This window comes from Neofelis nebulosa, chromosome 2 (assembly GCF_028018385.1).
Source record: "Neofelis nebulosa isolate mNeoNeb1 chromosome 2, mNeoNeb1.pri, whole genome shotgun sequence".
NCBI lineage: Eukaryota > Metazoa > Chordata > Mammalia > Carnivora > Felidae > Neofelis > Neofelis nebulosa.
The window spans coordinates 192,336,946-192,409,034 of record NC_080783.1 but is presented as its reverse complement, the minus strand read 5'-3'; the positions used below and the strand labels follow the sequence as shown (position 1 = coordinate 192,409,034).

Here is a 72,089-nt window from a genome sequence, read left to right as displayed (position 1 = left end):
TAGAGGTGGAGGGTATGACAATACTCTTTGCTAAAGACACTCCTAGAATGTAGACAGGGGAAGCATTGCATACCTCTTCGTGAAATCTGAAGGTCCTTTTTTGTTTCAGCTTTATTAAGGTACAATTTACATATAAAATTGCAAGATAAAGTGTACATCATGGTGACTTCATACACATATGCATTGTGAAAGGAATCCCCATCTCGTTAATTAACACATCCATCACCTCACAGATTTATCTTGGTTTTTTTTTTCAGTGAGAACATTTAAGTTCTGCTCTCTTAGCAGATTTCAATTATGCAATACTGTGTTATCAACTCTAGTCACCATGTTTTACATTAGATCCCCAGACCCTATTCATCTTATAGCTGAAAGTTTGTACCCTTTTACCAATTTCCCCCACCCCCTGGCCCCTGGCAACCACTTTTCTACTCTGTGTTTCTGTACAGAGAAGACATATACCACATCTTCTTTATCTACTCATTTGTTGATGGACACTTAGGTTGTTTCCATATCTTGGCTGTTGGGAACATGGGGGTGCAGGTATCTCTTCGAGATCCTGTTTTCACTTCTGTTGGCTATATACACAAAAGTGGGATGGCTGGATGTATAGTAGTTCTATTTTTAATTTTTTTGAGCAACCTCCATACTGTTTTCCACAGCCACCACACTAGTTTACATTCCCACCAACAGTGCATGAGGGTTCCTTTTTCTCTACATCCTCACCAGCTCTTATCTATTGTCTTTTTTATTTTAGCCATTCTAAAAGGTATGTGAGGTGGTATCTCACTGTGGGTTTGATTGGCATTTCCCTGATGATGAGTGATGTGGAGCACCTTTTCATGTACCCATTGGCCATGTGTATGTCTTCTTTGGAAAAATGTCTGTTCAGTTCCTCTGCCCATTTTGTAACCAGGTTGGTTTTTTGCTTTTGAGTTGCGTGAGTTCTTTATATATTTTTTATGTTAACCCCTTATCAGATAGGATTTGCAAATATTTTCTCCCATTGAGTATGTTGCCTTTTCATTTTTAGTGATGGTTTCCTTTGGTGTGCAGAAGCTTTTTAGTTTGATGGAGTCCTGCTTGTCAATTTTGGCTTTTGTTGCTTTTGCTATGAAGGTCTTTTATTTCTTGGGAGTATACCTCTATTTCCTGCAGAAGTAGTCAAGGTTATTGGACATCCCTGAGCTTATCACCTGCAGTACTCTTGGAAAGTGGCCCCTTGGTCCCTCTCTCAGTATCCCAGAAGACAGCCTGAAGGATACAAAAGCCTGTCTCAAGGTTTTAAAAATCACAGCTTAAATGACCCATTCATGCAAGATAAGACCCATGCCTAAAGAAAACTGCCTTTGCTTTTGGCTGCAATTATTTCAATTCATGTGGTCACACTCTCTCAAGTTGACCTGACATTTCAAGCTGCAGCTTGATATATCTTTGCTCAACACAAGATGGGGGAAACAAATTAGTTCGTATCTAACGACCTCAATGTTTTGGGGAGACAGAAATCTTCCAAAGTATGTGTGCAGAGAGTTTTAGGAACTGGCCTGAAGACAAAGAGCTTATAGGTGATGGCATCTGGATTAGAACCCAGATCTGTCCAACTCCTAAATCAGGACTCTTCCCGTTCTAGAATCAGAAAGAGGATACACATGCATTTTTCATACTCTTCACATTAGGTTTCTATGGAGTCTACTCTTCCCTAGACCCCTCCTATTTTTTTTTTAATTTTAATGTTAATTTATTTTTGAAAGAGAGAGAGACAAAGAGTGCAAGTGGGGGAGGGAGAGAGAGAAGGAGTCACAGAATCCAAAGCAGGCTCCAGGCTCTAAGCTGTCAGCACAGAGCCCAACTCGGGGCTTGAACTCATGAACCGTGAGATCACGACCTGAGTGGAAGTCCGATGTTTAATTGCTTAACCAACTGAGCCACCCAGGCACCCCAACCCCTCCTTTTGTAATGCAAAACACCTCTGTCTCCCTCCCCACCTCCCCAGCTCTGTTCTGTCTCTGGGTTCATTCATCTTTATTGAATTTCTTTTTTCAGGTGCTGCCCAATGTACCAGCTGGCCAAGATTGTTTTCCTATTCTAAATTGTCATGCAAATCATTTTCTAGCACTCCCCATAGCTAGGAAGACTCTGCCTCCCTCAGTCACTGAAGCAAGCCCTTATCAAGGATTGAACTCCCCAGCCCCCTCGGGAACCCAGGTAACTAGCAACCTGTCAGTCAATTTAGATGCATCTCACAGCCAAGAAATCCAAAATGGAACTTGTAAATCCCCCCTCAGTCTTCCCACCTGCCATAGGGCACAATCATACATTTGAGAGGGGAAAAAAGTCTATTCCTCTCTGTTCTTTGCCCCTCGTATCTTATCTATCAGCAAGTCCTTTCCACTCAACTTCCACAACGTATGCTAAATGCATCACTTCTTGCCTTCGCCGCTGTCACCACCCGTTCTAAACCACTGTCATCTCCCACCTGGACCACTGCAAGAGTCTTCTGACTAATCTTCTAGCTTCCTTTTACCTGTCTGCCCTCCAGTGTATTTTTCACAGGGCAGCCAGGGTGATTGGCCACCAGAAACAGCATCAAATCATACCACTCCCCTGCTTAAAACCCTTCCTGACCAGAATGCAGGCACCATAAGACCTGGGATCCAACTGTTATATTCACCTCCACATCCCCAGTGCCTGGTGCAGAGTATGTACCCAAGTAAATATTGCTTGCATGAATGAATCAAATAATAACCTTAATCGCAAACAAGAATCTTCTGTGATGTATATAAAAATGGCCCTAATTCTTTTTTAGTTTTTCTTTTTATTTTAACATTGTGGTTGGTCTCCTCTAGTTTCTGAGGAGATGTCAACGTATCTAGACTCAAAGCAATTTATTCCTCCCCTTCCCTCCAGCCAGCAGAGGCAAAGGAAAAGGAATTTGCGACTTACACGCACAGATGCATCTGACTTCAGTTATGTTGCTTGAGAATAGATGGGAGATTATGCTGATTGAACTGGACATTTTCCATTTTTATTATTTTAATTATAAACATAAACTATTGGTGGTAAAATCAAATGGAAATCTGCCTATCAATTTCACAATTAGCATCTCATTTCAAGAGACCAATCAACTCAAATGAGGGCCAGTGACCTTAATCTCTCCCCAAATATAGTCCTTCATTCCTCTTATTAGTTGAAAATCTCCAAACTATGAAATATTTGGGTTAACCCCATGTTTGCATCAACGATGCTATTACCACATTTAAATAAGTCAAAGGACTTTTGTGACCTCCGTGTTACGGTTTGTATGGACAAAAGCGAGAGGCTAAGGCTGTGCAAATCAAGAGAAATAACAAGGCCACTTAAATAGGGCCTCTCTTTTCATTTATTTTTCTAAGACTGTGGAGGAAGTGTGATTTTTAGAAGACTTATTTTGCCACCAATTTGATAAAATTAACCCAAGAGGAGAGTAAATCCCAGAAGTCAAACGCAGCTAATTTTACTCCTAAAGATCTGTTAAAAGTCCAATTAGAAAAAAAAAAATTCTCTTTGTGATATAGAAGGGGAAAAATTTTTGTTTCTCAAGAGGAAAGAAGAAGAAAAAATAAATTTGACCTGGCAAATCATACATCTACAGAATATCAATATACCTACATGGATTAGAACCTGACCATATGCTCGGCAGAGTTAACAACTATTCCCTAAAGACCGAAGGCTCTACCGAGATAGATACAGGACATGTATACATGGGTGCCAACCAACCACTAGAACTGGGCAGACCAGGTACCAATGCATTTGTTAACAGCTATCTGGGTGATTTCATTTTGGGGGAGACTTGGGGTGTACAAGATGCCAAAACTACCCAAGAAATGTTTGAAGGTCAGCCAAGAAGCTGCCAGTCCTAAACACCTGACTCCACTGATTCACGTTCATTGAGTAGCTCCATCCAAGTCTTTGCTGAGGTGACTGATTTTTCTTCAACTTGCCCGCATTGATGATCAGCTGTTTGGGATCTGTCTAGCTAGAATTCTTGAGCTTCGAGAAACAGAAACCAACAAAAGCTAAGCTTAGCCAGCAAAGGGGAATTGTTTAAAGGAATGTATGTTTCCACGAACTCAAGGACACAAACAACACTGGACCTCAAGAAAGACCTTGCTCTGTGTCTCATTTCTGTTCTCCTCAGCACATTTGCTTCTCAGCTCACGAGGCAGAAGAAAATAGGCACCCCTTCCTCCCAAATTCCCATATGTTCCATTCCAGCCTTTACTAGAACCTTTGAATCTCAGATTCTGAGGAGAAGGAATTGAAGTCACCAAATTTGGGTCAAGTATCCATTCTGATACATCGAACCATGACCAAGGAAGGTTGGTCACATGGTAGAGACATAGCTACAGGAGTATGTAGCCAAGGATGGGGAGGGCAATGCAGGAAGATCACTGTGAGCCGGGCAGAACCCTCCAGACAGTATCCAGTAAAGGACTGTATTGTCATAACCAGAGACAACTAACTGGGCCCAACACACAGGGTCAAGGCCAAGCCAAATGGTTCCCCTTGTTCCTCTGGTCAGACCATCTCCTTAGAGAGAGAAGCTGGCACCTGGTCAGGACTGACAGCCTACAGCCACACAGCACTCCAGGTGTGGAGCCCTGGCTCTCCTCTCTCAGAGCAACCTGCATTCATACTCTTCATACTGTTTATAACAATTGGTGGTCCTACGTTTATTTGTAAGCTCCTTTAATGTGTATCTCTCTCAACCAGTCAGCTGGAAGCTCTATGAGGTCAGGTACCATGTTGGTCCTACTCACTTTTATGTTCCTGGCACCATGCATGGCACCTAGTAGACACTCACTGAAGAGATGTTGAATGAATGAATGAATGAATGAATGAAACATAGGAGGCCAGGGAAGCTTTTCCAGATGATCTGGTACATGAGTTGAGGTTTGAAGTACAAAATAGTCTTTTAGGAGAACAAGTTGGGACAGAGTGTCTGGAAGAGAGAATAACAAGTACAAAGACATGAAGGCACATAGCACCAACACCACAGAGACCGTGAGGCAGGTTGGGGACAAGAGGGCTGGCTAGAAAGGGGAGATGGAGGCCATCCCATGGATGGCCTTGTATAGAGACAGGAGGATTTGGAGCTAAGCAATATATGTCTAGATTTTAGACAAATCTATCTGATGGGCATGTGGGGGCTGGACTGGAGGCAGGAAGTCAAATTAGGAAGTCTATGGAATCACCCCAGAGAGAAAAGAAATGGCAGCGGGAATGAGGAGGAAAAGATTTTAAGAGCTATTAAGGAAGCAGGATCAGCAGAAATTCAGAGAGGACAACTTTCTGCATTTTATTACATTGTTATTTATCACATCTTATCTCCCCTGCAAGACTCTGAGCTTCTGGCTCTGTCTTCCTCATTCCTGGGCTACCAGGGCTTGCACTGTGCCCACCCAAAGCACAGCAGGTGTGTTGAAAAAAGAAACTAACGAATGACTGAGTCACAACCACTAACCAAGTGGCACCAGCAGGCTGGGGCTTGATGCCAAGAAGCGTCCTTGGAGGATTTCACAGAACTGGGCTACTTGTATGCTTGTCTTGCCTCCAAAAGAGCTGAGAGCTCCTAACCCTTTATACCCACCTCAATCCCCAGCACAGGCCTGGGCTCAGGGCCACATTCCTGTTTTTGTTTTTGTACTTTTTTAATTTTCAAAATTTTTTTTCCAGTTTTATCACAATTGAATTGATAGCACTGTGTGAGTTTAAGGAGTGCTGCCGAATGAACTGACTTACATATGTTGTGAAATACTTACAATAAGTTTAGTTAACATCTATCATCTCCTACAGATACCAAAAAAAAAAAAAAATGTTTTTTTCCTTGTGATGGGAACTCTCAGGAGCTACTCTCTCAATAGATCTTTCAAATATATCACACAGCAGTGTTGACGATAGTCACCATGTGGTGATACATGACATCCCCAGTACTTAATCTCATAACCGGAAGTTTGTATCTCTTGGCCACCTTCACCTAATTCCCTACCTCCCTGCCCTCCACCTCTGGTAACCACAAATCCGATCTCTCTCTCTCTTTTTTTTTTTTTTTTTTATGAATTTGATTTTTTTTGGTCTGCTTTATTTCGTTATTGTTGTTTGCTTGCTAGATCCCCATATAAGGGAAATCATATGATATTTGTCTTTGTCTGGCTTATTTCGCTTGGCATAATGCCCTCAAGGTCCATCCGTGTTGTCTCAAATGGCAGGACTTCCTCCTTTTTTATAACATTCCCATGTAATGGGTTGAACCGGAATAGACTGATATGGGATAGGGCAGACTTTCTATTCTTTAGGAACCACCTAACATACAGACCTAACAGAGAGAGGGTGGCTGGCAGAATGCTGCCTGCCAAGGCTGAGGGTAGGTGCAGCAGGAGAACATGCCCAGGGCTTCTGGGGGGGAAACTTAAACCTGACTGAACTGCCCCTCCCAGCCAAGCACCAGGAAGAAAGAGGGTAAAACCCCTCAACAGACCAAAAAAATGCTAAACCACCTGAGCCAAAAGCAGAATCCAAAAGCCTCAAACAGCCAGATTGAGCCTGAACAAATACTAGAAGCTTCTTCTGACCCTAGGAAACGATGCAAGAGAAGGAAGGGCGTTCCGGCTCTGTTCTCAGCAAACGTATGATGAACGCCCGAACGCACTCGTGAATGAATATTTTCTACCTATTCATGGCAACTTTCAAAAAAGAGTTAAGACTGGAAATATATAATTTCTAACGAATAGAGATACTACATTTTACCTAGGAATCTATTATTATCTTGATCCACATTAGTTCAAGCTGAAAAATAGAGTTTGCTTCCAACATTTGCTTCACTTCAATACAAAGTCACAGAGGGAAATCCTAAAGTAACTGGACCATGTCATACATCCTAATGCTCTCTGTGCTTGGGGCAAGCCTGGCATTTCCACCCACACCCCCATGGGTGGCAACTTCCCAGCAGGAGACAGAAAGCCAAGCAGGGAGCAATTAGCCCATGACTCGTTTAGGCCTGATGGCCACCCTTAAAATGGCCACTGTCCTGTCCGCCAACATTTCTCGGTAATTTGCTCTCTACACACATAAACCAGTTTGAATGGAGCATCGTGAAGGGGAAGAAGGAAAAGAAAAAGGAGAAAGCTGCCTTTTGTGAAAAAACTCTCCTGCGCTATAAATATGTTGGTAGGCTTTCTTATGTCTTTTTGGTTAAGCAGGTTTAACTTACAGATAACTCCTGGTGGTACTGAAACCCTCTGCCCAAATGTCACTTTTAGTGGTGCATAACATTCAAGAGGATAAGCCATGACTTACTTAACCATTAACCTCGTTTGGGGCAATCAGGCCTATTGTTATTGTTAAATGACCATCTCTCCGCGCATAACCCTGTCTCCATATATCAGGTTAACTAGAAGGGAGAAGCAACTGAGGAAGATAATGGACACAACTGAGCACGTTTCCTAAAAGAAGATGTTGCCTTGGTGCCCTGGACAGATTATAAAACAGGACCAAGACTGTCACTTCTCAGTACCTTCTGGCTTGAAGAACACCCTAACACCAAAATTCTCCATAACTGGAATCCCAGTCATCTGTATTTTTTGACCCTCCCAGGAAAGAGCCACATCTCACACAAAGAAATCTCTCGCAGGTGCACAATAGGGCCAGGACTCCTCACTGAAGATGACAGAAGCCAACAGTAGGCACCTTCTGCAGCAAAGGAAGACTATTTGACAGCTCACAGCACCAATGGGGAGAAGCAGGCTCAAAAGCAGGTAGAAATCCAGGAATCCAGGAGTCTGAGTAGAACATAGCTGTGGCCACTCCTGGAGCCACGGCCTCCATCTGCAGCCCCCACGGCCACCAAGATGAATTCTGACCTGTCCCCACCTCCGGGCATCATTCAATCCCGAAGTCACTGCACAGAGCAATAGCAGCATGATTGACTGAGCATGGGCCACATGCCCATTCACATGGACACCTGACCCCTTCCCTTTCTGTACTGGCAAGCAGCGAGGGGGTGGGGGTGGGGGGGCGGGAATGGCTTTCTTTCCCACCTAGCCTCCAAATCGGAAGAGTATTTGGATACTAGGCATTCCCAGAAGACAAATATCTACTGTATACCTCCTTGATCTTTATGACTTCATCTGACTTCCACAACAACCCTGAGAAGGTAGCAGAGCAGAACTTCTTCCCCATCTTACCAACAAGGAAACTGGGGCTCAGAGAGAGTAACTAACTTGCCGCACTGATGTTAGGGGGAGAGATGAGCTCTTTCTGCTACTCGGAACCACCTGTTTGTGGTTTGATGCTCTAAAATATTGACAATGAATGTCTCTCATTTGAGCAATGAGTTATTGGAAGAAGATCAACTATCCCAATCATCAGATACAGTACTTCATAAACTTACTGATTTGCACATCATTTGTCTGATTTTGGTTGTTGTTAATACGTTTCCCTCCTGGAGAAAATACTCTGCACGGCGAGCTCATCTGTTCTGCCATTCGATGCATTAACACCTCAATGCGTGGACTAAAATTTAGAGGTGAAAAATCTGGCCCTTCCAGCCAAGACCAAATATCATTTATCTTAACCTTGCATATTAGGAAGACTTTTAAAATGCAACTTTGAAATACATTGGAAACAAAGGTGTTCCGTCCCATTGTTTAGATGACTCTCTTTGTTCATTCAGCTGCCATAACAAAATAGCACAGACTGGGTGGTTGATAAACAACAGAAGTTTATTTTTCTCGCAGTTCTGGAGGCCAAAAGTCCAAGATTGAGGCTCCAACATGGTCGTGTTCTGGTGAGGGCCCCCTTCCCGGTTCATGGCCATTGCCTTCTCACGGTGTCCTCACGTGATGGAAGTGCAGAGGGAGCTCTCTCAGACCTTTTTTGTGAGACGCTAACCCCATCCCGAGGGAATGCTCTCATGGCCTAATCACCCCAAGGGCCCCCACCTCTTAATATCATCACACTGGGGCTTAGGGTTATAACATATGAATTGATGGGGGACACAAACATTCAGACCACAGCAGAGAGCAAATCTTCAAGGAAAAAGTTGGAGCTTGTGAAATTTTAGAGCCGTGCTAAATCTCAGAGGTGGCTTGCTCCCTCTACTCTGCCTTCTTCTGGACTTCAAGCAGACTGGGAGGGGTCCAGGGTAGAGGATCCAGGGAACCTCTCTGGTGGAAAAATCTTGGAGCAAGGTTGCTAGCAGAGGATGAAAGCTTGGTCTCCAAACAAAAGGACACTTTGGCATGGACTAAACCACAGCCATTAAGGGCGCCTGGGTGGCTCAGTCGATTGAGCATCTGATTCTTGATTTTGGCTCAGGTCATGATCCCAGAGTTGTGGGATCAAGCCCCGTGTTTGGGCTCCATGCTGAGTGTGCAGCCTCCTTAGGATTCTCTCTTTCCCTCTGGCCCTTTCGCCTGCTCGCACACCCTCTCTCTAAAATAAAATTAAAAAAAAAAAAAACTGTTCTCAAAAAATTAATAAAAATTTTTAAAAAATAAAACATAATCCATTAATATTTCATCTCCTTTAATCACCAGCATAGTGGGTGATGAACATCCTTGCCTAATTCTGAACCAAATTCTAGTTTTCAGCCCCAAGAGTTTAGTGAAATTTAACAATCAGAAACGGAGCGTGGATCCAGGATGTCTGAGGCACACATTTTTTACAATAAAATTAATTGTATGTAATTATATATTCTCACTTATGTTTGTATATGTGTAGGGGGAAAAATGTAGACTATAATGCATAGTATTGTCATTTCCAGGAGTAGTAGGATTATAAGGGAACTTCACTTTCTACATTATATATTTTTCTGGGGTTTGGGTTATTTTCAATGAGCAAGTATTTCTGTTGCCATCAGGAAAAACAAACACACAATAAAGATAAATGTCATCTTTAAACGGTGGTTTTCCAACCTGTCAAACCAAGCTGATATGGGCACATTGAAAGATCTCTTACCACAATATGGCCACATCAACATGGTGACATCCAAGAGCTCCCTTGGGGTCACAGAAGGCATTGAACAACATTCTGACCCCCACCCTCCTGTCAAGCTGTGGTCACTGGCTCATCCCCCTGACTTGTCCCAAGCTTACTGGGACCCCAGGAGGAAGCCCTTGGGCAATATTTTTAGCTGGAAGTCTTAAAATCTCAATGGATCCAAATGGATCCACGAATGGAACCAAGATAGCTGTCATCAGGGCAAAAAGCCCATCCTCTGTGGTCATTTCACCACATTCCGGGGACTCTGTAGAGAAATGTGTATAATGTATAAATAATAGAAGGCTGAGGTTGGGGGAAGAATCAGGGAGTTCCTAATGACCTGACCAGAAGATGAATGAGGGAAGAAATAAGGTGAATGTGAAGTGATCTAATTCTGGATGGTTATTAGAATTATGAGCAAACTGCCCCAGGCTTTTAAGTCAAGTCATATTGCTACAGAGTTACTGTTTGCAGATGCACAACAGGAAGGGAGAAGCTTTTCATGCTCCCGCATCTCGGCCGAAATGTCAAGAATGTTGTCCAGTTTAAAAACTGACTTAATAACATTAGTGTCTCCTGCCTGAGCCGGTCACAGACCTTCGTGGTGCAAAATGTCAGCACGCAATTTCTCTCACCCAGACAACGCATGTTTGTCTCCAAGTCACACAAGAGGTAGGTGTCAGCCTAAGGAGGTGGGTAACAGCCTAAAGGTGTGTCAAGCCCCAGGCCTCTGCTCCAGGCCCCCAGTGGAAGGAGTTGGCAGGGGGTGGGGAGAAATGCCAGCTGTCTGAACAATTCAGGGGTCTGCCCCTCCTCCTCAGGCAGAGACAAAGGCCGAGGGATGCAGGGCTGGTGCCCAATCCACCTGTCCGCACACGACCCACCTCCAGAGCCAAGTTGTGGATAAGAGGCTAGGATGTCAAGGCCACAAAAAGGCTCCCAGAGCCAGCAAGGACAGAACTGGGGACCAGAGATAAGAGCAAATATGTGAGGGGCCTCCTGTCCCCAGCACTGGGGACAGCTGTGACAAAAACCAACAACAACAACCTGTCCCTACCCTCCTAAGCCTCATAGCCTGTAGGGAAGGGGAAAACCAACAGGACACAAATACTACAAATAAAAACATGTGGTAGCAGCTCCAAGGAAAAGAGAGGATATTCTGAGAAGTCACGGCCAAGGAACGTACTGCAAACTGGGGATAAGAATTCCTCAGGGAAGTGACTTTGCATGGGAACCTAGGACGGGGAGGAATTGAGTATTGCAGGCCTAAGGAATGGCACGTGTCAAGGCCCTGGACTAGAAAAGCCTTTCAGACAATCAGGGAATAGAAAGGAAAGCAGTGCGACTGGAGCATTGTGGGCAAGGGCAGGAGCAGCCCAGGCAGGGCTGCCGGGACCCAGGAGGCAGCACAGGGTACAAATGCCAAGAGCCTGTGCTTTGGAACCCAGAGGTGGGTTCAAATCCTGACTCTACCAGCAACTAGCTGTGCGATCTGGAGTAAGTGACTTTACCTCTCTGAGCCAAATTCTTCAAACACACAAAAGGGGAGAATAATCCCTGTGTCTCAGGGCCAATGTCAGGATTCTGTGTAAGATGCAAAAAGTGCCTTTTTGGCACATTAATGGCCCAGAGTAAATACTCAATGGATGAAAGTTAGTGTTGATGCTGACACCATCCGATGGTTTGGGAGTGGCCAGACTGTATCTTTCCGTTGTGCCAGCTGCCCTGGTATAACTTCCTAATGCTCACTCTGACCCCTAACGTCCCAGCCCAAGCCCGGTGTCTTTGATAGAACTGTCACTTTCAGTTATTCTGCAGGTCAATCTCCTGTTCATTTCTTCTCCCTCTGCTTCATACCTGGGCCCACTGGGGCTCCCACCTGCACCGCATCCCTCCTGCCTCTGGCCCCAGCAGCAATCCTGGCTGTTTCAGGCAGCCCCAGCCGCCTCTAGAGCTGGCATAAAGCCAGAGCCACAGCCCTGATTCCAGTGGCTCAGCCATGATCGCTGGGCTCCACAGCTGCTCAGAGGTTCAGGAGTCCGGACCACCTCCTGCCCCGCCCCACTCCACACTGGCCCCTCTCAGGCCTCAGAGACCTGGCTGTTGCCTGGCCTAGAACCTCTAGGTTTCCTGCCCCAGCACTGTGATTACATACTGGTGGCCTGGGCCTGGCCCCTGCTTAAATCCTTCCTACCTGACTCCTGCTCAAGGGCCACAGCACAGTAACATCTCATAGGGCCACAGCCACCTACAGGAGTCCCCACCACCACCTGCCTTCCTGCCACCCAACCCACTAGCCTTCCCAGGACCACGGGGACCAGTGTCCCATAAGCACTGATCCACACTTCAGACCAAGGCTTCGGGTCACCTGGCCACTTGGCCTGGGCCCAGATGCCCCCTCACTAGCCATGCCTTTGCCTAAATCCTATCCCCGTGTATCATCCCTGAGCCCACCTGAGTCAGAAGAACACAGTGGATTTCTACATTGGCATTCTCCCTTTCTCCACAGCCCTCTTCCAAATCCAGAGCTCATCCTCTTAAGGACATCACTGTGAAAACCCAATCCAACTCTGCAGAAGAGACTCCTGAGAAAAATAGTTTTTAAAACCATAGATTTTAGGGTGCCTGGGTGGCTCAGTTGGTTGAGCATCCAACTCTTGATTTTGGCTCAGGTCATTATCTCAGGGTTGTGGGATCAAGCCCCATGTTGGGCTCTGCACTAAATGTGGAGCCTACTTGGGATTCTCTCTCTCTCTCTCTCTCTCTCTCTCTCTCTCTCTCTCTCTCTCTCTGTCTCAAAAAACATAGATTTTTCTTATAGCTAAATCTGTTGAGCATTTGCAATGCACCAACTGCAGCTTATATGCCTTGTATCATCTTGGTTAATCCTTGTTTAAAAAAAAAACAAAAAACCTCTGAGGTAGTCTCATTTTACAAACAAGAAAACTGCAACTCAGAGAAGGCAAGTTACTTTCCCAGAATCACACAGCTAATAGGTGGGATGCTGAGATTCACTCCCAGGGCCATCTGACTTCAAAGCACACACTCTCGACCACGATACCACACTGCTTTCCCATCATCAGAGACACCAGCCACCCCAGACACAATGCCACTTGGCCCATCTCTGTGCAGCTAGAAGAGTGAGGCTCCGAGAAAGAACTTGACTTCTTGAGGCCACACAACTAGTGGCAAAGCCTAGACGTTTCCAGGCTCACTGGCCCAGGGCTCTGTTATCCACATCAATCATTCCAGCAGTGCAGGGTAAGCAAAGTATATATGGCCAATGATGGTGGCCTCCAGGGTCAGAGGAATACTTTAAGACTTAGACAGAGTAGGGGTGCCTGGGTGGCTTAGTCAGTTTAGCGTCAGACCGGCTCAGGTCGTGATCTTCACAGTTTGTGAGTTTGAGCCCCACGTCAGGTTCTGTGCTAACAGCTCAGAGCCTGGAGCCTGCTTTGGATTCTGTGTCTCCCTCTCTGTCTGACCCTCCCCTGCTCACTCTCTGTCCATCTCTGTCTCTCAAAAATAAATAAAAATGTTAAAAAAAAATTTTTTTAATGTCTATAAAAAGATTTAGACAGAGTAACTGATGTCCACAGCTATGCTAAATTGAAAAAAAGAGTTGGGGCGCCTGGGTAGCTCAGTTGGTTGAGCGTCCAACTTCAGCTCAGGTCATGATCTCGTGGTTTGTGGGTTTGAGCCCCGCATCGGGCTCACTGCTGTCAGCACAGAGCCGGCTTCAGATCCTCTGTCCCTCTCTCTCTGCCCTTCCCCCGCTTGCACTCTCTCTTAAAAATAAACATTTAAAAAAGAAAAAAGAGTTAAGCTCTGCTCAGAGATATCCTGGGGAGACGAGGGTATCACTTCCAGAGTGTTCCTGCTTTGAAAGCCCAGTGGTGGCCCTTTAGAGGGTCCTGAAGTTTCCAGTGAACTCAGAAACTCTGCTGTGTGTCCCGACACAGGGTGTGGCTGGGCTGAGCAGCTCACCTCTCTCACAGTCCATCTCTTGGAGCCCAATTCTTGCCTCTCTCTTACTCCATTTTTCAGAGCCCAGGAATCAGAGTCCAGAGGACTACATTTTGGTCAACGCCAGTGATGATAGTAATCGGCTCCTCTCCTAAGCCCCTTTCGCAACACTGGCCACACTCACAGCCCTAGAAGGGTCAGCCTATGGTGCCATGTACTCCACTGTGCTCCATAGCTGATTGGCCACAGACAGACACCTGACTCAAGAAGGCCCAATGTGGATTATCTCCTCCTGAGATTTTGGGATGAGGCCCCAGAGCCTGTGGTGTTAGCTCCGGCAGTGGAGCTGAGAGGTCAGGAGACGCAGGGCCCAGGCTCCCACCGTTCTGAAAGAACCACAATGGGCTTTGTGCAGACAGATGTGTGACCAGAAGTCGGGCTGTGGAAAAAGAGAATGAAGACGCCTTGCAGAATGAGAGGTCATGAAGTCCCTCTCCAGTGGTGAAGCCCGACAGGACAGCCTCACCATCCCCCACAAAAGCATTGAACAAGGCCTCCTATCTTCCCCAGCTGCCAGCACCCACACCCACCACAGACGTGCCTTCAGTTCCAGAGCAGCCACCCCTTGCTTCCAAACTGTTCGACCATCAAAACAAGGAAATCCTTTCTCATTCACCACTCCTTCCACACCTCTAGCCACAAGTCCATTAGACCATGACCCACCCACCCACACACATCCCTTCTTTGTACCTAGCCAGACAACTTTCCTGGGGCCTTGGCGGTAAGGTCTTGAAATATCTGAGCCATTCTAGCTGTCTGGCTCACGGTGGTCCAAGGAACAGCATTTGCAATAGACGTTTTCAGCTGCTTGGAATCTTTTCTTTTCCCAAATTGTCCCATTCCCCTGCTGGGACTGTCAATCATATGGCCCCACCTCCACATCCCAGGATGGCCAATCAGAATGCCCCAATCCCACTACTCAGTGAACCTGGGAGGGGTGGGCACGTGACCGAAGCAGGCCGACCCTCCCAGTTGCTGACGAGGAAGCCTGACATACCCTAGGTAAAACAGAAAGTCACAATGCAAGTTTGGGAAGGAGGTTTCTCTTTCTTACATTAGCTATGCCCAGAAGGTGTCTTGGGGCAACTTGGAAGGGGTGGGGGGGGGGTGGGGGGAGGGAGGCATGTATTAGGACAGACCAAACTAGTTTGTAGGAAGACCTTAACCATGAAACCTCAGAGGCATAATACAATAAAGGTTTCTGTCTTACAAAGTACTTGACAGTCCCCAAGTTCTCCGTAGCAGAGGCAAAAACAAAGTTAGCGCAGGTGCACCAGCTGGCCACCGCCTTAACCCCTAGTGACCTACGTCACTTCCCCTCAAAGTCTATTGGCCAGAACTAGTCACGTGGCCTCCGCCCACATACAAAGCAGGCTGGAAAATGTGTGAAGAGGGCTTATTCGATGAGCAGCCACCGCTGGAAGCCATATGAAATCAAAAACACCTTCAAATAGGACTTGAGCCGGAGTTCTCACTTCCTTTGAATTTTCTCCAAGGCCTCCAGTAGTGTGGCTTTTAATGGAGAGCCCCGCACCCAGGAGCCCAGGTGAACATTTTGTTTATCCTGCCCTGAGGAAAAATCACCCAGTTCGCCTCTGCAGCCACACCCCCCAGGCTGGGCACCGAAGTTGTCCCACACCGAGGCACCGCCTCCTCCAGGACAGGGCCCCACAGCTCCCCCCACCCGCTCCCCCCACAGACCACCAGAGTCCTGGCCCCCTCCCGCAGCCCTGGGAGTCCTGGGGGCTGGGCCGCAGAACTACACCAAATCCTCTAGGCCGAAGCATCCGTGGAAAAAAAGGCCCTTCCTGAGCAATTAGGCCAACACAAACAAATTGGCCCAGAAAATCAAAGCTCCCACAAGCGCAGGGACTTGATCTTGAAGGAAGACAACATTTCCAGCCTTGTACCTCTTAATCAACACAATTATGCAGAGGCCTTTGCCGACAGTCCCCCTGCCAGTCTCTACCCAAGCCCCAGATACTGCTCAATTGGTAACAACCTAATTAGCGGAGGAAGGAGAGCAGGGAGGGAGCGGGGCCGTCACAGCCTCCTTTCCAGGAGGCTGCGCACCTTCAAAGGAGCCTTTCCAGGCAAGTGGAGGGCTCTCCTGAGCGGGGAGCTCAAGGTGAGAGGGAAATGGTGGCTCCGGCTTGTAAATCAGCACCGCCTAATGTAAACAGTGTACTCTTCCCGCTTCTAATGAGCCCATTTTCCCCCAGCTGGAAGGGGCCAGCACTGGCAGGGAGGCCTTTGATGTGATTCACTGGAAGCTTGATGCCTGCGCTGAGGTATTCTGTAACAGGCCGAGCCCTTTCATCTCGGCAAAGAGAGACACCCCTCACATGGCAGGCCCACCTGGAAGACAGGTCTTTTACAATAGCGATTCTGGAATCAGCTGTCGAAGGAAACCAGATGGTTTTGCTTTTACTCCTCTTGATCAAATTAGCCCGGAAGCTGTGTGGCTTCCTGGAGGCGGAGAGGGGTGGGTGCGGGTGGGGTAGGTGTGGGGAGGGGGGGGGTGGTGAGGGGAGGTCACAACGGAATAGCTTATGCAAATGTACTCATTTAGAGAACCACGAATGTTCTTAAGGAAATCATCTGACTAAATTAGGAAAAATTGTTTTTGATCAATGAGGAGACTTAGACCAAACTCCCCCCATTGCACCGCTTCCCCCACCCCTTGGCTTCCCAGAGGGTCACCCCAGGCCTGGGGGATGGAGAGGCACCGAGGTGGGAGCAGGTGAGAGCCCTTCTCAGGCTGCCTCAGGAGACACGGAGGCCAGGAGACTGCACAGAGGTGGAGGTGTCACTGAAGAGCTGGGACTTCCCTGGCTCTCCTGCTGAAACCACACCTTCCGCCTCCCTCTGCTTGGGACTCAGGGCTAGTGGGACTCAGCTCCCAGAGGACAGATCCCCGAGACTTTCCATGCTGTCCTCCCACGCCCCTCCTTTGGCCTCTTGCCCCAAGTAATCCTCTCTCTCCCCGGCCCCACATTCCCCATTGTGCCCCAAAGCCAGACCTCTCCACGCAAGGCTGTGTTTCACCAGGAGATCTCCCGCCCTGCGTATCTCGTCTCCTCCCCACCACAACCCTAGAAAGTAAGCAGGGCCTCACGCACCGTGCACGGAGACTGCGCATGCCATACTTCTTGTTCATTTGTTTTGCACAAGAGGAAACCAAGGCTCAGAGGGGCTATGTAATCGGCCCAAGCGTCCCCAGATAGTAACTGCCAGAAAGAGTTGTAAACAGAGCCTGCCTTAAAGCTGCCAGTGAAAACCAGTAACATCCCCCTTCACCACCACCCTCCCCCCCACCTCCCAGCCCCCACGCTCTCACACCAGCTGTTCAGGCAGCAATGCCCTCGAAGCCAGGGCAGGGACCAAGGTGTTCATTCACTCAACAGTAGTGGGATGTTCCAGCAGATCCTAAGCAGGGCCTGGGGGAGTGATCAAGGACCCTCACACACACACACACACACACACGCACGCACACACACACACACACACACACACACACACAACTTTCCATCAACTGATTTACATAGCAGCGGAGGAGACTTCTGGAAAAGGACTCCAAGAATGTCAGCACCTGGGGCACAACTATACAGGCGGTCTGCAGGTGTGCCTAGGAGTCTGGAGCTCTGCAGAAGTCAAATCCCAAGGAGGGCCTATGGGGTCCTGGGAGAGAATCCACCCCAGGGAAGGGCCCAAGGACCAGGCAGGAGTGGTGTTTCTGGGTGGCTGCTTCTCCAGCCTGCCCCAGCCGGCCACCCAAAGGAGAGGGAGAGGCTGTGGGGCCAAAGACCACAGGAGGTGTAGAAGCTTGACGCCCAAGCACCCCTACTTTGGGGCCCCAAAAAGCAAAACACAACAAAGGACACAAAATTCCCCACGATTGGCAGCAGAGTGACAGGTATGGCTCCAAGGGGGCAGGGATGGTGGCCTCCAGAGAAGAGCATGGGCACAGCCCAGAGCGGCACCCCTGCCTCGGAGGCCACAGGGTTGTGGCAGTCCATCCAGACGGAGGAGGCAGAGGCACAGCCAGGGCCACACGCAGCACTGCCAGGAGGTATGGTGGGGTGGGGGAGGCAGAGAGAGTGTGTGTGTGTGTGTGTGTGTATGTGTGCATGGGCTGGGGAGGGGCAGAGGGAGAGGGAGAGAGAGAGAATCCCAAGCAGGCTCTGCACTGTCAGTACAGAGCCCCATGTGAGATCATGACCTGAGCCGAAATCAAGAGTCAGACGCTTAACTGACTGAGCCACCCAGGCGCCCCAATGATGCTTCATTTAATCTCACAGCAATGCTATGAGGTAGAGACCATCGTTGGCACCAGTTGAGGAATCTGAGAATCACAGGGTGGAAACGACTTGTCCAAGGTCACACAGCTAATAAGCGGCAGCATTGAGAATTGAATTCAGGTCTGAGTCCAGAGTCTGGGCTTTTAACCAATACCGTACACTGCCTCCTGGGAAAACCCAACTGGATAGACAGACTGTAAGGATCTTCTGTGTGCAAGACCAAGTTCACCAAGACATAAAATAAGCATGGAGCTGCCTCTCAGAAGTGGAAGGAGAAAAAGTTGAATCGTTACACCCTTAAAATATATTCACATAAAGCCCCAAGCAATCACTCTTAAAGAAGCCAAACCTCTTTCACCTGTTATCTGAGCCAGAGAAGGGAAGTAAAATTTTCACTTGTCAAGTGTGTAAGCTGGGAAGATAAGGAAGGTTAGAGATGATTATGACCTCCAAGACGGGGGTGCACAGTGAGGGGAAATGAAGATTTCATCGTCTAAAATGTTTGGGTCCCAGAGAGGGAAGTGCCTTCCTCCTTCCATACCCAGGCAGTGTGCTCAAGGCAGCTCAAGGCAGCTGTGCTCAAGGCACAGTCCGCTTGGCCAGGGGGAATCAGGCCTCTCGGGATACAGATAGAAAGCAGAGACGCTGGTGAGGTCTCTAAATGTAGCAACATTTTTCTGTTGTTCCTCAAATATGTGAGGCCTTTTAGGGTGCATAGCAAGTCTGGGCATGGTGTGGCATTCTCTGTGGGTTCTCTGATGTCACCCCCCTGTCCCTGGTTTATAGTTTGCTTGTTGGTTGGTTGGTTATAAGTGCATCAGGAGGTCACAAACTCATGCAAGTGTATTTTGATTGACCTAAGCCAACTTAGGTCATTTTAACCCTCTGACCAATGGTTGTTTAGGAATGGGCATAGGATGCAGTTCTAGCCAATGAGACATAAGGGGGGAGGCTGCCCAAGGACCTCTGGGATCTTTGATCTCAAGGGGAGATGCCTGGCGCAGCTGCAGCCTTCTTGTGACCACGAGAGAAATAGCTTACAAAAGAGTCCCTGATGAGGGCACTGAATGGCAAAAATAACCTAGTTTGAAACTCCCCTAACTCTAGGCTTCTTCTTATGAAACACTAAACTATGCATCTTCCCTAAACTTTTTTTGGTTGGGTCTTCTGTTCCTCATAGCTGAAAGTGACCTAACTGATTCATATTACGGGAAAAGCACTGATCTTGGAGTTCAAACTGGTTCAAGTTCAAATCCCAGTTCTGGAGTATGACCTTGAGCAAGTCCTCAGATCTCTCTGAGCTTCATCTTCCTCCTGTCTTCCTGTAGGAATACAGTTGAACTTATTCATGACAAATACTTATGGATACCTAGTCTGGAGGCTGCAAATATGAATGGCATGGTCCCTGCCCTAGGGGGGCTCAGTTGGTGCCCTGACATTTGCCCAGATAATTACCATCTCTCCTTTAATATATGACAGCATTGATTATTAGATGCTAATTACTAATTACTAATAAGAAAGGAAAAAATATTGCCAATGAAACTAAGGTACGATACTTTTTATCACAGAATTATTTTATTCTTATCAAAAGAGCTCTATTCGACCTCATCAGATGTGGTTTTTTTAAATTATATATCACTCTGAGGCATACACATAAAAAGAAAACCATAAGCAAAATTATGTGCTTATGGTCTCTAAACACATTCAGAGCCCAACCTTTCTGAATCACTTTTCTACTGAGAATGGTTTATGGCCAGGCTGTCGTCATATAATGTCATCCTCTGACATCAAGAGCATAGATGATGGTGCGTTCCTTCAAAGAGAACTCCACTGCCATCTCTGGGATATTCTTCCCTGCTGCTGACATCCACTTTTACAAGTTCCAGTTCTGGACTTGTCTTGGTCTTACCAGAAGGCTGTCAACCGAAGATTTACAGACAAGAACCCAGACTCATATTCCTTCCTTGAATGGCCTCTAACTGGCTTATGACTTTTACACAGACAGGTGGATATGGTCAGGACAAGTCACAAAGAATAATGATCACTGTCCAGCACGCACAGGCAATGGTAACCACATCGCGACTCTTACTTCTCCAACAGTAACTATGACAGTGTCATGCCTGGTGAAAATGCATCCCGGGGCTCAGTTGGATAAGTGTCTGAGTCTTGATTTCAGCTCAGGTCATGATCTCACGGTTCGTGGGATCAAGCCCCACATCGGGCTCTGCGCTGACAGTGTGGAGCCTGCTTAGGATTCTGTCTCTCCCTCTCTCTCTGCCCCCTCCCCTGTTCTCTTGCTCTCTCAAAATAAACAAATAAATAAACAAAAAAACAAACTTTAAGAAAATGCATCTTGATTTCAGAAATATGAACGTGTGGAAAATCTTAGAAGCAATGAACTCCAGTAGTTTGGTAATTGGGCTCTAGTGTGATCTGGGCTAACTAGACTTACACAATTCTAGAAGCTGAAGGAGAACCTACTCCTGTGGCAGAGGTAGCCTTTGAGCAGGAGCCCGAAGCATAAAGAGGAATGCACCATAAAGTCAGGGGAGGGCATCCTGGGCTGAGGGAACAGCCTGTGCCATAGATGGAAGCATGAAGAATCATGGAACACCTGGCAAATAGTCAAGACTTCCGTGAGTCTTACGTGGGAGGAAATTAATAAACTACAAGGTATGGTAAGATAATCACGTGATCAGATCTGCATCCTGGAGTGATCCCTATGCAGAAGAGACAGACGCTTGGGACTGTGGTGGGGGAAAGGGGGCTGTCGCATAATGAAGCTGGACCCAAGGTGGGGGCAGGGGAGGGGAGCCGATTTCTAAACATGGCTTCCAACCAACAGCTCTTTGCATCCCTCTATGCACAAACTGCTCTTCACGTCAAGAGGTGGAGACTGATCCCCCTTCCCTCAAATCTGGGTGGATATGTGACTTGCTTTGATCATAGAATTTGGCCCTAAGAGAGCTGGCACCTTCTACTTTTCCCTCTGGAAGCCAGTTGCCATGTAAAGAAACTCAAGGAAGACCACTGGCTGTCTTGGGCACCGGGATACTGCCACATGAGTGACCTCTGTTACACTGGTGGGGGCAGAGCCACTCAGTTGGACCCGGTCAACCCACTGAATCAGGAGAAATAATAAATTCTCATTTTTAAGCCACTAGGTTTTGGTTTGCTTTGTCACATAGCAATAGCTAACTGACACCTGGAGGGATGGAGAGGTGGAGAAGGAGGGGGGGGAGATAATCATGAGGGTCAGGAGAAAAGACTTCATGAAAATTGTGCACACGGAGTGTATGCACCATGCCAGACCCGCAGCTAGGGCCTCTGTGTGGGTGGGGGGAGCAGGTGGGGAGCCCCCTAGAGTTGCTGCTGCAGACTTGGAGCAGAACCTGAGCCTCTGTATCTCGGAATGCACGGGCAATGTTAAAAGGCAAAATTCCTTGCTTCTGATGTGATTTGACAAACAGCTGCACACCCTCTCAGGGCAAGCTGCGGTTGAAGCCAGGGGCAGGGATTCTGCCCCGGGCTCCCGTGGGGTTCACGGTCTGGTTCCACAGAGAAATAAAAGAGATTTGGAGGAGGGAGAGAGCACACGCAGTTGTAAGGGTCGAGATAGGCTTTGGGGAAGAAGAGAGCGTTTCGATTGTTCCTTCGAGGACAGAACATTTCCACAAGGGATGCTAGATGGAGAAAGCATTCTGGGAAGGGGGAACAGCAGGTGCAAAGGCACGGAGGTGGGCGGCGCACAGGGGCACGTGGGGAAACTGGGAGAGGTGAGATTGGGGCTTGCGGGGAGTGCAGTGGCTCCGCTGAGACTCCCATGGGCTCCCTCACAGAGCAGGGTTTGCAGTTCTGCTCACGGCCATTACTTTTCCCTGTCACCCAGAGCCTTAGAATTGTCAAGAGTCTGGCCCACCCCACTTTGGATCTTCCTCAACCTTACCTCAAACATCTGAAAACATCCCTGATCCATGCAGAGAGGGGGGGACTTGGGGTCAGGAGCCACGGCTTCTGGTCCAAACATTGTAACCTACTAGCTGTGTGACTTTGGCAAATTACTTAACTTGTCTGAGCTTCTGTGTTACCTGTAAAGTGGGAATCAATAGCATCACCTGCCTCACAAGTTGGTCGTAAGGATTAAACGAAATGAGGTGTGTGACTGTGACTTTTTTTACATGGCATTTTTTTTCTTACCCATTCCTTTTGGTTCTACACAAAGGAAGTCTATCTAAATAGTCCTGTGTTTTATTTTGGTTTGGGTTTTTTGTTTTGTTTTGTTTTTTGCTTTTTGGGTTTTTTTGTGCTAGGCCCTTTTCCCTCCCCACCTGGATGGGTGGGTTGAAGACAGGAACAGTCTTATGTAGCCCATTCTGTCCCTCTCTTACTCGTCAGGGTCTTCCAGCTGGCAGAGCAATGCATTCTGCCCCCCTCTCTGCCACCCCCAGGAACCCACGGTGCTCTAAGGCAGAGGAGCCTGCTGACAGGTCCATGGAAGTCAAGAGAGGATACAAAGGGTGAAGAGTGTTGTCATATGTTTGAGGGAGAACAGAAAATAGCTGGCATATCACCAGCAGGAGACTGGTTCAGTACATCATAGCATACATCGTGTTGAGAGGGGTGCCTGAGTGGCTCAGCCAGTTGGGCATCTGACTTCAGCTCAGGTCACGATCTGGCAGTTTGTGAGTTCGAGCCTTGCATCGGGCTCTGTGCTGACAGCTCAGAGCCTGGAGCCTGCTTCAGATTCTGTGTCTCCTTCTCTCTCTACCCCTCCCCTGCTCGTGCTCTGTCTCTCTCTCAAAATAAATAAAAACTTTTTTTTAAATAATAAAAAAAAAAAAAGACAGACTTACACAGGCAGCACAATCAGCTGCCCCTATAATAGAGACAAACGGCCTTGACGTCAACAACAACAGTTATGACGATCGCCATCACTGCTTACTGAGCAGTTACTATGTCCGAAAGCCTGGGCCAAGTGTTCTGTGCATATCCACACTGAATCCGTGCAATAGGCATCAGAAGTATATTTTATTATCCTCTTTCTTCAGATAAGGAAATGGGGCACATGAGCTTAAGTAATTTTCCCAGAGACACGCAGGCAGAGAGCTGAAACTTGACCCCAGGCTACCCAAGTCTGAAGTCTTTGCCCTTTTTGTTTGGAGGGACTGTCCATAAGGGCACATCTGTGAACCTGCACAGGAGGGAAAGAAAGGTCTGGCTGTAATGCAAGGATGTGAAACAGACTCAAAGTCAGCCGCATAGAGACTTCCAAAACCGTGATGAGCTCCCTCTTGATGGAACAGCCACTCAGACACTTAGTCCTGGTAGACAGCACAACATAATGGAAAATCAACTGGCCTGAACTCAGCCTGGAGTCCCATGAAACAGTTGTGTGACCCCAGGAGGATCCGCCTCCTTTCTGGGCCTCAACTTCTTCCTCTGTGAAGTGAGGGTGTAAGGCAGGTTGACTTGGGCAGAGCCCCTTCCAGCTGAGATTCTAAGGGGTTCTGACACCCCAAGTCTCTGCTGAGTTGTGGTCCTGCTCCCCCTGAGTGGAGGGGAGCCCCGATCTGCCCAGCAGAGTGCACCCTTAGTCCATGGGCAGTGGGTCTCGCTCAGAAAAGAGGTTCGGTTCTGAAAACAACACAACTGTGTCCACCGGCAGACGTCCCTGGCTCCGCTCCCGGGCCTGGCCGGGTCCAGGAGACAGTCAGACATGGACACATTGATACATACTAAACTCTTGCCCTAAAATCTCCGTGACGCCTGAGGGTGAACTCACATCAGCCCCACTTTGAGGACAGAACAGTAAAGGAAATGGAGGGACATTGGGCAGCTGAGAACACCGAAGTGACGCTCCCGTGTAGGAGGGCTCTCCCAGCATGGCCTCCCGCAGCTCCACTGCCCCCCAAAGGCTGCATATCACAAACACTTGCGACTTTCTGCACAAACACCTTCTCTCTGGCTGGAAGCAGCCCTCAACCGATGACGGAGACAATACCCAGTTTCCTTAGCCAGGAAGTGAGATAGCTCTGAGACGTGGGCAGACTGTCTTCCAGAGTTCCCAGGGGGCTCAGGCTCCAGGTACCCACAGTGGAATTGGCCATCCTTCCCCTTCCCTGTCCCCCACCCATGTTTCCTGGGATCAGCTCCTGAATAAACTACTGGGACTTGAATCCCTGTTTGGGAACTTTGAAACGGGGCAACTGGCTAAGTGAAACTACACTTCCCAGAATTCCATTTCCTGGATATTTCCGGCCAATGTGGGCCACAAAGGAATTCTTGCAGAAGACTGGGAGGGCAGCAGGGAAGCCACAGCCATTTTGGAGCTCGCACACTCTGTGACTGGGCTCCGTTGGCATAAGGTCCACACCTGCTGCACTCTCCCTGGACCTCCTCTCAGCTTCTCTGACCACCAGCTCATGCACACGTGTTCTGCACTGTGATACGGGGCCCTGGTTTCTGCAGGACACCCCACACCATCAGGGGCAACAAGAACCGACCCCAACTTCCCGGAGTTCTCATAGGGTTCCAGCTCGTTCCTGCTGTCCCTTACTCTCCATCCATCCTCCCTTCCTGTCTGCCTGCTGGATTTCAGCCTCCAGTATCAGGCACAGCGATCACAGCCTTACAGAGACTCCCACAATGTGTGAGGTCCGGTCCTTATAATAATTCCCTTAAATGTGGGTATGTATTGCTCCAGAAGAAAAATCAGAGACAAAGTGTGTCAGAATCCAGGCAAACCCCCACTAGGAGATGCATTTTGTGTTTTGCTTCTTCGTGGTGACAGGTGCACCTCTCCAACAGTCTTCACCCATACACCTTGTCTCAGATTCTGCTTCTGGGGGAACCCAAACCAAGATAGCCAGGAACTCCCAGGATATATTGGGATGAATCGGTTAGACCTGGAGTCCCCACAGGTGAACTGAGACAGAGCCAGGGACATAGCACCCTCAGGACAATATTGGGATGCCATCTTGACCCCGCCCCCCTGGCTGGCAGGGCCCATCTGCTACACAACCAAGCTTTATACTCACACCTCACATTTCCTCCTGTTCTAAGAAGACAACACTGGCGCACTCTCGAGCACCCAACAAGAAATATTTCTGTGAAAATGTCAACAGCATTATCACTTTCTTTCTAAGTGGTGGCATATTCCCTAGTGCTCACCATCAAGAACCTTGGTGCAGAATCAGCCTGTTCTCCAGGGTTGAATCAGAAACCGAGTTCCAAAGAGTTAGAAAGAGCCACACAAACCCTCCATCTAGTGAAAAGAGTTAAAGGCTCAGCTGGAAGCAGGCTGGGGTTTTCTGGGCATTCTTAGAGGTCGGCATCCATGAAGCTTGGGAATCCTTTCAAGCACCATCTCTAAGCAAAGCAGTTTGTTCCCTCCTCAGCTTTGTCACGGGGCTCTACACAAATACGCACTGGCCCAATTACCCCCAGGCCATGTAACACTGCTCCAGTTGACCCTGAGCTCCCCAAGAGCAAGATGCTGATGACAAGCCAGGATCCCTGGCCCCCCAAGGCAATGCATGGGGGATCATAGTGAAGGAGACCAAAGGAAAGGTGCTCTCATGGTCCCCAAACACTGACCCTGGAAGAACACTCTGAAAACTTCTCCAACCTCTTCCTTGTGCAGATAAGGAAACTGACACCCAAGAAGGAGAAAGTTATATGCAAACTATGATCTCCTTGAAGCAGGAATGATGGCTTGTTAGTCTCTGGTTTCTCAGAACCAGCACTGGACCCAACACAGAGTAGGCATCAATCATTGCTAAATAAAGGAAGGAAGGGAGGGAGGGAGGGAAGAAGGAAGGAAGGGAGGGAGGGAGGAATTCATCTAGTCATAATAAACCTAGAACTGGAGGCCGCCCGGCTGGCTCAATGGGTAGAGCATACAACTCGATCTCAGGGCTGTAGGTATGAGCCCCACACTGGGTGTAGAGATGACTTAAAAATAAAATTAAAAACAAATAGAAATAAATAAACAAACCAAGAACTGGAAGTCAAACCTCCTGACTACCAGGTCCTTCCTCTCTCTTCATGCCTCCCCCAGCCCACCCTCAAGCTCACGTCTGATCAAAAATACAGTTGCGCTTCCATTGATTACCCACAATCCTCTTGAAAATATTCACCCAGAATCCCCTTGGGTTGCTCACCCAGATTCCTGGCTCCTCATCTGGGAAAGTAGAACTTTTGGGACAGCGATCAAAGGCATTTTAAGGGCAAAGGCGTGAAAATCCTGGTTGCTAAGGCAGCTTTTCCAAGCCCATCGGCCGAGAGTCTCCAGCTGTGAAAAGGAGCATAGAATTAAGACAGCTTTCAGTCCTCACCACCACCTCCAGCCCTGCGTTCCCCACATAATGGTCAATGGGAGATATTAGCATCTAAATTATTTTAAGGAGATGTAATAAGATTCACCCAGCAGGCCATTAATGACGAAAGAGATTATTACTGGAAAAAATCCAAGACTGACTTTGAGCAGAGTTGGTTCATCTAAATGACCCTTTCCCTGCACCTCAGATGATCCTGGTCCCCAGAGATTATACAGATTTGAAAAAGTAACTGCCAAGGAACACGCTCACGTTTATGCAAGAGGATCTTACAAAAGGAATCTCTAGAGAATTAGGGTCAGGAGTGCATAGCAGTGAGATAAATGGGATGTTCCCTGAATCGTAAGAATCCTCTGTGGCAGAATTTACAGGAAGCATCTCCAGTCTCCATATTTGGCAGGCGTCCAGCCAGAGTTGTCAAGTATTAGATTAATTTTAATTCAATGCAAAAAACCACATTAGTGTAGTGTTGCAATTGAGAGTTGAAACATACAAAAGCCAAGAGTCCTTGAAGTGAATCATTCCAAAGCCTGAGCATCATTTCAAGCGTCCATCAAAAAAAGCACATTCTTCAGAGCATTCCCCAGCTATCTGCCACGTTCAAATCGTACTACTTAGCCAGGTAAATGGGCCACTTGGCAGTGACCTGAGGATGGAGCTGGTGATAAGTGTTGCTCCGCAGGTCCTGGTCACAGGAGTTAAAGTTCAAACTCCTTGACACGGCATTCAAGACCTTCCGCGAGCTAGTTTCAAATGCCCTCCACAACCTCATCTTTCAGTACAACCTTCCATGGTTTGCAGGCTGCAGCCACGCCGGACCTTTGATGACCACTGGTAATCTTCCTGCCACATTTCACCTGCTCTGTTCACTCAGTCTGCTCCACTCAGAGCCCTGGGAGAGAGAAGCCCCACGCACCATCCACTGCAAGGTGGGGCTTACCTCCCAGCCTCTGCTTATTGTCGAGGAGGAAGGGAGCTCCTGACACAGAGGAGACAGGCCACTAGCTAACCATCAGCAAATCAGATTTCTCTTGAAAATTTGAACTAAGAGACACAAGTGACAGTTAGTAGGCAGACAGTCTTGAGCCCGTAAACGGAGAAGACATTTTGAGGCAAGGTACAAGGATGAGCAAGCGAAGAGTCACCTCGCAGAGAGAGCAACACAAGAACCACAGGATGGAGATGGAGAAAGCATGGGTCTGGCTTCCTGCCTCTCTTTCAAGACCCCTCCCCAGGCCCGCTGCTGTTGGGGCCTGTGAGATGTCCCATCTCCTGATGATTATTTCTCTCACAAACCATCCTGAGTGAGTGGCTTTCGTGGGATCCATGGATTCTCACTGGGAACACGAAAGAGCAGACCCCTCGATGTAGGTAATGCCAGTCATCCAACTGGTCACCCAGTGGATGCTTATATGGATGGCCCATATACCGCCCCCTGCAAACCTACATCCAGCAGTACCCCTCCAGCCTTTGCTGCTGAGATGGCCTCACCCCTGGCAGGAAGCCCTGTGGACGGTATATTAGAGTTCTCTGGAGAAACACAAAGTCAACCATTACAGGTGGTATCTATGTTTAAATGTCCCTGCTACATGCGACATAGGCTCCTGGTCACACCCCTCTGGCCTGTGGAAGCTCAGTGTGGTCACAGCCACTCCTACCAGCCTTGCAGCTGTAAATTATGTTTTTTTTTTTTTAACGTTCATTTATTTTTGAGACAGAGAGAGACAGAGCATGAGCGGGGGAGGGTCAGAGAGAGAGGGAGACACAGAATCGGAAGCAGGCTCCAGGCTCCGAGCTGTCAGCACAGAGCCCGATGCGGGGCTCGAACCCACGGACCGTGAGATCATGACCTGAGCCGAAGTCGGACGCTCAACCGACCAAGCCACCCAGGCGCCCCTGTAAATTATGTTTAAGCTCATGCTGATCACCACTGCACTGTGTCTCAAACTCCAGGGGCAATGTAAGGTCTTCTTTTTAGACTTAGGCTTAGAATAATCCCCCCACACACACACACATACATACACACACCCCACTCTATGGATGGGGTCACTGGGGGGAAATGCCATAGCACTCGAAAAACGTTTTCAGGAGAATGATTTCTTGATTGTCTTAGAGCATATGCCAAAACGGGGTACCATCTTGGCACCCTCTTATACTAGCTCTGGTGGTTGCTGTGTATTATGAGACCTCCACCAGTGGCCATGCCTCTGGGCCTTTGCTTATGCCCACCTTCAACCAAGAATGTCCTCTTTTCTCTTCTCTTTTCTCAACGCTCATGAAACCAGGTACCATGTGAAAGCAAAGCAAAAAAAGAGAAACCTGAGCTTGCATTCCTCACTCCCAAAGTCAAAGCCCTGCAGTTACCCAGGCCAGCCCCCTTAGATGACAATTTGGAGACCATCTGTTCTATCAGCATGCCACCTGTGGTCTCAGCCCCACCAACAAGCAGCTTACCAAAGTATTCCTACGTTGTCCTCTTCCCAAGAGGATTTCAAAAAGATGCGATTTTTCTCCATCACTTTCCAGTTCCAGTGATGCCCCTTATACAGCTGCCGTCTGCCCTGCTGCCCCCCCCCCATAATCCAGTTCTGAGTGCCTGCGTGGGGAGGGCTGGCCTGACCCAGCTGGACCTTATGGTGCCCAGGGGAGCTCAGGGAAGCCTCACTCGAGACTCTGGAACACCGGAAGTAGGGATGAATTCAACAGAAGCCATGAGGAAAGCTGAGGTCCGGAGAGCCAGGCAAGCTATGACTTCAAGAGAGGCTGGGGGGGGGGGGTGGGCTGAGCCCAGGGGCCTGTCTGTTTCCTCGGTGCAGAAACAAGAGGGATGTCAAAGGTCACCAAATCCAAGCTTTGGGACTCTCTAAAGCCTCACTTGACTCCTCCAGTGACCAGAAAAGGAAGAAAGGCACTCACATCTACTGAGACGCACAATATGCCAAGGACAGGACTAGGTGCCTTATACATGGTGTCCCAGCACGGGTCCCCACAGCCCTGTGGTGTGTTCATTCCATTGTCACTGTTAACCTCACAGGACAGAGTTCAAACTGTGGCCCGGAGGGATTAAATGAATTGCCCATGAACACTCAGCTGAAGCCAGGATTGGACTCCAAAGCCCACTCTCTTCTCCACTGCAGCCTAAGATTTTTTTTAATTAAATATTTATTAAGCAACCACTGTGTGTTAAGCTTTGCATTGGACATCTCCACTTGTAGTCATCACATGCAATCTTCTTGGCCACCTGCAAGATTAGCATCATCAGTCTCATTTTGCAGACGAGGAACCAAGGCCCGGAAAAACCAAGCACTTTGTCTAGGTAGTAACCCACACCCGTTAACCAAGTCCAGCACTCCCTGCATGGTTCCCGAGCTGCTGGGAAGCAGTTCACTACCTCACAGTAGACCATCCTCAACTGGAGAAGCTCTGAAAGAAAACCACAGAAGTCTTGGGACAGAGATTATATGGCCCTCAGCCCATGCAGGTGGGTGTTAGATTCCAAGACTTAGAAGAATCTGATGACACAGAGATATGCCCATTCTTATTTTTCTTAATGTTTATTTATTTTTGAGAGAGAGAGAGAGAGAGAGAGAGAGAGAGCAATCAGGACTGGGCAGATAGAGAGGAAGACAGATTCCAAGGCAGTCTTTGGGCTCTGGGCTGTCAGCACAGAGCCCAATCAATGCAGGGCTCAAACTTCTGAACTGTGAGATCACAACTTGAGCTGAAGTCGGACACTTAACCAACTGAGCTACCCAGGCACCCTGAGATATGCCCATTCTTAAACCAGCATTCCAGACAGGAAGGAGTATGTGGTCACCACAAGCGATATGCAGCTGTTATGGGACAGGCAAAGGCCTGAGCAAGTCAGTTTTCTTACTTGGGTCCCATTTCTCTCATCTGTGTAAGAGTGCAGTGATCACAGGATGGCAAGTAGCCAACAAACATGCCCCATTCTTTCTTTCCACATCCAAGCCAGACATTGCTAATTGAGTACCACATCATCGCTCCAACACAGCCGTCCAATCTTTCTCAACACAGTGTTCCCAGCAATTGTTACAGACTATTTATTCGACTATGAAACTATTTGCCAGTCCTAGATACACTCTATATTTCCAAATGTAAATAGAAGCATACAACATACCCACCTTTCCACCAGTGATGGCCTACCACATCCCTCTCACATGGAAGCACTCTGACTCTGACCCTTCTGCCTCCCACATTCACTTAAAAGGATGACTGTAATTACATTGAACCCACTCAAACAATCCACGATAATCCCCCCATCTCAGGATCCTTAATTTATTTATGTTTTATTTTTTAATGTTTATTTATTTTTGAGAGAGAGACAGAGCGTGAGCAAGGGAGGAGCAGAGAGAGAGAGAGAGAGAGAGAGAGAGAGAATCTGAAGAGGCTCTAGGCTCCGAGCTGTCAGCACAGAGCCCAACATGGGGCTCAGTCTCATGAACCGTGAGATCATGACTTGAGCTGAAGCTGGAAGCTTAACTGACTGAGCCACCCAGGCGCCCCAGGATCCTTAATTTAATCGCATCTGTAATGTCCCTTCTGCCACATAAGACAATATTTTCACAGGTCCTGGGGGTTAAAACGTAGACATCTTTGGGGGCCACTAATTTTCCCATTACAGGTATCTCATGGGATCGTGTCTAAGGATTAGATAATATCATTCATGTAAGCAGTTTAAGCCCAATGGCCAGCACTTGGTAAACCCTCAATAGATACTAACTATCGTTACTGCTATACTCCCAACCTCCAGCCTACACCTACTGCAAATAAGTGTTCATGAGATCATATTGCTGACACTGTCATTGGACCTCCTGGCGCTGTACCTTACCATCCCCCCACCATGGCATTTGTCATGCTATATTGTACTTAGCTGGTTACCCCCAGCTAACTTAGATGGTTCCCCCATCTCTCCAAGGAGAGCAACGCCAAGGAGGCAGCACTGGCCTCCCACAGGACCTGCCATAAAGTGAGTTCCCAGAACACGTGCCAGGAAAGGCTGAGTAAGGGCTAGACCCCCTGGTGCTCAGGGGGTGGGCATAGTGTTGGGGGTGGAAACTGGGGCTCTGATTCTCAAGACAAAGGTGGGGGCCACCATCCAACCTTCACCGGCAGCCTGGGATTAGCCACCGTCAGTCCTCTGAGCTTGGCTGGGGAGGCTGAGTGGCATGACCCCTCCCTTTTCTGCTCCCCGCTAAGATATCAGTCTTCCGGAGGAAATGTTCAACACAAACAATTAACCTGCATGCGCAGGAGCCGTGCTTGGAGCAGAACAGGAGCTTGGTCTGCGTTTGTTTCTTTGTCCAAATGCACGACTGGGTTGTCAGCCACTGGCCTGGAAAATTTCTGTTTAGCAACATCATTCTCTTCTGTTGAGAGAAACAGCCTGGGGCAGAGACCTGACATACCTTTGCTCTCTGAGCTCCACTTGATGGGTCTTCATGCAACCCAAGAGCAAGGGTTGAAATTAGGAACCAGGAATATTTTAACTCTTTCCTTTTGCAATGATAGGGGTGTGGGGCAAACTAATGTATTGAGTGGTTACGTTGTGGGTATTGTTGGGCTCCATCTAATCGTGCCATGAAGGTGGCCAGGTCCTTCAGTGCCCCCTTTCCTCGGGGAGCTTTGTTTGACCAGAAGAGGTCCAGAAAGAGGGCAGAAATTTACCTGCAAAACAATCCCCTTCCTGGCTTTTGTTACTTAAACCCTAAATTCTGTTTGGGGCAGAGGGATGGGGTTGTAGTACATTTTTTTGTTTTTTTGTTTTTGTTTTTTTAGAAAGAAAGCACAAGCTGGGGAGGGGGCAGAGGCAGAAAGGGAGTGAATCTTAAGCAGGCTCAACACTCACAGCAGAGCTCAATCCCATGACCCTGGGATCATGACCTGAGCTCAAATCAAGAGTCAGACACTCAACCAACTGAGCCACCCAGGTGCCCCTAAATCCTGAATCCTTTGAGGAAAAGAGACTATAACTATCTCCCATTATCCAGCTTCCTCTCTTTCCAGTCCCCCTACCCAAGGTACATGTGCACGCACAGGCACACACACAGACATGCATGTACATGTGTGCGTACGTGTGTGCACAGCCACACGTGCATGCACATAGGTGTGCACACACACTAGTCCACGTGTGTGTATATGCATATGTGTGCATATGCGTGTTCGAGTGGGTGTGCCTCTATGAACACATAACCTGGTGTGCATGGGTATACATACCCACACATACGCACGTGCACGTGCCCACTACACTCTAGTCATATTGAGTTCCTGAACTCATCATGCTTCCTTCTCTCACACCTCACACTGCCCAAACCACTGGGCCTTTGTACCTGTTGCATCCTCTTTATGGAGCATACTTTACCCTTCACCCCTTGGTCCCCATCTCTCTCTCTCTCTCTCTCTCCCCCCCCCCCCACCCTCTGTCTCCTGCCAGATCTACACTTGACATCTCAGTACTCAGTGCTATAAAGGCCTGTTTACTCATTTACTCATTCTGCCTGAGCAACAAAATACACAAGTCCATTTTGCTCACCTGTGTGTTCCTAGTACCTAGCATGGGCCTGTTGTGACCATCTGTGAAATGAAAGGGTGAGTGGATGCATGGATGGATGAATGGATGGATGGATGCATGGATGGATGAATACGAATAAAAGCAAATCACTAGTGGGGCGCCTGGGTGGCTCAGTCGGTTGAGCGTCCGACTTCAGCTCAGGTCACGATCTCGCGGTCTGTGAGTTCGAGCCCCGCATCGGGCTCTGGGCTGATGGCTCAGAGCCTGGAGCCTGCTTCGGATTCTGTGTCTCCCTCTCTCTCTGCCCCTCCCCTGTTCATGCTCTGTCTCTCTCTGTCTCAAAAATAAATAAACATTAAAAAAAAAAAAAGAAAACAAAAAAAAGAAAAGAAAAAAAGCAAATCACTAGCTCATACCCAGGGTTACCCCAGGGAAATTATTTGAACCACAGTCCCCTCTAAAACCCCCAAGATTTTTGTCTATGCCCCCCAAATGGCTATGATTTTTCCCTATGCACTGCCTTGGGACTCTTGGGGCAGATTCAGGATAAGGAATTAGGGGTTACCTCATAGTTTAACTATGATCTAGAAATGCCTTCAAGATCTCCAAATAATTAACATGCCATCAGGCTGGCCTGGTCCTCTCATGGACACTTTGAAGCACAGTGACTCGAAGTGAAAGCCCATTGCTGATAGCATATCAGGGAAATCTCCATGAGATACAGTGCCTTGTCCCAGTCCAAACTGATGGTCATGCCAAGCTGAGAGATAACAGGATGAGGGCACCCAGGAGGAGCTGGTGGCTGAGGACAGGGATGAAAAATAGCTGCTTCCAGCTGGTTTTGGTTTGTTCTGAGATAGAACAAATGAGGTTTCCGTCCTTGGAAAAGCACCGTTCAGAGTGTTCTCTGAAGAGAGACCGGGAAGGGCAGGCATAACCTGAATCACTTGTAAAACTTACACCACTGTCCCCCTCCCACCCCCCCCCCCGACAATGCCACCTCCCTGCCTTCCCTGCACCAACCCCCACCCTGTGCATCCGACACCTGAGCAAACTCAGAACACCAGCCTCCTTAAGGCTTCGTTTTCTTCTCCACCCTTCCATCCCCAAGCGTGCTCCTCTTCCTAGGTCCCCGCTGGTGAATGACGCCACCACCCACCCCTCACAGGTCACAGACCTCAGCCTGCCCCAGTCTCTCCCCCTCCCCCACCCCACCGCTCCCCCACCCCAGAAGCAACAAGTCCTGTCTGTCCTTCCCGTGATAACTCCCTGTGTGCTCCTCACTCTCCACCCCGTGCCCACCCTGGGGCAGCCTCATCATTCCCCATCTGAACTATTGGGAAAGCATCTCGTAGGTGCTTCCATTTTTGTTTTTATTTATTTATTTTTATTTATTTTCTAATATATGAAATTTATTGTCAAACTGGTTTCCATACAACACCCAGTGCTCATCCCAAAAGATGCCCTCTCAATACCCATCGCCCACCCTTCCCTCCCTCCCACCCCCCATCAACCCTCAGTTTGTTCTCAGTTGGTGCTTCCATTTTTAGCCTCTTCCCAACTCAATTCACCTCCCTTGAAGTCAGCTTTCCCATACACACTCACTCCCTCAGGCAAAGCATCTCTCGAGCACCTACTATGCACCGCACACCTTGTTTGGTGACGAGAATATCAAAGCAAACAAGACACAGAGCTGTGTCTACTGCTCTCCTGGTGATGGCTCTCCACCGCCTCACTGTGGAGCCCACGCTCCTCGGAACCCAGGCCAGAACTCCCATGATGAGGCCACAGGGTGACCTCTTTGGCCACAGCTCCCTCCAAGAACCCAAAGGCTCAGCCATCACAAGATAACTCACTGGCCCCCACGCCAAGCACTGTCCTGCCCCCCGCGCCTTTTTTCCTCCCATTTCTGTCTTGCTTTTCCCCTTCTGAAAATCCTTCCCGTTCTCCAATGAGAAATGGCTCAAATGACATTTCTTCCGTGGACTTGCCATAATTCCCCAGGTTGGAACTAATCACCCAATTCTCTTCGCTTCCAAAGCAGAGCTCTAATACCAGCATTGTAACATTTATTTCGTCCAGGTTTATGGTTTAGGTAATGAGGTGGGGAAATTATTATCTAGCGGCTGACGCCAGAATTTCTCTTAGGGAGGAAAATGTTGTCCTTTGGGAAAATACCTTGAACTCTAGCCCCCCGGGTCCCTCCCTTGGGGTTCACAGATTCAGGAGGGAGGAGTGAAGAGTTCTTACCTGTGTTCCGGGGGGGCGGGCAGGGGAGGGAGGGTCCTCCTGTTCACTGCTTCCCCCCGGGGTCCTCTCTGAGGAGGGGGCACAGAGACATGAATGGAATGAAAGAATTCTGGGGGAAGGGCACTGCAGGTGGATGGAACATGGAGTAAGGTGCTGGGTGAAGCAGCATGATGCGTGCCGGGAACAAGAACCTGTCACCAGCATGTCATTGTCTTGGGGGCATGAGAACCTGCTTAGGGCCACCTGTAGATCCTGTCTCCAGGAGATACACATGAGCACAGGTGTGCGTGGCAAATATTGCTCTGAATTCCAGGAGGTTCACAGACCTTCTGAAACTAGTCATAAAAATCGAGCAGGGAGGAAGCGAGTGAGTACGTGGACCCCAGGTTAAGAATGGTTGTGCTGAATCACAAAGGCGAGACAGGAGATGAAGCTGGAACCACAGGCCGGAAACTAGTGGACACCGAATGTCACATCAGGGGGCTGGGGCTCAGCTGTTGAGTAGGAGGGGCTGCTGTCAATATGGGTCATGAAAGCCATCACAGGATATCTGCTGTGAGACTAAGGGACAGGTACGGATGAGACCGTGAGGGGAAGCAAGAATGGGGCAAAAGAGGACAAACTGAAGAGGCACCTAAAAGATGGATTGTATTCAATTCCTACAGCAGCTCTAATAACTGACCACACATTCTTGATGGCTTAACACAACATGAATTCATTCCCTCAGAGCTCTGGGGGCCAGAAGTCTGAAGTCAGTTCCATGAGGCTAAGGGCAAGATGTCAGTAGGGCTGGTTCCTTCTGGAGGCTCTATGGAAGAATCCATTTCCTTGCCTTTTCTAGAAGCTTCCCTGAGGAAAGCTGAGGCATAGGGGCCTTCACTGGTCTCCTTGAAGATCCCTCTTTGGCCTCACTGGACAGTCATATTCTCACCCACTTCCCGGATCCCATGGTGTTTCTGTATCAACCACCTGCCCAACCTGCCAGGTCCCCCAGGGCTCCAATCACACTGACAAGGCCCCTCCCACTGTGGGCAGCCACCAACAGACAGTCCTTCCAGGTCCAGGACCAACTAGGTCTACTCTGACCCCAGCCTCCAGTCTCAGCCCCAGCCCCACCTCTGCCCGGCTGAGGCGGCAAATGTCTGTCCCGCCTGACCTGGCTCCCTCCAGAATTTTAAGACAGAAAGGAAAAATGGGGAGGAGGAAAAAGACACAACCTCTTTTTACCCTTCGTTCTTCTCAATTGTTTGGAAGTTAGACTTTTGCCATAAATCTTTGTAACTACTGAGAGGGTAGTGGTTAAGAACCCAGGTGCTGATGTAAGACATCTGGGTTCAGATCTGACTCTACTCACAAGCCAGGTGACTCTGGGTGAACTGTTTTACCTCTCTGTAGCTCAGTTTTCTTATCTCTATAAATAGGAGAATACCAACAAAAATATACCAAGTGCTTCTCACAGTGCCTGTTACACCAGTGCAATAGTTAAAAGATGTAGTCAATCTGGTTTTCAATCCCAACTCCATTACCTATTAGCTATGCAGTTTTAGGCAAATCACTTAACATCTCTGTGCCTCAATTTCCTCATCTAGCAGTGGGGCTGATGTTCACCATTTTATCTACCTCATAGAGTTATGAGGAGGGGTGCCTGGGTGGCTCAGTCAATTAAGTGTCCAACTCTTAATCTCGGCTCAGGTCATGATCTCACTGTTGGTAAGTTCAAGCCCTGTATCAGGCTCTCTTGCTTGGGATTCTTTCCCTCTTTTTCTGGTCCTATCTCTCTCTCTCTCTCTCTCTCTCTCTCTCTCTCTCTCTCTCTCTCAAAAAAAAAAAAAAAGAAAAGAAAAAAACTTAAAAAAAAAGAGTTATTATGAGGAATAGATGAGTTAGTGTAACTAAATCACTTAGACCAGTGCCTGGAACAGAGTAAGCACTGTGTAAATATTACCAGTTATTATTACTTAATAAGTGAATATTAGCTATTAGTATAAATATACATTGTGTGGTTATTTAACATAAATAAGATCATACTGTCAATACATTCTGCAACCCGTGTTTTTGGTTTGTTTATTTTTAGAGAGAGGGAGTGCAAACAGGACAAGGGGCAGAGGGAGAGAGAGAAAAAAAATCTTAAGCAGGCTCCAGGTTAAGCACAGAGCCTGACACAGAGCTCAATCCTACAACCCTGAGATGCTGACCTGAGCCAAAATGAAGAGTTAGACGCTCAATCGACTGAGCCACCCAGGCACCCTTGCAACCTGTATGTTTTACTTAACAATGTGTCTTGCATTTCTTGGATGCATTTTCACATCAATATTTAAAGATGTATCTTACTCTTTTTTAAACCACTGTAGCACTGGCTACTGACCATAACAGGGAAGTACCCAGCTTGTTTAACTATACCACTGTTTGGTGAGTACTTAGGTTGTTCCAAAGTTTTTGCTTTTATAAACCATGTTGCAGTGACCATCTTTGCTCTCTGATTATTCCCTAAGTATTGCTCTGGGAAAGATAACTACAGGTGGCATGGGCAAGTTGCAGGGTGTGCATTTTTATTTTATTTTATTTCTTCTTTGCATTTCCACCTTTTTTATTGCGGTATATGTAATTGGCATATAACATTAGTTTCAGGTGTACGACATGACTGAATATTTGGATACGCTGTGAAATGGTAACCACGCTAAGTCTACTTTCCTCCTGACATCATATAAGGTTACATAATATGCAATCCAATATTGTTAACTAAAGTCACCAGGCGGTACAGCACCTCCCCATGCCTTATTTCTTTTATAACTGGAAATTTGTACCTCTTGGTCCCCTTCTCCTATTTTGCTTACACCCTCCCATCGCCCTACCCCACCCCCAGCAATCACCAATCTATTCTCTGCATCTATGAGTTTGGTTTGGCTTTTTTTGTTTGTTCATTGGTTTTGTTTTTTAGATTCCACATAAAGTGAAATAATACAGTATTTGTCTTTCTCTGTCTGACTTACTTCCCCTAGCATAATAGTACACTCAAGGTCTGTCCATGTTGTCACAAATGATAAGATTTCATTCTTTTATATGGCTAAGTAATTTTAAGTGTGTGTGTGTGTGTGTGTGTGTGTGTGTGTGCGTGTACATTCTAAAACTCTACATTTTTTAGATGGGTCAGTCAGTTGAGTGTCTGACTCTTGATTTTGGCTCAGGTCATGATCTCACAGTTCATGAAATCCGAGCCCTGCATTGGGTTCTGCACTGACAGTGCAGAGCCTGCTTAGGATTCTCTCTCTCCCTCTCTCTCTCTGCCCCTCCTGTGCTTGCGTGCATGTGTCTGTGCACTCTCTCTCTCAAAACAGATAAACATTTAAATAATAATAATAATAAAATAAAACTCTACATTTTTATTCCCACTCTCCCACATTTGTTTTTGATGTCACATTTTACATCTTTTTATTCTGTGTATACCCTTTAATTGCTGTATTTACAGTTATTTCTTAAATTTTTTTAATTTTTTTTTTTTTTTAGAGAGGGAGAGACAGAGTGCGAGCCAGGGAAGGAGGAGAAAGAGAAGGAGACACAGAATCTGAAGCAAGATCCAGCCTCCAGGTTCTGAGTTGTCAGCACAGAGCTCGACACGGGGCTCAAACCCATGAACTGCAAGCTCATGACCTGAGCTGAAGCTGGACACTTAACTGACTGAGCCACCCAGGCACCCCTGTAGCTATAGTTATTTTTATTACTTTTGTATGCTAGCTTTATAAGTGATTAGTCCACTACCTTTACCATATATTTTACCTTTGCCAGTGAGATTTTTACTTTCATATATATTTTTTTGTTACTACTTACTGCCCTTTCTTTTCAGCTTAAAGAAGTCCCTTTAACATTTCCTATAAGGCTGCTTTAGTGATGATATGCTCCTTGGGTCTTTGTTTATCTGGAAAACTTTTTTCTCTCCTTCAATTCTGAATGATAACCTTGCTGGGTAGAGTATTCTTGATTGTAAGTCTTGCTTTCAGCACTTCGAATACATCATGTCACTCCCTTCTGGCCTACAAAGTTTCTGCTAAAAAGTCTGCTGATTATTTTATTGGGTTCCCTTGTATGTTATAAGTTGTTTTTCTCTTTTTGCTTTTAAGATTCTTTAACTTTGACATTTTAATGATGTGTCTTAGTATGATTCTCTTTGGGTTCATTTTATTAGGAACTCTGGGCTTCCTGGATCTGGATGTCTTGTTTTCTTCCCCAGGTTAAGGAAGTTTGCAGACATCATTTCTTCAAATAAGTGTCCTGTCTCTTTCTGTCTCTTCTCCTTCTGGGCCCCTATTATGCAAATGTGGTTTCATTTGATGTTGTTTATATGTCCCTTAAGCTATCTTCACTTTCCTTAATTCTTTTTTTCTTTTTATTGCTCCGTTTTGGGTGAGTTCCACTGCCCTGCCTTCCAGGTCACTGATCCCATATTCTGTTTCATCTAGTCTGCTGTTGCATCCCACCAGTGTATTTTTCATTTCAGTTATTGTATTCCTCAGCTCTGAGATTTATGTCTCCTACTTTCTTCTATTTTCCATCTCTTTGTTGAAGTTCTCTCTGTGTTCATTCTCCCAAGATCAATGAGCGTCTCTATGACCATTACTCTGAACTCTTTACCATGTAAATTACTTATCTCCATTTCATTAAGGTTTTTTTTCTGGAGTTTTATCTTATTCTTTCATTTGGAACATCTTCCTGTTTCCTCATTTTGCTTGACTCTCTGTGTCTCTTTCTATGCATTAGGTGAAATGGCTGTCTCTCCCAGTCTTGAAGGAGTGATCACAGGAAAACTGGGAATGTGTTTCAGTCTGCTGTCTGTTCAGTGCCCTGTGGTGCTCCTTGCCCAAAACTGTCTATCCAATTGCTTCAGTCCCATGGGGCCCAGAAATGCAAGCCCCCTTGGCCATCAGAGCCAAGCATTCAAGGGACATCCCCTGTGTGGACTGCATGCACTTGTCAGCAGTGGTGGGGCCACATCTGCCCACCAGGTTGGTGGAGCAGCCTCACCCGGGGGTGTACTGGGTCAGGGTGAGCCAACCCACCAGCTTTAGAAGGGTGGGACCACAGGACAGAACTGGGCCAGGGGAAATGGCACTAGCAAGATAAAGGTAGAGTGCAAAAATGGTGTCCACTAGCAAAGTAGAAGAGAGAGTGCAAAAATGGAACCCACCAGAGCCTCCTTCCCCAGAGAGAGTTCCAACAGACCCCTGGCCCTCTGGAAGATACTTTAAGCTTAGCCAATGAGTCTCCTTCACATATGTTCTAGGCATTTTCCAACCTGCTGCTTTTGTACGGGGTTCCAGGACAAGTGGGTCTGTGTCTGAGTCCTTCAGGAGCAGAGTCTCAGTTTCCTACAACCTCTTGGGTCTCCTGGATATAAGTCTCATTGGTTTTCAAAGCCGGATGTTCAGAAAACTTCTCTCTCCAGGGTAGGTCCAAAGGGTTGGGGTGCCTAGTGTGGGGGTCAAATCCTCTTCTCAGGGATATGCACCATATTTGTGGGATCCCTTGTGCTTATGGGTCACTGCACTGGGAGTGGGGTCTTTAGCAAGACCATATCTCTGTCTTTTCTATCCATCTCAGTGTGGCCTTTTTATCCTTTGCTGTGGAGGAGCTACGCAGCTAGCTTTCAGGTCTTTTTCAGAGACAACTGTTCTAGACATAGCTATGGATTTGGTGTGTCCATGGCAGGAGGGTGAGTTCAGGGTCTTCCCCCATCTCCAACTTCAGGATGTGTTGATTTTCAGCGGACAGAGGTGGAGGAAGAACACTCAAACCAAACAAGTCTCCAAAGAAACGAGATCCTTCTTCAACTGGCTGGCTGTAAGGGAAGGAAGACCTCTGGATTAGATCCTTCTTATGCCTTTTGGGATATTTTGTCTCCTCCAGATGCTCCCTAGGGAGCCAGGAAGAGCTGCTCCCCGTTGCACCATGCTCGCCATGCATTTCGATTTTTGATGGATGCTGCTAAGTGGTTCTCCAAAGAGGCTCAACCCGCTCGTATTACCCCCAGAGTACATGAGAGCACTCATTTCCTCAACCCTTCCCAACACTAGATATTTTACCTATTTTTGTAAATTTCTATCCGTCTTGAGGGGGTAAGAGAAAGTTCATTTTACTGAGCCCTTTCTCATGAGGTTGAGCATCTTTTCATGTGTTTATAGCCATTTGTATTTCTCTTCTGTGATCTGCCTGTTTACAGCTTTAATCTGATTTTCTGTTGGGTTATTTGTCTTTTTATTGATTTTTAGGACTTTGTGATTGATTAGATGTGGGGAATGGGGAATTAAAAGTCACACCTGGTCTTCAAGTTTGGGCAAACATGGAGACCATGGGGCCATTCGCTGGCGGGGAAGCACTGAGGGGACAGTGTCCAGGTGGGGCTATTGGTATATGGCTGGATAGAGACTGGGGCTGCCCCCTCTGGGCTGCTGCCATATCCATCCCCCCCTTACACACATGGGGCTTCACCCTAAGTGGGACCCTTGGCTTGGAGGGCTCCGGACCATCATTCACAAATAATCAATAGCAACTGAGTGCCCACCATGTGTCAGACACTCTCCTAGGCAGTTGGGAACATGGCAGTGAACAGACAAGAATCCGGCTCTGGGTGAGTCTATATTTTAATTAGAGGCAGATAACCAAAGTAAACTATAAATAAGATAATTTCCGATAATGATAGGTGCCATAAGGTGACAAAACAGTAATATGATAGAAAGTACAGATGGGGAGCACCTTTGGTTGGGTGGTCAGAGGAAGACTTTCTGAGGAGGCAACATTTGATTCTAGATCTGCATGATGAAAAGGGGCCCTGCCAAGATTTGGGAGTAAGAGCATTCCAGAGACAATGGCAGGAGTCAAGGACTGAGCCAGGCCGAGGCTGCATATTACAGGTATGGAAAGAAGACTGGCACGGTTGGAGAGCAACAAATAGGAGGGTGGGTGGGGAAAGGCAGTGTGAAAAGAAGTCAGAGAAATGGAGAAGGGCCAGATCAGGAAGAGGTCCTTGAAGCCATGGTCAAAAGCTTGGAGTTTATGAGACAGTCCTGATATGATCCATGCCTTAGAGCACACTTCATAGAGAACGGATTATAGGGGAGCATGAAGAGACCAAGAAATCCAGCTTAGAAGCTACTGAGGTGGTCCAATGAGAGATAGTAGTTGTTTGGATGTGAGTAGTAACAATGGGGATGATGGGGCGCCTGGGTGGCTCAGTCAGTTGGGCATCTGGCTCGATTTCAGTTCAGGTCGTGATCTCATGGCTTGTGAGATAGAGCCCCACACTGGGCTCTGTGCTGACAGTGAGGAGCCTGCTTGGGATTCTCTCTCTCCCTCTCTCTCTGCCTCTACCCTTCTTGTTACCGCGCCCCCCTTCTCAAAATAAATAAACTTTAAAAAACAAACAAAACAATAGAGATGACAAGAAGTGGAAAATACACAGCTATCTTTTGGGTAGAGCCTACAGAACCTACCAATGGACAGATGTAGTAAGCAAGAGCAAGCAAGGAGTCAGAGGTGACTCCTCATGTTCTGGTCTGAGAAATTAGGCAAATGGTGGAATTAGATGGGGAAGATGGTGGGGGTGGGCATGAATGATTTGGGCAAGAGCAAGAGAATCAAATGTTTTAGTTCAGATATGTTAAGTCCAAGGTGGTTATCAGATATCCTAGGGAAGCTGGGCCTCGGGGAAGAGTCCAGAGCTAAAGGTACAAATCTGGAGCTTTCTGCAAACAAATGGAATACTGCATATTTATTGCTTTGTGGCTTGAAATCCAACTATCCACCTTCTTCCCAAAAAGTACCGAGATCTCCTTTTTAATAATAGAATCCTCCTATCAACTCGGCAGGAGGCTAATTCCCAGTCCACTGCAGCCCTGACCTGAGGACTGAGCTGGGGAAGAGAGGGTCGGGTCATTGAAAACCTTGGCATCTTCACCCACTTCCCAAGGCAGGCATATGATTTAAGTTCGGCCTATCAGACCCTCATTCCTGATTCTTTAAAGCTCAAGCAAGTGCCTCAACGAAGGAAGGCACATTCCCAGATCAAAGTCATGGTGGTGGCTAGTGTGTGTGAGGCTGAGACTCTCACCAAGGCCTGACCTTCACTACAGTTCCTACTACAAAGTCCCACCTCTTTTCCCAGCCTGGTCTCCCAGATCCCATGTAGGCTCCAATGGCCTTTCAGTAGATTTACTTTTTGCTCACAGCAGCCACAGTTCCTTTCTGTTGCTCACAATCAGAAGCCCTGACTAATATATATAATATTTATAAGGTCATGTGGCTAGGGGCGCCTGGGTGGCTTGCTCAGTTAAGTGTCCAACTTCACCGCAGGTCATGATCTCATGGCTCGTGGGTTCGAGCCCCGCGTCGGGCTCTGTGCTGACAGCTCAGAGCCTGGAACCTGCTTCGGATTCTGTGTCTCCCTCTGTCTCTGCTCCCCCCCCCCCCCACCCCACACTCATGCTCTGTCTCTCTCTGTCTCCCAAAAATAAACATAAAAATTTTTTTAAAAAGAGAGAGACACCAAGAGCTTTCTCCCTCTCTCTCTCCATGTACACATACTGACAAAGGGCCGTGTGAAGACACAACAAGAAGGTGGCCCTCTACAACCCAGGGAGAGAGCCCTAGCCAGACATCGACCCTGCTGGCACCGTGATGGTGGACTCTCCAGTCCCCAAAACAGTGAGAACTGTTGTGACAACTTCCTGTTGTTTAAGCCACTTGGTCTCTGGTGTTTTGTTATGAGAGCCCCAGCTAAGACAGAGACCAAAAGCTCCAGGGCACCAACACCTCCCAGTGGGGAAGGTATTACTGATCTCTTTAGTAGTTAACCCAGCCTGGAGCTTTTTCTCCCAAGAGCTGGGATGGCTCTCCTGGAGAAGGACCAAGATAAGGCCTCCTAAGTGGGGATCCTGGTGTGGCAGAAGATAGGATATTTCTTTTAAGAGCAGAACTGGGGTGGAAGATGAGAAGAGTCATAAGGATTTGTTGTCACCAGTGTTGTCACCAGTGACTTAGCCCCGGGAGGTGATCTGTCACAGTGTGGAGAAAAAAAGCAATATTGCAGTAATGAAAAGGTTTAAAAAAAAAAAAAAGCAAGGGGAGAAGGATATAGCCAGAAGGGAAGAGGAGCTCGTGAGATCCCAAACAGGGAAAATTTCCCCGTGGCCATTCCTAGGGCAGAAGCTATATGGGAGTCAGATACCCATAACGTGAAACCACTTAGAGCACCCCAGGGCTGGACCAGCACCGATGACATTAGTCCCTGAAAATGCTCACCACCACCTCCCTCACCCCAAGTCCTTGCTCCTGCACCTGAGCCTCATTCCTCACCACCCTAGGAGCAAGGACATTGGCTACAGCAGGGGGGTGAGAGAGCAGGGAAGGGGAGTGGAGATCCAGGGGGTGGGACCAGAGTCTGTGTGGTCTGGGATAGGGCCCATCCTAGGGGAGCACCCTGGGGCTGGAGGCTGGACAGATGGGCAGCAGGGAGGGGACATGAATAAGGAAGAGATGTTCTCACCTAGAGAGTATCTGTAAGTCGGATGTGTAACATCTGAAGTTTTCCAACTGTAGTTTTCAACTTTACTGTGGATCCAAATCACCCAAAATGCAGATTCCCTGGAATCTGTATTTTTCATAAGTCCCCCTCCCCACTGCCCAGCAGTTGAGACATCCCAACCTCAGCCAAAGTCTTCCAAAGGGGCATGTTTATCATACGTTCTGCCTTCAGCAGGAGTTGCCGAGTTGGAAAGCATCATTTTCAACTGTCCCTTATGTTAAGAAGGAGGAGGAGGAGAAAGAGGAGGAAAGGAGGAGAGGAGAGGAGAGGAGAGGAGAGGAGAGGAGAGGAGAGGAGAGGAGAGGAGAGGAGAGGAGAGGAGAGGGGAAAGGAATGAAAATTAAAAACTTCAAAAATTTTTTCAAGTCAGACTGCAGCTCCAGTGACTCTAACCTCTAACCCCCAAAAAAGCATCACAGCAGCTTTCAAGTGTCAATCCAAGTGCTGAGCCCCCTGAATTATCTAACCTTCAGCTTTAAAGAACCAGAGCAAAAAGGTCAGAAGGAAAACTACAGTACGTGGCAGGAAGTTTTTCTGCTTTGGATACTTGAAAGGTAGAAGACTTTCAGAGAGGGACACAGCCGAGAGAAGTCACCCATTTAAAATTAAAGATCCTCAGCCGAGCAAGCCAATTCTTTGAAACAGCTTACTTCTGACTTAATTTGACCTGTTATTGTTTAAATCATTAGGAGGAATCTTTGGAAAACACAGAATTGACCCCCTCACTCCCATGCTTCAAACCTTTTGTCAGCTCCCCAGCATCTGGAACTGCATCCCCCAAAGTGTGACCTGCAGCAATGGCTGTTGGGTAAATAAAGGGCTCCTTGTTGTGAATAAGTTTGTAAAACACTGGGTGAAACCAAGTCAGACAGGTTTTCCTACAGGACTTGTCAGAGCCCTTATTATGCTAATGAGCACCAGCCATTGCTGGGACTGTGATGTGTGCAGCCCTTCCATCCCTGACCTGACCGCCACGGAACCCTTGTTTCAGGACTATGATCCCATGGACCCTGTTTGGGACCAACCCCTTAGTCTGGCACTCAAGGCCTTCCACACCCAGCCCCAACCCCCGTTTCCACATGCGGCCACACGTGACGTCCTAATCGCACCAGCTACTTGCCCTTTACCAAGCCCTTGAAAGGCTTCAATGCCCTGCTCAGGCTGCGCCCACCGCCACGGACACCTCTCCTCCTCCTCTTTGCCATCAAACTTCTACTCATGTTTCAGGCCCTTGCTCAAACACATGGCCTCAATGGACCTTCACCTGCTCCCTCCTGCAAAGGTTAACTGCTCCCCGTTCTGGGCTCTATCACAGAGCTGATCAACCTGCACTGTGATTAGCCCGAGTCTCTCTGTTATTAATTGAGAGCTTCAAAAAGGCTGGGAGTGTGAGCCGACTACGGAAATATGTGTTGGCAATATTAATAGCTTCCATCTGTTGGCACTTCCTAAGGCCAGGCATTATTGTAAGCTCGTGACATGCATTAACACATGTACTCCTCACAACGTCACTTGCTGGGTAAGTACAACTATTATCAATTATTATGATCCCTATCTTAGAGATGAGGAAGCTGAGACTCAGAGAAGTTACCGTGCCCAAAGTCACATGACCAGCGAGGGGCAGAGCAGGCAGGTACCCCTATGCTCTCGAGCACTGTGTCACTTGAGGGCAGCAGAGGCGAGCCAGAGTCCAGGGCTGGCTGACTCAGAAACTACATGAGGGCACCAAGAACTCAGTTCTTGGGGCGCCTGGGTGGCTCAGTCGGTTAAGCTTCCGACTTTGGCTCAGGTCATGGTCTCACGGTTTGTGGGTTTGAGCCCTGCGTCAGGCTCTGTGCTGACAGCTCGGAGCCTGGAGCCTGCTTTGGATTCTGTGTCTCCCTCTCTCTGCCCCTCCCCCTGGTTGTGCTCTGTCTCTCTCTCTCAAAGATAAATAAACATTTAAACAAATTAAAAAAAAAAAAAGAACTCAGGTTCTTTATATCTCTCCGCTGTGCCCTCTCAGTGAATCTGCCCTCGGGCTGGCTCCCCTCATGGTGCCAAGACAGCAGCAACAGTCCCAGGCATCACGGGCAGACACAACAATCTCCAGAGGAAGAAAGGGCACATGGAGTAGAGAAGCTAGAAGCGTCTCTGGAGACAAACAGTTTGACCTCCTAGGTGTATGACCCCAGGCAAGCTAAGAACATGCAAAGATACAGCAAAGATGGAATGGACTGTCTTAAAAGGAGCCCCCCATCTTCTCTCACCCCAGGTTTTTCCCTATAACATTCTTCCATCCCTTCTTGGCCTTTTTTTTAGGAATCAGCTTCAACCTCACCTCCTCCAGGAAGCCTTCCCTGATGACACCCCCCAGGCTGGGTTCAATTTCCTTGCTGTGTGCCTCTGAGCAGTCTGTCCTTGCCTCATTGTTGTACTCACCCCGCAATATTGAAACTACTTGTTTCATTGTCTGTCTTCCACACCAGGCTATGAGCTGAGGGAAAGCAGGGAGCGTGAACCTTGTCACCATCCCCAGTAACTGCTTCAGTGCCCACCACATGCAAGGGCCTTAAATAGTAGCTGCTGGGTGTTCCAGGAGAAGACATAAGGTCACTTAACTGAGGTATAGGAGCGCGAGCTTGGCAATTCAGTTCAGTCATCTTCAGGTGTTGAGGTGGACAATTCGGGCGCATCAGCTTGTCCTTGTTCAAGGGCATGGAGGAGCCTTGGCCTCGTGTCCAAAGAACAAGGTGAGCCATGTGCAAGAAAAATGGCTCCCTAGATTTTCCCCCAGAATCTGGGACAACCTTCCCAAAAGTACAGTCAAGAGTCAAGGGGCGGGGCGCCTGGGTGGCTCAGTCGGCTGAGCGTCCGACATCAGCTCAGGTCACGGTCTCACGGTTCGTTGGTTCAAGCCCCGCGTCGGGCTCTGTGCTGACAGCTCGGAGCCTGGAGCGTGCTCCAGATTCTGCGTCTCCCTCTCTCTCTGTTCCTCCCCTGCTCTCACTCTGTGTCTCTCTCTCTCTCAAAAATAAATACAGATTTATTTTTTTAAGAAAATTGTTTTAATAAAATTTAAAAAAAAGAGTCAAGGGGCAAAGTACAGACTCTTAAGTCATACAAACCCTAGAGGGTCAAGATCTGAATCTGCTGCTTCCCGGCCATGTTTTAGGGCAAGTGTCATCGTCTCTCTGGGCTTTAGTTTCTTCAACTGTAAAATGGGGTTAAAAGAGATACTTCCTCCAAAGGCAGTTGTAAAGATTAAACAGCGTTCTATAGAAAGCCTAAAACATAGTCAACCGCCAATAAACACTGGCTGCTGTTGGCAGTGTGCACATTCGCAGTGACAAAGCAGCACAGAAGCGGTGGCCTGTTTTAGAACCGTATCTCTGGGCCTGGTCTCTGGAGCCCCAAAGAGATTCCCTGCTGGGAACGACATGGTGCACACAGGGTGGAAGGTTCACTGGCCGAGCACACCACTGCCTCTCAACAAAGATGAGCTCATGACGACGTAGACGAGGTCATCGACAACAGCTGAGAAATGCAGGGCAGCGGGCAGGGTCAAAGCCAAGCTCTCTGAGTAATAATGGCTAATTGCATATAGAGCTACGGAAGTGTTTTAGGAATAGAACTCTCCTCAATTTTTCCTCTAGGTCAGTTTTAGGAATCCCTGCTGCACAAGCTGTTAGAGAAGCTCGACAGCATGTTGAAAGGGTGTAGACAAAGGGTCAGGACACTTTGATTCTTGCCCCCGTTCTGCCTGAGGCTTGCTTCCCAACCTTGAACAGGCCCATGCCCCGCTCTGGCCTCGTTAGCCTCGGCGACCTCCAAGCGTCTCCGGGGCCTGCGGCAGGTCTCACAGGGCGGTGGCTAAGACAGCAGCCCTTCCCGGGTTCAAGTCCCATCTCCACCACCTAGACACCGTCACCCTTAGCGGGTCATCTCCAATGTCCCTGAGCAAGTCTCGAGCTTGTATCTCAACTGGGGATTGTAATTGTGCCCACTTCACAGGACCTACCTACCTCTGTTCTCCCACCAGCTCTTATGAGGATTAAAGGAGGTAATTACATAAAGCTCTTAGCCAGTCCCGGCACAGGAGCACTCGATAAGTGGTAGCTGTTATGATTATTTTGAGTCAGTAATTCTCTTGGCACTTTTGATGACAGTGAAGCCCGGGAAAACCTTGCACACACCGTGCATTTGACACAGATGCATAAATCCCCTCCAAACAGGGACATCACAGCCCACAGGGTAGCGAGGGGCTCTGTCCCAGGGCTTTGTAGCTTTCCGCTTCACGCAGCCTCAAAGTGCCTTTGAACCAAACACCTTATCAAGGCCTTTGGCTCTGAGCCTCTGTCACGTTAGGCATTAGCTGCGCTCTGCTACTTAAACTGATGGCTGCTATTCCCAGCAGGAATAGACTCCACCTTAAAAAGAAAAAAAAAAAAAAAGTGCTTGTAGGGTTTGGGAAAGCGACAAGCCATACTTTGTCTCCATTACTAGTTTTCAATGTTCTCCTTTAAAAGGAAAAAGAAAAACTTTTGCTCTGCCAGTGGTTAAAAACCTGGGTGGGAGAACCAGACGTACTTGGATTTAAGTCCAGGCTCTCTACCACTCACTACCCATGACTGAGCACAAGTTACCTCATCCCGCCAAGGCTCCGCCAGAGCGCTTGTAAAAAAAGATTAGAAATAGTACCTACCTCTTGGAGTGGCTGGTGGGATTATATGTGACGATGCAAGTAAAGCTCTTAGCATAATATCCGGTGTGCAGTAAGGACTTAATAAGAAGGGGACATTATTACTGTCACCAAGAAGAGCTAGTGGGGAGATGAATTCACAAATGATAAGGTGGGTGGCCGGTGGAGAATTCTCCTTATGTAACCCACCCATGATGGCGTTTAGCCAGTTGGTAAATGTTACCAAGCACGGACAACCTAAGTGGCTACTGCAGTCCCCCCTAAACTATTATACGATTAACCTACATATCATGTTTATTATTTACTGTTCGTGTCGCCTCCCTAGAATGTAAGCTCCTCGAGGGCAGGGTCTTTGTGTCCTTTGTTCGCTGATGCATCCCTAGCACCCAGCGCAGTGCCTGGCATATAGTAGGTGCTCAGTAAATATCTAAATAGCTGCTGAAGGAATGAATGAAAATACTTTGGAACCTGGAGAAAGTTACAAATGTCTATCATGACTCATAGATAGTTGTTGGTAAGATTCTTTTGCACTCACTGAAAGAGTTTGCATTTAGCTGATAACCTGAGACACAGCCAGACACGCCTCAGACCTGAGGCAACGGCTCACTGCACGCTCCACCTCCAAGGCAAAACACGGCAATAGGTCACGGGGTCTTTGCATTTGGAGGTTCTTCCCCCTTCGGTCCTGTCCCTAAAAGGCTGTGTGTCACAGGGTCCTACCGTGGATTCTCTTCCCTCATGTTCTCCCTCCTGAGCCAGTCCCCTCCCCGGGTGTTAAATACCTCTCCCTGTGCTGGAGCCTCCCGGACCCCTTTGTCTCCACCCAGGGAAGCAAGCTGCTTCCCTGACTTTTCAGCCTGGATGAGCTGTACACAGGACCCGTGCCAAATGAAAACACGGGGCCCCTCGCTCCAACTTTAGTGTGAATTTCAAGACCATGGCAGCAGAGCATTGAACCAAGTGCAGAACCCTTCTGAGCGCAGGGCGACTGCCCAAGGTTGCTAACCCACAAAGCCAGCCTTGACTGCAGCCATGAAACCCAAACCAGTCCGAGGTTTAACGCGCCATCATTCTCCCACGCCAACGCGCTCCTTCTCGTAAGTTCCTCATTCAAAGAACATCCCGCCATCCACCCGGTCAGCCGAGTTACAGTGTGCGACACTTCGCCTCAGCCCCGGCGCCAAAGTCTATGGAGTCCACTTCCCAGAGGCCTCTGCCATCTGTCTGCACAGCTCCTTTCTGCGGCTGCCCTAACCTGGGCCGACAGCCTCCTACCCACTCCTTGCCTCCCGTCTCCCACCGCCTCCAAGCCCTTCCGCAGATCACCACACAGAGATCTTCCTGAAGCGCAAATCCTTACCATGAAGTCCACGCTCTTCGACGTGACAGAGAAGGCCCAGACGATGTGACCTGCTCCAGCGGCGTGTGGTGACCACGCCGAGCTTTGTCTAGATCCTTGCCACGCGCCATTCCTGGTGCCCGAAGCACCCCGGGGCTCCTACTGCTTTCCCCTTCAGTAGTTTCTTCCTCGAAAGCTTCCTTGACCCCCACACCCAGAGGGGTCCCCTCTCCTCCGGGCTCCATTGGCTCTTGTTCCTCCTCATCTCAGCATCGGTCATGAGATGTCTAATCCCTGTTTGCTGGTCCAGTCCCTCAACAGGTGGTAAGCTACTGAGGGTGTCTCCGTGCTCCCCACCACATTCTAGAACCGGCACAGTGCCTGGCTATTTAAGGCCATTGTAGCTCTAACTGGGGCAGAGTCTAAGTAAGAAAATGGAGCGTGCTGACCTTCCAGCTGATGGGCCAAAAATAAACAGCTAAACAAACAAGCTCCATCAACACACCTTCTGCAAAGTCTCTCTAGAAGGGGTAGGAGAGGGCGCCTGGGTGGCTCGGTTGGTTAGGCATCCAAGGTCATGATCTCGCAGTCTCTGGGTTCGAGCCCCATGCCGGGCTCTGGGCTGACAGCTCAGAGCCTGGAGCCTGCTTCAGATTCTGTGTCTCCCTCGTTCTCTGTCCCTCCCCCCACCTACGACCTCTCTCTCTCTCTCTCTCTCTCTCTCTCTCAAAAATAAACATTAAAAAATTTTTTTAAAAAGATATGAGAGACACCAACCACACAAACTTGTGCATGCATTTATCATAGGGCAGGTGGGTACGCATTTAACTCCGGGATGGGGATGGGCAGTCGGAGGGACAATCATACTTCGTTATTTCCTCTCCGATATTCAGCACCACCCTCCACACCCCACTCCTACTCTAAGCTTTTGGGGCAGGGCAGTTAGGACCATCTGGGGCACCATCAAGGCAAGCTCAGGCCCGCCTGAGGTCGGCTAAGTACCATCTTGTTACAGAAACAAGGAGGAGAACAGACCCCTGGACCAGAGGCAAACATTTGTGCTCCCTATGACTTCATTTTCTGGTATCCTGATCGTTTAAAAACTTAAAAAAGAGCAGGATGTCTTTTCTTTACCCGCATACCCAATCATCAAGAATGCTGAAACTGTTTATATCATTTTAGAGGAATAAGATAAGAAAACATCTTAAGAGGAAACATGACCCATACTTTAAGAGATGGACATCATATGCAGGAGAACATTCTGAATGAGATCAATATAAGCAGAGTTCACTGTATTTTAAATAGCAAGACTTAAGTAGGCTTTTATTCATAACGGCAATGGACAGTCCTTTAAATTATGCTGAAGCATCAGGGGGACAAAAGGAGCGAGAGAAGTTAAGTGATGGTCCGGAAAGCCTATCTGCCGGATCCTAAATGAAGCAAAATTGAAATGCATTTTTCCAGAAAGCTAAACAAATTATAAGTAGGAACAATTAGGTAATGACAATTCCGCTAGTAAAAATGCATATATATTTCTGCGTTCCTATTTATAACAGGGCTACAAGGTGTCAGTCCTCCGGTTACTGCCGCACGGAGGCCGAGCTTTAATTTAGGATAAAAATACTCAGGGAACAGGAGCAGGGACTTCGGTCTAGATAGAACGGTAACCCACAGTCAAGATTACCCAGCTAGTTCGTTCCAGATTTTGACCAGGAAGGCACCAGGGAATAAACAGTTCGCCCTGAGAAAGAGGGGATTCTGAACTGCCAAGGAATTGTTCCCATAGTCTAAAAATGCAAATATCGTTTTAGGAGCAACTGTGAGTTGTGTCATCGAAAGGCACCTCAGAGACATGTTTATTTCTTAAGGAAAAAAGAGAAAGAAAGAGAAAAAAACCAGGGAACTTTAGAGCTTCCGTTTGGACTTTTGAGACCGAGTTTACCAAGTAAATGCTCAGCACCATTTTACGGGGCTGCTGGTTAAAGATTCCATTTTGATTTTAATGGGGAGATCAGTGAAATCTCCAACCCAGGCCAGCTCCCACCTCCCCTCCTCCATCTACCAGGAGAACAAAGTATTGGAAGACGCGCGTCCCGGGGAGTCGTCGACATACGTGGATATTTCTAATTTACCGATAGAAAACTCTCCAGTTAAAAAAAAAAAAAAAAAAAAACAGGCCAGCTAGTAATCTATTTAAAACCACGGCTGACATGATAAATGAAACAGAATAAATGTATACAGAGACTGAGCCTCCCCGGGAACGCGGTGGGGGGACCTGAGCGCTTCTGCTGACAGTGACTTTCCCGTCAGTGGCCTGTCTCTCTTGGAGGCAGCTGTCAATCACGGGCCAGCCCGCGCTCCCGGGGGGGTTCATTGTGCCCGCAGACAGTTGTGGAATAACTGCTCCTAGGCGTCGGAGCAGCAGATGGAGTGTATCTGTCAATCATTGTCACTAATTATTAACTTCTGTCACTCAGAGCAAGGCAACATCTCGGCGCCTGATCCGCTGTGATTTGATCTGCCACGCCACCTCCGAGACAGACAGAGCAACCCTTCATTCCGGTCACACTCCCAGCACTTTGCTGGGTCAGCCGGCGTGACTCAGTGTTCTCGCCACCCCGCCCCCGACTGCCTGGCGCACGTGGGTGTGCACGGGCACGCGTGCTTCCCGAGGGCAGCCACCGTGAGGGGCCTCCTCCCTGGGCCCCGGGGCCGGGGGCGCTGCCGCTCATTAATTATTGAGGAAGGACGGTTGTATCTTGGCCGCTGGCAGAGACAGGGCCAAAGTGTAAAAGAAGACCAATTTGGAGGGTTTTCTTCTCTTCACACCACCCTGGGACCGGCGATTATCAGCCGAGTTCACATTGATTATATTCCTCTGATCTTTTCTCAACCCTCTGATTTTGGAGCTGGAGATGTGTCAGCCTGAATAATTAATTAAGGCATCTGTAGCAGGCTTTGCAAACAGGAGTTGCAACCTAAGGGGATATTTGCTACCCTGGGTTCAGAGAGCCTCTCCGTGACAAGACTGGGAAAGGGGCTTAGAGAGCTTCAAGGCCAACCTCCCCCACAGTGGGACATGACCCACCCGAGGTCACACAGCCCACTGCGCCGGCACCCCAGGGAAAGCTCTCGCCGGTGCACATACATGGAGCTCAGGAGCTCCTGGCTGCTGCACCCGCTGTCCTCCACCAGACCGCCTGGGCAGATGGACAAACGTCCCCTGGAGCGGCTGAACAAGCGTTGGCGGCCACCCACTCATGCTCTGGAGTCCAGACTGCTGGGTGCCATTGGATAAGTCACTTTCCCTCTCTGAGCCATGATTTCCTTATCTGCCAAACAAGGATACCTCCAGAACCTTCCTAAAAGGCGGGCTGCAACAGTTCAACGAGAACATTCCAGGTTAAAGTACCCAGCACGGTGCCTGCCCGGCACACTCGAAGGTCTCAATAAATAAAAGCCACGACGGTTCACACCACATCAGTGCAGGGGCTGGTCTCAACTCAAAAAGTAAAAATTGGATTTTAAGATCCACTGGGAAATGCTCATCAATTATTATTTTTTTAAGTGCAAGTGACTATATTGACGTTAGCCAAGCTCTAAGTCTAACAAAGCTAGCTGTAGCTCCCATAACTAGGTCCTCAGGGGCCCGCTTTGGTGGATTGACAAGGATTTGTGGTAAGCATATCAATCGTTTATGTGTAAACAGTAATGCACCTGTGGCTGGGGCTCTTCAAAATCAGTTGTCCTCTTAGGCAACTAAAGCACTCCCCCTCACTTCGGTTGCCATTCCTATTTGCTTTCTCGACGGAAGGGGCTCTGGGGAGTTCTAGCCCAACCCTGATTAGAAAACAAAGCAAATTCCAAATTCTAAAATCACAAAATCTGACCGCATTTGCAAAAGCACCCCACCGGTTCCAGCACCTTCCGGGGATGCTCCAGGCCACCCAAGATGAAAAGCTGGTGCTTTCCCTAACCCCCAAAGATCCCACCAGACCCCCTGCTCCAGTTACAATGCCAGTGTAACAAATTATCCCCAAACAAGGTGGTATAAAACATTCATTTATTATGCTCTTGGGTTCCGCGGGTCAGGAGTTCAGACAGAGCACTGTGGAGGTGGCTCCTGTCTGCTCCATGATCTTGAGCCCCAGGGCTCCTCAGTCATCTGTCTCCTTTGTAGCCCCTTCACATGATCTCTCCAGCACCCAATTAGCGCCAAGGTAGTCAGACTGCTTACACTGCAGCCCAGGTTCCCGATGGGCATGGGGAGGAGAAGCTGGGGAGGGAAGGGGAAGAAGAGGCAGGGGAAGGGAGAAGGAAGAGATGCCACCCGTCACCTTCCATGACCTAACGTCCCAAGTCAGGCAGCCTCACTTCATGCTGCCTTGATCGTACTCTCTTGATCAAGGCAGTTGCAAAGCTCCGGCCAGTTTCAAGAAGAAAATCAAGCTCACATTGTAAGAAGAGCACAGGTCAGATGTATACTGGTGTAGCCATCTTTGGAAATCACAATCTGTCACGCCTGCTACGAGCACTGTCCTGGAGGCTGGAAGCCAGACACGCCATCGTCAGGGAAGGCTCATGACTCCAGCTCTGGAGCTGGGTGAAAAACTGGGATCTGAGTTGAAGATCACACAGAGGACAGACACCCTGAGTGGGAAGAGGTCTTGAGGACACTCCCTTGACATCACGCTCAGACTCTTCTGCACACAGTGGATTCGGTCACAGCCAATGCCTTTGCCGGCTTTTACCCTGCCAGTGCCTTGAGATGAGAGACACCCTCCAGTTCCTGGGATACACCAATCTCCTCCTGCCTCCGGGCCTTGGTGTATTCCATTCCCCCTGCTAGGAATCCTCAGGGCCAACTGGGATGAAATGAATCACAGCATCATATCATGGTCACCTGGCAGAGCCCCACCGTACCCCAGCCTGTGGCTGCCAGCAGCCTTGCTGGAGGAGAACTCGGGTTTATCTGTTCTTTTCTCTACAGGCTCTATATGGGTTCCTTCCGGCTCCCGGCCAATAAACAGTAAGACTTGCTGTCTAAACAACATCCGGTTCTGTGGAGTCTCCAGTTTTATGCCCCAAGTGTATTCACGCCCTCCTGCTCGGGTGACCAGACCTGGGGCTTCATGCAGACATTGTCCACTAGAACTTTCTGCGATGATGGAAGTGTTCTGTGCTATCCAATTCAGTAGCCATGAGCCACCCATGGCTACTGGGTACTTAAAATGTGGCTAGTGCAACTGAGGAGCTAAATTTTCATTTTAGCTTGCTTTGATTAAATTGAACTTAAATTGGATGAGCCCTCGGTGTTGTATGGAAACCAATTTGACAATAAATTTCATATTTTAAAAAAATAATAATAAAAATAAAAATAAATAAATATATTGAACTTAAATTTAAGCAGCTGCATGTGGCTAGGTGCTACCATATTGGACAGCACAGATTTCCATTTTTCAGCCCTTAGAGCAGATTCTAAGTCCTAAGGCAGAAAAGAGACTTTCAAAAGAGGTTGCTCAAGGACAACCCTACCGATGACAGGCTCACCTCTGTGCCTCCAGTCCCCATGGGTCCTGAACAGCTTGGACATCACTTAAAGAAGGGGAAAGAAGAAATTACAAAACGTAACCCTTCCCTACTGATTGCTCCATTCAATCCAGTCTTTTCTGAAAATTATATTCAGACTGCTTCTCTCGCTAAATATTAGAAGGTCGGGGAGCTGGAATTCAGCATCAGAAATCCAACAGGCTTCTTCCCTGAGCATCCTCTCCATCATCCCAGCATCTGCCCAGAAAGCAGAAAACATCCCGGGCCAACTGTCTGTCCTTTAATTCTGAGAGACCAGACTGCAGGAGCCCCCCTGCAGGTGCCCCCCACCCCCCCGCAAGTAGTGGAGCGTGTTACCAAAGGCATCTGAGAACACCGGGATGGGCCATCGACTTCATCTGAGGCTGACCGGGGCTCTAGGCAGAACTAATGGCTCAGTTATAGACCTCATTAGCCAGGTGGGATTTTAGCCTTTTCCTTACTGTGATTTGGGGCTGGGGCGGGGGATGGGGGTCCTCCCTCTACTACTGAGGGGAAGGAATTCTGCAACAAGGTTAGATTACTTGCCATTTCTGAGAGGGAACAAAAATCAATTAAAAAAAAAAAGAGTCAGGGAGAGGGTAAAAAATGAATTTCTTCATCGTGTGTGCTGATCACTTAAGATAGGATTTTCCCCTGCGGGGAATACCTCAAAGAGTAACAGTACTTCTGGGGCATTTGATAAGGAAAAAAGTTCTCTCTCTGTGGCGATTAACGTTGCCATCTCCCACTTTTTCCTGCAAAAGGGGCTCAGAACTCTTCCATTCAGTCTCCAGCTTGATGTAGCCTCCTGGACTCCCCGACTCCCTCACTTCGGGGTGCTCAGCTGGGGGGAGGAACCAGCGCGCCAGGCTCACCGTGGACAAACGCATGCCCTTCAGACAACACAAATGCATTCTGTCCCTCCAGCAGACCTTTCTGGGGGAAAACCTGGCCATCATTCCCCCCGGATGAATCTCTTCCTAGAAGACAAGGAACCAACTCCCCGACACCAAGCCTCCCTGCCCCTCCCCCAGTACTTAGCCAGAAGCTTCTAGCACTGCAAGCAAGTCTCTCTGTGCTCTCATAACCTCTGACAACTCAGATCGCTAACCATATTTCCGTTGGAGAAACTTTTATAAAATATTACAATCAATTCAATTGCATTAACACATTTGAACCTCGAAGTTCAACACAGTGGAAAACACAATACTTCTCTATTATATCAGGTGTCTGGTCAGATATATATCACACGAAACTGAAACCAGAGGCACTGGGGGACCCTGTTTATCCCAACTTAGCAAGAGGAATTATCTGACAGTTGGAAATGAAAAACTACTAATAAACATTACGGTTTATTGAAAAGTTTAAACAATAAGATTAAGGGAACTTCTGCAATATTAAGAAATGTATATTATCCTACTTTACCTTGCTTGGGGAATTCCTCAAGGATTTATTATTCTGTTACACCACCAAAAAGCCTGTGTTATGTTAAGGGATTCTGCCTTCCTGCCTGCATTCCGCATGAATCTAAAATTAAGAGGCAATCTTTCTTTAGCACATTGTACTTCCCTAAATTAGGTTTGGTTTCCAGAGCAGAATTTGGAAGTCAGTGGGTTTTTTTTCTCCGGGTACCAGTGGCCCCTAATAATAAACGCTCTAGAGAAAAGAGTCCCCTGTCCTGTAGTGCTTTTGCTGTGGGCACTGAAATGCATACCTGTAAGGCCTCTGAGGATACTGGGAAGGGAAGCTAACCTCTAGGGCTGGAAGCCCAAGGTACAAAGAGAGGGAGAGGAGGCCCAGGCTGCTGCTGGAGGGGTCAGGCCTTTGGCCAGCCAGGAACAATGAGGTCCTCTGGAAGCTGTGTTTTGGGCTTCCAGAAAGCAGCCTCCAAAATCCTCACAGATGGCAGCGAGTTGAGTGGCCTTGGCCCATAACAAAGTCCTGCTTCCTGAATTCCCTTGTTCCCTGCTCTCACAGCTCACCTCTCAGAAGGTCTCTGCTTGGCCCCCAACGGCAGGCCAATTTCTCTCTCCAGGCATGAGGACTTTCAGGAGAGGCAAGCCAGAGTGTTGCTGTCCGGATCTAAAGCTCCAGATGGGAAAAGATGGCCAGCCAGCTAACAACATCTCGAGACTCCCGATTCCTCCACTCTAAATTTGGGGGGGGGGGGGGGGGGGGGTATTGATAATGTAACACAGGTGCAGTCCCAGCCTGGGGTTTACATACGTATCTACATACATGGGGACTTTTCAAGCCTTCCCAGGATGTGACTTGAGTCCCCAGACTCACGTGCCTGTGCTCCAGATTCTGTTCCCCTTGATGTCTGTGTTCTGTCCCACATCCCCCCCAGGTGCAAAACTCAACCCCTTGACCAGAGTCCCCTGGAAATCTATGCACACCGAGCACTTGACGAGTTCCAGTAGAATTTATGAAGATTTGGGAGCGGCATGAGAAGTGGGGAGAGGGAGGGGCCGCATCAGGCAGCACAAAGCGTGCCCCCACGCGTCCCTCAGTCCCAGCTTACCGAGCATCTCACAGCTGCCAAGCGGCCATGAGGATCCCACCACCCCAACGATGCCTCCTCTCCCAGGCACCCATGTCTTTGAATTGTTTCTGCACCCTTAATCATCCACACCTGCAGCCTCCCAGGGGGGACAGCTTTAGGGATCGGGGCTGATGGTACAGCCAGATCTCCCTCCCGTGCTGCTCATGGGACACTGCCAGTGGCTAGGATTTAAGGCTTCTCTCCTCCACATTGCTAATTAGCACCTGCAGAAGGTGATTCTATAATCCTGGTGGTGTTCGTGCCAGCCCAGCCTGAATAACAGGGTGCTTGGATCCAGATGGAGAGGATCCATGTGGAAGTCCGGGGCAAAGAGACGGGCATGATTTTCTCAAGGACACTTGACTCCTTAGGTAGCCTCTAGAAATCTTTGTGTTTCCAAGTTCGGTTTACCGCCACTGCAGAATGGGCAACATTCTCTGTCCATATTGGCTCTGGTTAGATATTCACTGGCATCTTTTACTACTTTTGTCTCAGGATGGCTTTATCTCACCAACCTGCTCCTGCGGGCTGTTTGATTCTTACCCCTCCCTCCCTTACAATCTAATTAACTACAGGCCTTTATGCCTCTTAAATGGCCCCCTCAGGTGGAGGTGTGAGGGCAGAGCTTGGCTCCCACAGGTTAGCTTGTTGAGGACTTGCTTTCATCCACTATGTTCATGTATGTTGGAAATGTCCCCAAATGCATTTTAATCTCCATCTGCCATTATAGGGAAATTTTCCCAAATTTTTTTATTATTACATCTTGTAGTTCTAGAATATAACGTTTAACCATCAAACCTCAAGACAGGCTTGTACATCAAGCTCCAAATCTTTCCTCTCTTGGAAATTTTTGCATCGTAAATCATCAGCTGAACACCCAAAAATGCAAAGGTTCGCACTGGTCCTCAACTGTGTTCTCTTTGTCCCCAGCACAATGGAATGAACATGCAAACCTGACTTTCCTCAGGCCCCCAGGAAGCCACCAGGCAGCTGCATTTCTAGTCTAAGGAAGGTCTTTTTGCCAAAGTGGACACTCCAATGATGCCCGCATATCTGATTTACAGAATTGGGGGGAAGTAGTCAATGAGGCCAAATATAACAGAAACCTCCTGCATCCACAGCAGGACCCACTCACAGTGACATGTGTCCCTGGCCCTGTAGCCATAGCCCCCAGATCATCTCTAAGGTGGAAACCTCTAAACCCAAGCACACTCTGTGCTTCGTGGGAAAGACAGGGGTGAGCTGCAAGGTGAGGCAGGTGCTAAAAACAAGGGTTCTTCTGGCTAAACGTCAGGAAAATCCTTCCTGCTTCACAGAATCTCTGGGTGAAAAGAAACAGCATTTTAGCCCATTATTGTACCCATTTCACAGATGGGAAAACTGAAGCACAGAAAAGCAGTTACCTGCCAGAGATCACACTATTGTACTATGGAATGTGTTATTAGTTCTGTCCACCTTTTTTTTTTTAACGTTCATTTGTTTTTGAGAAAAAGAGAGGGCAAGTGGTGAGGAGCAGAGAGAGAGAGAGGGGACACAGGATCCAAAGCCAGCTCTGCACTAACAGCAGAGAGCCTGATGTGGGGCTTGAACTCACGAAGCGTGAGATCGTGACCTGAGCTGAAGTTGGACGCTGAACTGACTGAGCCACCCAGGTACCCAGTTCCATCCACCTTCAAAGACCTTTCCACTAGTTAATCACAGTCCCCCACCTCACTCCCCAGACACCCCCGTCATCCACTGCCTGAATCCCTACCGCAGTGTCCATATCTAGTGGCCGTCCTGCCTCTTCTCAAACACCTGCTGGGATAGAAGGCTCACGCCCTTCCAAAGCATCCTCTGTCCCCCCTCCACCTCCCACGCTTTCTTGCCTCTTCAGTGGGGAGAGCCAGGAAGCCATCCATACCCCCCCCCCACCCCACCCTGCTGAGGCAGGATGATAAGAGGAAAGTCTTAAACCCAGCTTCTAAAAAAATTAACTAGCTGGGGTGCCTGGGTGGCTCAGTGGGTTGAGCATCAGACTTTGGCTCAGGTCATGATCCCACCGTTTGTGGGTTAGGGCCCCACATCGGGCTCTGTGCTGACAGCTCAGAGCCTGGAGCCTGCTTCCGATTCTGTGTCTCCCTCTCTCTCCGCCCTCCCCTGTTCACACTCTGTGTTTCTGTCTCTCAAAAATAAATAAACATTTAAAAAATGTTTGTAATTAACTAGAATCATTCAATACAAGAAGAAAAAAAAAAAAAAAACAGAAAATCCAGCAACATCCAGGAACCTAGCCTGCTCCAGAGCACTTATCAGCTTCACACCTTCAAGGAAAGCAGGGAGCAGGGCAAGGAAATGAGTGACAGAGAAGATGTCGCGCCTGGTACCTAATCTCTGTGGGTCCGAGCAAGTCTGACTGCACCCATCTGGAAGACGGCTCCTATCACCAACCCAGCTGAACTTCCAGGGGAACTTGGGCTGGCTCTTCTCACATCCTCACCCTGTGTCTAGGGGAAACGATAAGAAAAAGCTGCTCCCAAGGAAAGGACACGAATTCTGTGGATTGACAGAGCACTGCAAGTGTTTGACTGATTCCACTTGACTGAGGGGTTAGAACCAGCTTCACCATAGTGTCTCCCACAAGCTTACTGTGTACCAGGCTCTCAGCTGGTATCCTCACCCGGCACTGCATCCATCCCCTAACTCCCCCTGGGAAGTAGATACTATTACTGTCCCCGGGTCATAGATGAGAATTTGAAAGCCGTCTTTGTCTCTTTACCGCGCCCCAGGCATTTGGCTCCTGGAGCCCCAGCTGCCCCCACGCTGCCAGAAAATGGCAGAGCTAGAATGTGGCCCCGCCAGGGTTCGGAGCCTGTGCTCTTAACCAAGAGCTGTGCTGCCCCAGCATATTGTGGCTACAGCATATTGTGTGATGACCACACAACGGGTAGTATGCCTGCTAGTAACGTTTATTTATTTTTTTTATGCCAAAATCAACCAACCGACAGACAGAAAATCATACAGAAACCACAAGTCCAAAATCGCCGGGTCAGAGCCCAGGATGCTAAAAAAAAAAAAAAGCTTCTGAATCCATTTTCAACGCCAGTATAACATTAAAAACTCACAAAGGAAAAACCCAACATGAAGCTGGTTTGTCTTACTTATGAATAGTGATTAACAATCTAAATAGAGGACGAGCGACCAGAGTGCTGCCACATATTAGAAGGTCAGCATACAGGGCCACCTGGGTGGCTCAGTCGGTTGAGCATCCGACTTCGGCTCAGGTCATGATCTCACAGCTCTGAGTTTGAGCCCTGCATTGGGCTCACTGCAGTCAGCGCTGAGCCCACTTTGGATCCTCTGTCTCCCTCTCTCTCTGCCCCTTCCCCTCTTGCGTTCTGTCTCTCAAAAATAAATAAATCTTTAAAAAAAAAAAAGAAAGAAAGAAAGCCAGCATACCATGACTACATGGAGTTCATCCCAGGAATGCAAGGCTGGTTCAATTTTAGAAAATCTGTTACTGTAATTCACTATAACAACAAATAAAAAATAATAATAAGGATCATCTTATAGATGCTAGAAAAGAATTTATATATTTCAACATTCTTTCCAGATTTTAAAAACAGAAAAAAAAAACCTCTTAATAAAATAGGAATAGATGGGTATTTCATGAACATGATTTACACACCTTGGGCATCAAAACAAAATCCAGACCACACTGAGTGTTGACAAGGACACAGAGCAAGCAGAACTCCCACACATTGTTTGTGGACATGCAAAACACGTGGAGAAAAGGTCTGGGGGCACCTGGGTGGCTGAGTCGGTTGACTGTCTGACTCTCGATTTTGGCTCAGGTCATGATCTCAGGATTGTAGGATCAATCCCTACGTCAGGCTCCACACTGAGCATGGAGCCTGCCTGGGATTCTCTCTCTTTCCCTCTGCCCCTCTCCCCTGTTCACACACTCTCTCTCAAAAAAAAAAAAAAAAATTAAAAAGGGAGAAAATGTCTGTTACTTTCTTATAAAACTAAATATACACCAACCTTGCAATCCAGCAATCCTACTCCTTAGAATTTTCGCAAGAGAAATGAAAGCAAATATCCCAAAAAGACCTGCACATAAATGTTCATAATACTATTATTCATATTAGCCCCAAACCGGAAAGGACCAAACAACAGGATGAACTGGTTAAACAAATGGTGATATAGTCATATAATGCGTGTCTGAATCTGCTCAGGCCGCCATAACAAAATACCATAGACTGGGCAGTTTAAAGAACTGAAATGTATTTTCTCATGGTCCTGGATGGAGGCTGAAAGTCCAAGAAGACAGTACTAGCATGGTCAGGTTCTGGTGAGAGCTCTGTTGTTGGATTGCAAATGGCCACCTTCTCCCTGCATGCTCACATGGAGGAGAGAGACAACAAGCTCTCTGGTGGGGCACTGATCCCATCAGACCAGGGCTCCACCTTAATGACCTCACCTAACCCTAATTGCCTTCCAAAAGCCCCATAGTCAAATACCATCACATTGGGAGTTTGGGCTTCAACATGTGAATTTGGGGGGAGATGCAAACATTCAGTCCATACCGATGAAACAATATTCAACAATAAAAAGAACTATTGATATCTGTGGCAACATGGATGAGTCTCAGAAACACGCTTTGTGAAAGAAGACTTACACAAGAGTACAATCCCTTTTGTATCAAGTTCTAGAATCGGTAAAACTGATCGGTGGTGGGAAAAAAATCAGAACTGTGGCTGCCTGAGGTTGGGGGATAGGGACTGAATTGGGAAAGAGTACAACAGAACTTTCTGGAATGATAGCAATATTCTAAATCCTGATAAGAGTTTGGGTTACACAAGAACATGAATTTATCAAAACTCATAGAATGGCATACTTAAGATTTGCGCATTAAGTTGTATGTAAATTTTACCTCAAAAAAAAAACAAAAACAAAAGCAAATATTGACCTCTGGTTAATGACATGTATGCTGAAATTTTTGGAGGTAAAGTGTACTGATGTCTTCAATTTACTTTGAAATGCATCAAAAATAAATAAATAAGATGGATTGATGGATGGAAGGGAAGGGTAGATGGATAAAAATGTAATAAAACGAGTATAATGAAATGTTAATTGTAGCCAAGTAGGAGCTGGGAATGAGTGTTCCCTACGCAACTCTTTCAACTTTTCTGTATTTGAATTTGTTCATAATAAAATGTTAGAGGAAAGAACCAACTTCATACTTCACAGTAAAATGCTAGAAGCCCTGCCATTAAAGTCAGAAATAAGTCAAGAATACTTTCTATCACCAGTATTATTTAATTTCTTTCTGAAAGTGCCAGCAAGGTTACAAACTCAAATGCCTTCAGGGGTCATGCAGGTAATTTTTAAAAGTGAAGATAATTAGGTTTTTAAAAACAGACACTAGTTAGAGGCACCTGGGTGGCTCAGTCAGGTGAGCATCTGATTTCAGCTCAGGTCATGATCTCGTGGTTTGTGGGTTCGAGCCCCGCGTCGGCCTCTGTGCTGACAGCTCAGAGCCTGGAGCCTCCTTTGGATTCTGTGTCTCCCTCTCTCTCTCTGCCCCTCTCCCGCTCACACTCTGTGTTTCTCTCTCTCAAAAATAAAAATTAAAAAATTAAATTAAATTTAAAAAATAGGGACTGGCTAAACTCTAGAATCAGGACCTATCTCAGGGCAGAGGCTCATGCGCTCCAGTGTATTTTTCCCGGCAGGAATACCAGCCCAGTGTTGTCTAACCACCTAAAATTTCAAGTGAAGCTGGAATTTCAGCTTTAATATATGGGCACAAACTCGATTTTTTTTAAAAGATGGTTGAATTATTTTGCAAATACAGAAAATACACCTGGTCCTACAGCAGTTAGTTTTCAACCTCCATTCTAGCAAATAGATAAGAATAAAAAGGAAAAAAGGAAAGGTAAACCCAAGAGAATCAACTAAAGATCTATTCAAAAATCCAAGAGCTTCAGTAAGGTGACTGATTACAGACATAATACATAAAAATTGATAGCTTTCCTATACATAAACCACAAACTATTAGAAAATATACAGGAAGGGAGGAAACCTCATTTATAATAGTAAAATAAAAGGAAATAAACCTAATAAGAAATGCACAGGATCTATGAGTAAAACATTAAAACTCGACTGAGGGTGTAACAGAAAGCATAGGCTAGGGGCACCTGGCTGGCTCAGCTGGTACAGCGTGCAATTCTTGATTGCAGGGCTGTGAGTTCAAGTCCTATGTTGGGCATAGAGGAGAGAAAGAAAGGGGAGGGGTGGGAAAGGAGGGAAGGAAGGAAGAGAGAAAAAGAGAGAAAGAAAAGGCTAAATGTTGCAGAAACAACCACCACCAAAATCTCAGTGGCTTAACACAACACAAGCTTATTTTTCTCACCTGAACTCAGCTGTGTATCTGGGTGAGTGATGGAGACAGTTGTCCTCCACGTGTGGCTCAGCAATAGGCTTGCCTTCATCCCGTGATGCCTCATGCTCCCGTGATCACCAAAGCAAGGGAAAAGAACGCAGAGAACCACGCTTGGGTTTGTCACCGCCTCAGCCCCAAAGTGTCACATGTCACCTTTGGTCATATTTCACCAGCCAGAACCAGGTATGTAGCCCTGCCATGTACAAGAAGCTGCAAAACGTACAAGGAATGAATTAAATACTTGCTGAGAATTTACTGCGCCTGCCCCAGAGTAAATGAAAGTCATAATGTGATCTTGATTTAAAAGACTCACGGAAGATATCAATTCTCCCTAGTTAATGCTATAAGTGTAATATAATCCCAATTAAAGTACCAACAGGAGGGGAGGCTGGCTGGCTCAGTTGTGGAACATGTGACTCTTGATCTAGGGATGTTGAGTTCGAGCCCCACGTCGGGTGTAGAGAGGACTTAAAAATAAATAAATAAAGTACCAATGGATATTTCTTGGAACAAAACAAGTAAATCTTAAGTTCATGTGAAAAAAGAAACATGTAAGTATAGCCAGAAAAATTCTGGCAAAAGAAATAGTAATGGGTATGGGGACTAGCCCTACTACATACGAAAACATATTTCAGAGAATCAGTAATTAAAATAATTTGGTACTGGGGGTGCCTGGCTGGCTCGGTCAGAAGAGCGTGTAACTCTTGATCTCAGAGTCATGAGTTCGATTTCCATGTTGGGTGTAGGGATAGATCACTTGAATAAATAAATAAAAACTTAAAAAAAAAAAAACAATTCAGTACCAAATCATGAATAGACAAACCAATCAATGGAAAGAATAGAGGGTCTAGAAATAAACACATATCGAAATTTGGTGTATTAAAAAAGCTGGCATTTCAAAACAATAAGGAAATTTTTTACTATTTTATAACTAGTGTTGGGACAGCTGGCTATGCATACTGAGGGGAAAAGTCAAATCCTGACCTCACTTCCTATACTAAAACGTATTCTGGATAGATAAAGGATCTAAATATTAAATAAAACTATAAAAATACAAAAGAAAACATGAAAAACATTTGAAATTTTGAAAAGATTTTAAGATCTAAGTGAGATACATGTTCCATGAATTATTTCAAAACTAACAAATATAACTACACAAAAGTTTGAAAATGTCTACCAGACAAAACAAATACAAAAGCAAGAGAAAATGGCAAACTGAGAGAAGGCTAATGTCCACATGATGTAAGAACTTTCAGAGATCGAGAAGATGTCCAACAACCCAACAGAAAAATGGTAAAAATAAATTAATTAATTAAATTTAAGAAAAAGAAAAATGGTGACAAACAAAAAAAAAAAGGAATAGAAATCACTTTTAAACACCTGACAAGATGTTCGGCTTCAATCATCATGAAATACTGCAACAGATTATTATTTTTCATCTATCAGATTGGCAAAAAAAAAAAAAAATTTAGTGTAACAATACCATTTGCAGGTGGACACAAGAAGATGCCAACATATGCTCATGTACTGTCAATAGGAGTGTAAATTCGTGCAAGTTCTTTGAAGGACAAATTGGCAAGAAGTTGAAAATTTTCAACCTACGTGTCCTTTGATGCAGCGATCTTTTTGTGTTTTTTTTTAATTTTTTTCAACGTTTATTTATTATTGAGAGACAGAGAGACACAGAGTGTGAGCAGGGGAGGGGGCAGAGAGAGGGGGAGACACAGAATCCGAAGCAGGCTCCACGCTCCGAGCTGTCAGCACAGAGCCGGATGTGGGGCTCGAACTCACGAACTGCGAGATCATGACCTCAGTGGAAGTAAGATGTTTAATCAACTGAGCCACCCAGGCACCTCTGATACAGCGATTTGACCTCTAAGAATGTTTCCTACAGGAGGCGCCTGGGTGACTCAGTCGATTAAGTGACCAACTTCTTAAGCAACCGACTTCGGCTCAGGTCATGATCTCGCGGGTTCGTGAGTTTGAGCCCCGTATTGGGTTCTGTGCTGACAGCTCAGAGCCTGGAGCCTGCTTTGGATTCTGTGTCTCCTCTCTCTCTCTCTCTCTCTCTCTCTCTCTCTCTGCCCCTTCCCCACTCATGCACTGTCTCTCACTTGCTCTCAAAAATAAGTAAAACATTAAAAAAAATTAAAATTAAAGAATGTTTCCTACAAATACACTCACAAATGTGTGCAAAAAGTACGTACGAGAGTAGTCACTACAGCTTTATGCGATCGCCAAAAAAAGAAAAAGAAAAAAAAAACCCTGAAAGCCCTAAACATGCACCAATAGGATAGTTAAATACATCAGAAATACAGTAAATGTTGTATAAAGAGACGCTAATAAAAGCAGATGCCCAAGGTGGGAGAGGAACCCCCACAGAGGAGACAGGGACTGGAATCGACTTCTCAATGCATTCTTATTTCTACTATTTTGATGTTTGAATCCTTTGAATGTATTATCTATTGCAAAAAGCAAAACTGAATTTTAGAACAACAAGAAAAAGAATGAATCGATCTATCTCTGCCAATACAAAACGATCTGCAAATATAATGTTAATTGGAAAAAGCAAGCTACAGAAGCCTATCTCGTATGCCACCACTTGTATGGGAAAGCACAGGCACTGCAAATGTCTAGAAAGATACACAAAAACTGCTAACAAGGGTTTCCTCTGAAAGGAAGCTGGAAATCTGGGACGGTAGAATCACTTTTCACTTCATAGCCACTAGTACTTGTTTTTAACCAAATATATATAATTTCAATGCTTTGATCCCCAGATCAAAATAATTGGGGTAGAATCACCAGGAAGAAATCAGCAGAATCCCACAGAAGCACTGAAGTAGACTTTGTGGGAAAAGAACTACCAGAGCAAGGAAAGGGCCCCCTACCAGAATTCAGTGACCTGAATGATCCACCTGGCTGGGCACTGAGCTTTGGGAGAAGGGCGAGACTTCCAAGTCAAATCCACCCAGCTTCACCCCTGCCTTTGCTACTTGACTAGCTGTGTGGCCTCAGGCAGGTTCCTTCACCTCTCTGTGCCCCTTTCTTCATTAATTCAAGGGAATTATTACACTTGCCTCTATTATAATAACTTTAAAAAATGACACCGTACAGGTAAGGTGCTTATGCAAAAGCCTGGCATGTAGCAAGTATTTAATTCGTGGCAACAGAAGAAAGGTTATATTGGCTATTGTACCCTGATACCCTGGAATATCACAGGACTTTTGGGGAGAATTAGATCGAGCTAGGCCTGATAACCTGGTTAAGATCTCCAGTCACATTCTTACTTCAAAAAAAGCAAGTGAGAGACCAGAATGTTTATCAGGATTGCATTTAGGGGTGAGGGAAATAAACTACGATTCCCTTTTGATTTTTGTTTTAAATCCAATTGTCATGAGCATTAAAAAAGTCGGCGGGGCTACCTTCCGATCTGTAAAGGCTGGATCTCTCTGGAGAGATTTGCGAAGGACGGGTTGGAGGGACGCCGGCCTTTTACTTTCTGCATTCGCCGTCTTGTTTGGGCTCTTCTCCACTAGCGTCCGGCGCCCTTTGGATTTTCAAAGCCAAGGCTTTTTCATTAGAAAATGACTGGGAACGAGGAGTGCGGCGGGCGCAGGCCCGCCGCTCGGCCCGGGGCCCCGGAGCGCGCAGCCCGCGGCAGGCCCGGCGCCCGCTGCGCCCGCGGGCCGCGCCACCGCGCCATCAGCGCCGCCATCAGCCGCGCCGCGTGCGGCCCCGCGTCCCGCTGCTCCCGGCCGCGGGCCCCCGGCGGCAATAATGAGCCACGGCGGCGTGACCGCGGCCCCGGGCTGCGCCGCCGCCAGCCGCGCGGGCGCCGCATTAGCATTTTAGACGCCTCCCTGTTTGTTCTTTTGTGTCAGTTTCCAGCCCGAACGCGCCGCGCGTCCCGGGCCGCGGACTGAGCGCTGGGGCCACGAGAGCGGAACGCAGCGGCCCGCGGCTGCCTCTGGGGGGCCCCTGCAGTCCGCCCTGTCCGGCCAGACCCCCCACTTTGGGACGGCGTGCCAGGCAAGGAGAGGCCGGAAGGGCCCGGGGCAGGGGCGAGGCCTCGCCCCACAGCCTACCCCGACCGGGGTCTTCTCCCCGGGAAGCCTCCTGCCCTCCGTCCCTGCAGCTCCGGACCTGGCGAACAGGCTCTGGCGCCAGGCGTGGGTTTGAGTGCAATGATACGGGGCCCTGGTGTACAACCTCTTCTATGTGTGCCTCAGTTTCCCCACCCTTACAGATGAAGCTGGGTACGTATCTCACAGGAGTCCATGCTTGTGAAAGCACTTATCTCAGTGCTTGACACGTTATCTAATTTATTCTTCAACAACCCTGAGAGGTGGGTATTAATACTGTCACGGTAAACGGGGCTCCGAGGGGTGAAGTGGCAGAGGTCTTGACAGCCAGGAAGCTCGCGCACTGCCAGGGGAAGCAGCCGGGAGCAAAGTCTGTCCCGGAGGTAGACTGAGGCGTGCACTTCGTAGGACTAAAGTTTTCTGGCCCAGGAAGGTTCGCAGGAACGAGTGAATTCAAAAGAGGAGGCTGGAGAAGGAGCCTGTGCTCCGGGTGGCACCTTTTAAGAAGAAGCTAAGGAGCCCTGAGGTTCGGGTGTATGCGTGCAGGCACCTGGTGTCCCAGCATCAGCGGGAATGGCTGTCTCTTCCTACCATTCATGCGTCATGTGTGGCTGAGCACTGCAATTGCCTGGGGGTGACGGGAGAAAGGGGAGGGGGCCATACGTACCACAAATCAAGTCAGTGTCACACTGGCATAAGGATAGACATACAGATCAATGGAATAGAATCAGAAGTCCAGAATTAAGTGTTGACATTTGTGGCCAGTTGATGTTTGACAAAGGTGTCAAGATATCTCAGTGGGGAAAGACCACTTGTTTGAACAAAGGGTACTGGTACTACGGGGTAGCCACACCATGGTGTACAAAAGTTGACTGAAAAAGGATCGTAGGCCTAAATGTAAGAGCTGAAACTGTAGAACTCAGAAGAAAACATGGGAGTAAATAGTTGTGGCCTCGGGTTAGGCAGTGGTGTCTTAGGTACGATACCAAAAGCTCACAAGCACAAAGAAGAGAAGCTGAATTGCTCCAAAATTAAAAGCCTCCATGCTGCAAAAAGGGAGGAAGGAAGGAAGGAAAGAGAGGGAAGGAGGGAGGAAGGAAGGAGAGAAAGAAAGGAAGAACAAAGAGAGAAGGGGAGGAAGAGAGAAAGAGAAAAAGAAAGAAAGAAAGAAAGAAAGAAAGAAAGAAAGAAAGAAAGAAAGAAAGAAAGAAAGAAAGAAAGAGGAAGGGAGAGAAGGGGAGGGCAGAAGGAAGGAAAGAAAGGGAAGGAGGGAGGAAAGAAGGAAGGAAAGAGAGGGAGAAAGAAAGAAAGAAAAAAGTGAGAAAGAAAAAAGAGAAAGGAAGGAAGGAAAGAGGGAAGGAGGAAGGAAGGAAGGAGAGAAAGAAAGGAAGAACAAAGAGAGGGGGGAGGAAGAAAGAAAGAAAGAGGAAGGGAGAGAAGGGGGAAGGAAGGAAGGAAAGCAGGAAGGAAGGAGGGAAGGAAGGAAAAGGGAGAAAGAAAAGAAGGAAGGGAAGAGAGGAAGAAAGGGAAGGAAGGAAGGAAGGAAGGAAGGAAGGAAGGAAAAGAAAGAATGAAAAAAGCAAGAAAGAAAAAAGAGAAAGAGGAAGGAAGGGAGGAGGAAGGAAGGAAAGACAATCCCCACAAATAGGGCAAAATATTTGCAAATCACATATCTAGTGTGGAACTTGTATCTACAATATATAAAGAACTCTTACAGCTCAATAATAAAAAGACAACTGAATTTTCTAAATGGGTAAGGAATATAAACAGACATTTCTCCAAAAGAGGTATACAAATGCCTAATAAGCACATGAAAAGAAACTTACATCATTAGTCATTAGGGAAATGCAAATCAAAACCACAAGGAGATACCACTTCGCACCCACTAGGATGGCGATAACCAAACAGACCCACAGCACAGGCAGAAATTAGAGCCCTCAACACTGCCAGGAGGAGCACAAAATGGTGCAGCCATTGGAAAACAGTTAAACAGAGTTACCATTGACCCAGCATCTCTACCTCTAGGTATCTATACTCAAGAGGACTGAACACATAGGTCCACACAAAGACTTGTATGCGAATGCTCACAGCAGCGTTTTTCACAATAGCCAAAGTGGACAAAAAAGTTCATCAACTGATGAATGGATGAATCAAATATGGATACCTGCACTGTGGAATATTATTCAGCCACAATAAGGAATGGAGTACTGACCCCCCACTACAACATGGAAGAATTTTGAAAACATGATGCTAAGTGGAAGAAGCCAGTCAGAAAAGCCCACATATTGTATGATTCCATTTATATGAAATGTTCAGAAGAGGCAAATCCATAAAGACAGAAAGATTAGTGGTCACCAGGAGTTGGGGAGAGGGCATTCTCTCAGATGGGGACAAGAACAGATAACAGG

The 72,089-nt window shown here is 47.5% G+C and overlaps 1 long non-coding RNA gene across 2 annotated transcripts; it reads right to left on the bottom strand.

The window, feature by feature from the left end:
* Positions 1-26,496: 26,496 nt before the first annotated feature.
* Positions 26,497-69,382, bottom strand: LOC131504979 (uncharacterized). Of its 2 annotated transcripts, none has more exons than XR_009258221.1 (3): positions 69,022-69,382; positions 65,570-65,809; positions 26,497-26,640 (listed from the first exon to the last, which is right to left on the bottom strand). It is a non-coding gene; the product is annotated as an uncharacterized LOC131504979 (long non-coding RNA). The 2 variants fall into 2 exon arrangements; XR_009258220.1 differs by lacking the exon at positions 26,497-26,640 and adding an exon at positions 38,959-41,295 and having other exon boundaries at positions 69,022-69,381.
* Between the last annotated feature and the right edge of the window lie 2,707 nt (positions 69,383-72,089).